The sequence below is a fragment of the Lissotriton vulgaris genome, chromosome 1_1 (genome assembly GCF_964263255.1).
Source record: "Lissotriton vulgaris chromosome 1_1, aLisVul1.2, whole genome shotgun sequence".
Lineage (NCBI taxonomy): Eukaryota > Metazoa > Chordata > Amphibia > Caudata > Salamandridae > Lissotriton > Lissotriton vulgaris.
Window position 1 is genome coordinate 465,850,792 of NC_141685.1, and position 72,089 is coordinate 465,922,880.

The window sequence follows — 72,089 nt, forward strand, 5'->3', positions numbered from 1 at the left end:
TCTGATTCGGAACTTTCAAAGAAACCATCGACTATTGCAAAATATACCACGTTATTTAAAAAACATTTTTTAATTCCACCTTGGACATATGTTTGGCTGATACTATTTTCATTTTATCTTTTTATGTCAATTGGTTTTGTGTTTTATTTTTTCCGCCTGATCGATGGCCATTATGTCAAAGAAAGAACAGGAATTCGGTACCTTAATGGAACATTGGCCCCTCTTTCCTCCTCACATTCAGCACACAGACTAAAACGAGACTTAAATACAGTAGAAATTACTGCTTGGCCTGTCCTTGATGGGATTGTGTGGGATGCGGTTAGGTTTCAGATACATGGCCCCACAGAAGTTATTAATGTTCCTAATGTGCTTAGAGTAAACATGGGAGATGTGATTAAACAAAATATTCGTTCTGATGATTGGGATCTTCAGGCCGTAGAAGCATTGTTCTCTGATTTAAAATATTATGCGGCCTTTGATGCTGAGGATTTGTACTTAGATTCTGTCAATTATGGTGATTTGTTTTGTTTTCAACATTATGGAAATCATTTCTTACATAAAACAAGTTCCAGGAGGGTTCCTGTGAATTACACACAGTGGGAACATTGCCCTGCTCCTTTACAAGGGAGCTCTAGTAAAATTTCTGGGTAAATACTCTTATTTTACAGACTTTAATCAATCACATCCTGAGTCGTTTTATTTTAAAGTGACACAGAAATTCATGTCCAAAGTTAGACTTACCGATACAAAATTATTGTATTCGAAGTCCTTTCTAGACAGGTTAGCTATGGATGGCTATGAGTTATGGAAGGAAGTTATTGACCTTAAATCGGTTTGGGGTACCAAAGATTGGCAGGTACAAGGCACCGAGGCTTTGCATCGTGCATGTCTCATCCCGAATCACATGTTGTTTTTAAATTCTACCATTTCCCAAACAACAGGCTTTGGATTGGCTACATCTAAAAAATTGAATGCACCAACTATCCCTGATTTGGAAGAATATTCAGGTTGGAATAATTTCACTACATTGTCCATCAGTGAGATACAAGCCCTCTTGCACAATTCCTCCTTTAATATTACCAGTTTTGATCCGGAGGGGTGGCTTTTGTGGCAAAGAAGCTCTGATTCTTCCCAACGTCGTTTTTTGGGTTTGTCTGAAGGTTTTACACACATCAGGCCAGATCCCCGTTTTGAAACAGGTCACACTGTTACTACTTATTCAGTGGGCAAATTGTGTCAGAACTGGTTACAACATTCCACTTTGGCTGCAGTTAAACTACATCTGTCCCAGTTGAATGAGAATATAGAGCTGAATGACTTTATAAAAGGCCCGGCTAAGGGTAGGTCTAAGCGCTGGCTTTATGCTGTTTACAATGAAATTTGGAAATTTTCACAGATTGAGGCAGCTAAACGCCTGAGAGCTATTGATCAAGCAAATTTGGAAAAAGTGCTTGCGGTGGTCGATAACAGTATTAACATGCTTTCTTCCAGGATTTACACGTTGGATAATATTGTTTCTTCTGTTGTTGATATTGTGCATGATGAAGTGTCCACGTTATACCATGGTCAGAATCAATTACGCTCTGTAATGCAGTTTGCATGGACCCTACAGACACTTAAGTCTGGTCGAGTTCCCTGGAACTCATTGAACATTTCGTCCCTTTTCGCCCCTTTTAATCTGACTGAAAAGCAACGCATGCTTTCAATGCGTGATGCATCATTTTCTATGTTACATATTGAAAGGCTAGAATCCTTACCTTTCTCTGTTGCTGAAACCACTACTGCTACATGGCTTATTCATGGATTAATTACATTACCATTTCCCTTATACAAATTTACTAATTGTATGCGGTATATTGCTATAGGACGATATGAACCACTAGGCAATGCATTCCTCCATGAGGCATGGTCGTTACCATACGCATACAGATGTCTGAAGGATGGAAAAGAAGTAAATCTTAATGGTGAGGAATGCACACAGTCACCTGACCATTCATTAATATGCAGACACATTCAGTTACACGGTTCTTGTAATCAGGACCGGCCAAATTTAGCATGTGTTTTAAAAGGCACGCCAGTTCCAGCAGTAGTTCCCACATTTACATTATTGACTAATGGTAGTTATTTGCTTTTAAACAACGAAGTATGTTGTGGGTTATTAATTGGTGTGGCTTATGTGGTAACTGTATCAGAGCGTGTGGTGTGTTGCAAAAACGTTCTATACCCACCCATGCATGGGTCTTTAGATGTCTCCATCTGGCCACGGATACCAACCTTGAAAGCGAAGTTCAATGGTTTAAGCAGAATAAGGGCCCTTTTGTCTCAAAAACAAGTGACCCTGAGTTCGGCCCGGGAAAATTATGTCCTTCACATAGCTAACACACGCACAGAGGTGCAGGCACTTTTAAATACTGACTTGCCGTTTCATTTCTGTGAGCTGGTGCACCAGATCTTTAATGCATCTTCCACGACTGGGCTCGCACATTTTTTTTAATTGGTTAGCAGTGGCCTCGTGACTACATTTGAGAAAATTTTTGGTATCATTCCCACGTTTTTCCATTCTATTTTTTCAAGTTTGTTTGGTGGACTACCTGTTTTACTGGCTGTGGCTGCAGGCATTTTGTTATTGTTTTTCTTTATAAAACATGGATGCCCATCCTGCGCAAGAAGCCGTTCAACGCCTCCTGACACTGTGCCGTAATCGGATGCTCAATTACTATGGAACATTGCCGCTTGCAGCATTAAGCACGGCTTATAGATTGTCATTTCGGTTCACTGACTTCACGTGTGTCCAACCTGTGTTTCACTGCCTGAGCTGCGAGTTCGATTGGGCCATTGATTTGTGTTTCTGCTTGAGGACTGCTCCTGACGTCGATTTTGATCAGCTAATGCGTCCCGTAGTGGCTCACGAGCTGATTTGTTCTGGCGAAAGAGTTATGGCCTTGGCAGCGATAAATGGAGTACTGGGTCAATGGGAGATCTCTGCAGCGGCGCATGCCTTTCTGACACACAGCGTTCTGGTGAACCCACCGAGTTGTCCTCTGACATTACAGGAGGATCCGATGCTGGAGGAGCACGTATGTTCTTTCCCATTGCTGAATTGGATTGCTGAACTATTTTCGGATGATGGCAGTGATTTCATACTGGAGGCTGTTGCAACTTACTTTGCATATACTGTCCAATCGTGAGATGCCTGGGAGGATTCCTTTGTTATGGAATATGACTTTCCCCTTGCTGAATTGGAGGGATGAACTGTGTTCAGATGATGGAGAGTTCAATCATGAGATATCGCTGAGAATGACGTTAATGTGGCACATGACTTTGGATATCGGATAAGTGCCTTGTTTTTTTCTTACAGACATTTGAATTAATGCGACCTGGTCCTACATTTCATATTTTGGAGACCTGGCGGATAACTTTTGATTCAAAAGTTTTTTTTTTTTTTTTATATTTGAGGCCACTGTAGGCATTCATACATATTCATTCATACATAATTTTTTTAGCTTATTTTAGCTCAAGATTATTGAACTTTGCTTTCATTTTATGTATTTGATTTAGTTTTGCCTTTCCCTTATGTTTGACGGTGCTCGGATCATTGGGGGGGGGTGTCATATGGATACTTCGTTACATATATTGCGTTAAGTTAGCATGAGTGTATTACATGTCTAAACAGCCATTTTTCCTTCGGCTTCAGTTTTGCACACGACACCTACTTGTTGTTGTCGCTTTCACCCTAGAAGCGGTGATGTGATTTATTTGAGAATAATATGTTATTACTATGCTATCAGTTTTGCTTGGTACACTTGGTACAACTGTCTGCACACTGAGAGCTGCACACTCTAAGAATAACCTAACACAAGGATGCTGGGAGGCCTGATCCTCGCACCACATTAGACATAACACAAATAATGTTGATGCCAACATTTGGGCTCTACGCGGGTTTAAGATAGAGTTACAGGGAATGAACGTAGACACTTGGTGCTGCGCATGAAGAGAGCTGATAGCTGTTGATGTGATCTACTCCTACTGACATTTAGAGGTATGGGTCCGCCCTGCTAAAACCCAAATGAGACCTTCTTAGATATAATATAATATGCTAAATAGGGTGCGCAAAATATAGGTGATATAGATTTCTATAGATTTTGCATTGTAACATGCTATCACCTTTTGCTTACTATGGATTAGTGACTATGCTGCTAACGCTGATTTTTATAATATGCATTTTGGTATTATACAAGATACTGCGTTTGAGAACCTTGCATTGAATAATAAATATTTCAAACTTGCACGTGTGTTCTTTGACTCTCAGTTTTGGTTTGAAATGATTATATAACGAAAGAGTGTTCATGTGTTCCACGATTCCTGAGGTATTCTAAAGATCATGTTCTGGTTTGTCTAAGACATGGATCATTTCATAATGATCCATGAGACACTGTAGCTAGCTAGGTAAGGGGATTTCTGATACTGAGATGAGTTTTGGATCATCCTAACTCACTGAGGTTCTAGATCTCTATGCACAGTTCTGTGGGAGAACGGAAACCCTGCTACAATGACAACCCAAAGGCATCACCATTCGCTTTATAAAGTGCATGTGCAAAGCAGCCATCAATAGACATAGTGGAAATACTCCTGTTTAGGCACATCTTCCAATTGAGTATCGCATCAATTGCTATGAAACCTTTATATACAAAATATATAATTTAAATTTTTAACTTGTTTTCACATTGGTTCCATAATGGATCCTTACATCTATGTCATTAAAACATCAGAGCTAATCATTGCATAAATGCTGATAGTGCCATTGTTTACCACCATGAATTAAAAGTAAACTTATCCAAGTGCCTAATAAATAATTATAATAGTGCAATACCATAAAGTGAATAAGCAATAAATAACACTCATATCATTTTTCAGTTTGCCAGCAAAGCGACATATGTTTTGGTCAAAGTATAGCATGATCTAAAGTGCAAAATGCAATCAGGACAGTTGATTTATCATACATATAAATAGATAAATATCAGGGGCAATCCTTTGATAAAACCATCATAAATATCAGAAGTACCAAATAATATATATACTTTCCCTTAATGGTTATAAAATAGTATCCCTAAATAAATATGTCTATAAAATTTTACTATCCTAAAATGCATATACACTCCAAAATTCATGCGTTTTCTTTTGGCAGATCAAACAGATGTCACATTATATCATTCCCAAAATCAATCCATGCCATGCCAGGTCCTATCTTAAATGTTATATCAGTTAACTTTTAAACCATAATGTACATTTAGAGGTCCTCACTAATATTAAGACCATTTGGATGTTTTGAGTCAAACCTAAGGATGTAAGATGTTTCCAACCTTCTAAGTTTGCCTTCCCTATCTCATCCTCTTTTCTGAGGTGATGGTATCTATTGCATAGTATTTAAGGTGCTTAGGGTCGCTGTTGTGACTTTGTTGGAAATGTCGTGCCACAGAATAACTATCATCCTTATTACATATGGCACAGATATGTTGTAGCACCCTCTTATGTACAGGAGGTTTGGTGCTTCCTACATAATGTAGGTTGCAACTGCAAGTGAGCACATACACTGCAAAATCAGATTTGCAGGTTATCTGTTGACTAATTTTACAGACAGCCGAGCCAAACGCAGGGGTGTAACTAGTAGTATTGACTCCATGCTGGCATGCCTTGCATACAGAACATTTGAAGAAACCTTTCCTTGCCATCCACCATGGCCCCTTCCCTCTGGTATCAAAATTGCTTCTGACCAAGGAAGTGCCCATATTATTGTTTCTTCTAAAGGTTATCAACGGCATTTTCGGCATTGACCCTCCTATTACCGGGTCACCTTTGACAATAGGCCAGTTTTTCTGGACTATCTCCCTGATTTGTTTTTGCTGCTTCGAGAAGCCAAGGATAAGTCTAATCTGGTCCTGGTCAGTTCCTACAATGTTCTGTTTCCTCCTGTATTGCAACAGATCTGTTCTGGCTATTGACTTAGTTTTCCCAATAGCCGTCTCAATCACCTCCGGACTGTAGCCCCTATCCAAAAACCTGGCCCTACACTCATTCTGATTTTCCTCACAGTCTGCCTCCCTGCTGCAAATCCATCTTATACTGAGCATTTCCCCGTACGGGATGCTCTTCAATAGATGAGGGGGATGCGCACTAGAGGAATGTAAGAGTGTATTGCCAGATGTAGGTTTACGGTATAAGGTGGAAGTAATGTTATTCTCAACCACATGTACTCTCACGTCCAGAAAAGTTACAATTTCTTTGCTCATTTCTGCCGTGAAATGTAGGTTAACTTCATTCAGATTCAATTGGTCAATAAAATTAGTGGCACTGGCTATAGTTCCGTGCCATACAATGAACAAATCGTCAATGTAAAGTAACTAGGTTATTACATTATTATTAAAAGCCATCTCATTTTGCCGCCTGAGGACCAGCTCCTCCCACCAGCCCATGAATAAACAGGCATAACCGGGGGAGAAGCTGGCCCCATAGTTACACCCTGCGTTTGTTGGTACATTCTACCATCAAATGAAAATAAATTATTCTCTAAACAGAATGCTATCATTTTTAGCAACATGTTTGAATGCTGAGAGTAGATAATTGGCCTATTCCTCAAGAAATATTCAATAGCCCGCATGCCATCCCTATTTCTAATGCATGTATATAAACTCGATACATCAAGAGCTATTAGCAGGTAAGTAGACCTCCATTGTATATCATGAATTTTTCTAAGGAAGTCACTCGTATCCTGTACGTATGATTTTAAACTCCTGACTGAGTCTTGCAAAAAATAATCGATGTACCTGGAAAGATTCTCTAAAAGGCCATCGCAAGCGGAAATGATGGGGCGTCCCGGTGGCCTATCCATACTCTTATGTATTTTCAGTATGAAATAGATCACTGGGATACTGGGATATTCCTTCTTCAGATATTTATATTCCTCCCAGTTCAACATCCCCACACTCTTCCAAGCCAATAGTTGTTTATACAAAGCGTCCAGGGTGTCTTTGTGCTTTGTGAAGGGAACTTTCCTATAGCAATCAGGGTTATTGAGTTGGCTATAGGCCCTTTAGATAGTCTTGCACAGGCCATAATATCAAGTTCCCCCCTTATCTGAGTTCCGTATGATGACTAGGTCATTGTCCTTCAATTTGTTGATGAGTTGCCAATATCTTCTCTCATGGTTCGTGTAATTCCTCCTGGTTTTGGAAATTTTGATATTCAATCTTTTGATTTGTGCCACCAATTGTTCGTTAAAAACTTCAATGGAATCCCATGCCATGACTGGTACACATTTAGATTTTGGTTTAAAAGAGGTTTTGGGCTTAACATTTGTTCCTGCTATTTGTGTCAGTCCAATTTCCTGTGCAGGTGTGACTACGTTAGATGGTGGCTGGGACGGGTCGCTATATATTTCACCCCCTCTTTCCAGATCATGTATGTCATGAAGGAGATCGTAGTCCGCTCCCACCAGGCCTTGCATCTCTGGATGTTGTTGCGAGGCCCTATCATCATCAGTTTTCCGGGAACCCCGTTGTTCATGGAATTTTTTTAGAGTTAATTTCCTAATGAACTTGTAAATGTCTGCATGGGTTTGAGTGTAATCGAAATTCGACTCCAGGCAATAGGAAAGCCCCAATGCCAGCAGCTGTTTTTCCGCTGTTGTGAGGGTGATGTTTGATAAGTTCACAATAGAATTATTATTGCTTGCTGCTGGGGCATTCTGTTGGATCATTAGTATTCCCCCTTAAGCCAACTGCTGCCCGCGAGCTTTCCGTCTCCCTCGCTTCCTAGTGCTTTCTCTTTGCTTGCCTTTGTCCCCTCCTTCTCCTTGTTGTCCTATTTTGTTTTGTGTTGTGGCACGGGACCTCAGCGTGTCCCTGCGGCTGCTTTTTAAAACCTCCAACTCTTCCCCCAACGTGAATTTTATGTTAGTTGAGGCCAAACTAGCTCCTGACAAGTTGTCAGATTCTGAGCCACTCTCCGCATTGGAGCTGAAGTCAGAGGCAGATGGCAATTCCTCTGGGACACGCTCCACAATGCTCATTACCTTGCGTTTATTTGCGTTTATTTTCTGTTGCCACTCGCATTAAATCGTATCTTTTGGCAAAGGTGAAGATTTGCCTGTTTTCATAATCATCCCTGTCCCGTCTGAACTTATAGCTTTTTCTATTTTTTATTTTTTCTTCTTCTTTTTTAACTTCTCAAGCACCCTGAAAGTATCCTGCAGTCCCCTACTTTGGCTGCTACTGGTTTCCACATTGGTCGCCTTACTGGCTCCCTGATCTTCTGGAGCATCTGTAAACAACCCCACTGCTGCCAACTTGCGTTCTTTGAGTGTGACTGCAGACATTTTTATGGCTATATCCTTTCACACCGCTCGCACTCAATCGGTCAATACCAAGAGGCTTACGGCATTGTGATGCACTCTCCCCACCTGTAGATGCCTAAAAGAATGCATGCATGCATCTATACCTATAGCTAGTGGCATCATATATAAAAGACACATACAAATAGATGTATACCTCAATTTTATATATCTAACATCTTCAGTTGCAGATGTGAGAATACATGGGCACTTAGAGACATACCTCAGTCACAAGAACATGAAGTTCTTTAAACTTGTCAGACTGCACTTCCCATTTCAAAGAGACAACTACATTAATGCTGCATACTTCAAGTGTACCTTTTCACAGACTCACACAAAGTAGCCTAATCACTATTCCATCTGCCAACATGTCTTAAACCTCACTTTTGTGCTGCAGCCTAAACATTCTACTACTACTCAGGGTGTTGGGCCTAGCCAAATATTAAGCAGCAACCCTTCGCATATCTCTGTTGTAAGGATCACCATATTCCAGAAAGTATGCATGCATGTGTGTGTACCTTTTGCTTGTGGCATCCTATATAAAAGAAACATAAAATAAATGTATACCTGTGTTTTAAATGTGTAGGATCTTCAGATGCATAACATGTATGAGAATACATGTGCAAGTAGAGACATACCTCAGTCATAAGGCCTTGCACACCCCTAAACAGACACTTAGATTTATGCAGCGTACTTAAAATATACCTTTCCACAGACTCATAAAAAGTAGCCTAATGACTAATCTCTCTGCCAACCTGTCTTAAACCTCACTTTTGTGCTGCAGCTTCACTATTCTGTGATTACTCAGAGTGTTGGACCTAGCTAAATATAAAATACCAACCCTTATCATGTGTCTGTTGTAAGTTTCACCATATTCCTAAAAGCATGCATGCATGTGTCTCTACCTTTTGCTAGTGGCATCATACATAAAAGAAACATACAAATAGATGTATACCTGTGTTCAATACATCTAGCATCTTCATAGGCATAACACTTGTGAGAATATTTGTGCAAGTAGAGACATACCTCAGTCACAAGACCATAAAGTCCTTTAAATTTGTCAGACTGCACTTCCCATTTCAAAGAGACACCTAAATGTTTGCAGCGTACTTCAAGTGTACCTTTTCACAGACTCATACGAAGTAACCTAATCACTATTCCATCTGCCAACATGTCTTAAACCTCACTTTTGTGCTGCAGCTTTACTGTTCTGTGACTACTGAAGGTGTTGGGCCTAGCCAAATATAAACCAGCAACCCTTTGCAGGTGTATGTTGTAACTTTCACTATATACCTGAAAATTAGCATGAACGTGTCTGTATTTTTTGCTACAGGCATCATATATAAAAGAAACATACAAATAGATGTCTCTCTGTGTTTTATACATCTAACATCTTCAGATGCATAACACATATGAGAATACATGTGCAGGTGCAGACATAGCTCAGTCACAAGACCATACATACCTTTAAACTTGACAAACGTCAGTTCCCATTCCAAGCAGACACCTAGGGCCCGATTCACAGAATGAACCTAAGACTCAATCCTAAACTTACTACTATTTTGGTATTCACAGAATGCACTTATTACTTTTGGCATTCACAGAATGAACTTACTACTTTTGGTATTCACAGAAGTTAGGATTTTGTCTTAAGTTTGTCTTAAGACAGACTTAAGACAAACTTAAGACAGACTTAAGACTACATCCTAACTTCTGTGAATACCAAAAGTAGTAAGTTCATTCTGTGAATGCCAAAAGTAGTAAGTGCATTCTGTGAATACCAAAATAGTAGTAAGATTAGGATTGAGTCTTAAATTAATTCTGTGTATCGGGCCCGTAGATTTATGCGGCGTACTGCAAGTGTACCTTTCCATAGACTCATAAAGAGTAGCCTAATCACTAATACCTCTGCCAGAATGCCTTAAATCTCAGTTTTGTGCTGCAGCTTCACCATTCTACTACTACTCAGAGTGTTGGGCCTAGTCAATTATTAAGCAGCAACCCTTTGCATATCTCTGTTGTGAGTCTCATCATATTCCTGAAAGTATGCATGCATGTGTCTGTACCTTTTGCTAGTGGTATCATATATAAAAGAAACATACAAATTGATGTATACCTATATTTTATACATCTAACATCTTCAGTTGCATAACACGTATGACAAATACATGAGTAAGTAGAGACATGCCTCATTCACAAGACCTTGCAGACCGTAAAACTTGCAGACTGCACTTCCCATTTCAAAGCGATACCTAAAATGATGCACCATACTCAACTGTACCTTTTCACAGACTCATACAAACTACCATAACCATTAATTCATCTACCAATGTACACATATTAGTATGCACAAACTTTTTCAATTGTTATTTCAGTACAATAAAACAAACTACAATACACATCTATACATTTCATAACATATTTCATACATCCCACTTCCCTAATAATTTCACTACAAAGAGTGAAGCACTTCTACATAATACATAGCAAACCTTACAAATTTGTAACTGACCTTTCAAATAGTATTGCAGAATATGAAATATCAGAAACTCATAAAAGACTTACTCTTGCACACGATAAATGCAATGCACCACTCTCAACAACGTAAAACCAGTAATGGCAAACTTTCCCTCTCTTTCTGCACAGATAAATGTAAGGAAAAAGTCAAATTGCTTCCTACATTATTTCAAATTGTTAAACACATTTCTATTGGTTATGACATATTAACCCTTTCTAACTTTCTTCTAAAAGTGCCCAAACTGGTTCTGTAAATTACCTGGAGTCGAGACTCCGCCGCGCTGCCGCAGTGTAGCGTTGTGATGGAGCCGCAAACCCTTACAGGAGTTCAAAAACCTATTTCTAATAAAACTAGTATTATTTCTTAACAACACACTACTTCTACACATACTACTGACTTAGGAAAACCTAATTTAATAACGTGACACTTATATATACATTACCATTTCACATTTTAAAACCACAGTTAAGTTTCAACCTTTCCACTATTCGGTTTAATACTCGTTTCCATAGTAACACTTTCTTCAACATTCAACTGTGCCAAAAGGTAACAAGTTCACCACATTTTGAAATTCAGCACACAAGCTTACAAATGCAAGCAGCAGGTGTGGTTTACTTTTGCAAAATATTACCTTATCCTATCTACTGTACCTTTCAAACATGTTTTAATAACCAATCAGAAACATGTTTCTTCACAAAGTAACATGCATCCTATTTTTGAGTACGCAATGTTGATGAACAGCCAATCAGTTATCAGCTTTTTCAAAAACAGCATCTTTTCCACCATTTTAGATACCACTCATTCTACCAGCTGACTACCTCAGCTATAGACATCTTTTCATCTCTTCCAGACATCCCTTCAAGATGCTTACAATATGGATTGTAGGGCACAGCTATGTTTTCTGGTGCAAAACACAGAGGTATTGATAAAGACCTAGGTTTACAAAATGTGGATATTACATGGATTGCACGGAGAGGATTAAAGTGGCACCAAATGATGCCATTGTTTAAAACTTTCTTGCATCTCCAACCCCCTGACATCATGATTGTGCACTGTGGTGGCAATGACCTAGGCACATTGACTGGGGGAGGGCTGGAAATGTTATGTTATGGGGAATTTATTAAGCGCACATGCACCAAAGGTCTCTTGGCGCTGAGTTAATAGCCCTTCCCCTGAAGTTGTACCTAGCAATAGTTCTGAGGGAAAAGCCAAGTTTTCAGTTTTTTCCTGAAGCACGTATAATCAGTCATATGCCTGATCTCAATCGGCAAATAGTTTCAGAATTGGGGCCCAGTATAGAGAATCATGAGCCACCCATTCTTTTGTGCTTAAATCTTGGAACCGTCAGCAAGTAAATTTGTGCCGATCTGAGGTTCTGTTTAGGGAGGTACGGATGGAACTTTGTAGAGATAAATTTGGGGCCCATGTCATAAATTGCTTTAAAGATAATGTAGCCTGTCTTAAACATGGACCGCTGTGCCACAGGAAGCCAATAAAGCTGCTTTATCAGTGGCTTAGCATGGCAGTGTCTTGGTTGTTGGTAAATTATTCTGGCAGCTTGATTCTGTTTCAGCTGAAGCTTGTAGAATTGGGTCACTGGGAGACCTATCTAGATAGCATTGGCATAGTCTATCCTGGACAGAACCATAGCCATCATGATTACCATACTTGCTTCCCTAGTGAAGAATCTCCTAATCTTTTAGAAGTTCCTCAGCTGGTAAAAGCAGGATGACATAATCATGTTTATCTGGGATTGCATAGAGAGATTGGCGTCAATTTGAAAATTGAGGCTTTTATTGAATTTTTAGGGATAGGTGGCACTCCTAATGTATTCGGTCAGTGTGTTGGAGTACAATTGTATAGTCTATTGTTGGAAATGACTATCTCTGTTTTCCTAATGAAGGATACCTTTGCACAATTAGGAGCCGCTTAGGAACGCGGACAGAAACAGGTTCCGTCCGCCAAGGAAGCGGCCAAGATACTCCGGACCGCTCCGCGGACAAACCTCCGTAGCGATTAGGTGAAAATGGAATGAAACTCCGACCGCGGTGGACGGACCACATCAAGCTCCCTCCGCGGCAAACGGAGTACACCTGAGACCGCCGCAAGCGGATGGAACCTAAGAAACACCGACCGCCGCGGAAGAACATGACCGCGGGAACAGCCACAGCCACCGCAATACCTGCGGAGGCTCAGTGCCCGCGATTAGGATAACGCCGCCAGTCCTCCGGAACTCACCTCAATCCACGTCCGCTGCGGAAACAATGCAATGAGAAACGGTGCATCCCAGCGGAAGGCCAACACGAACAACATCCCTACCGTCAAACCAATTACAAAATGTCTGACGGAATGAAATACAAAACACACGACACAGTACAACCACCCACCTGAAATACCTACACCAATCACAAGCCACAATGACACCCTCCAAGCACCTACAAATCCACACAAGTCAACACACCCACCTAGCACCTGACTGGCAACAACCATTGGGACACAGCCACGACACAGAGTATAAAATGACTCCCACCCCTACCACAATCCTTTGCATCACAGCATAGCTGCTAGCAAGAGACCTAATACGACGGACAGCAGACACAAATTGCACACATACAACCACCACACAAACACACACACCACACAAACACCCACCACACCATTCCTACACACCACACACCTGCACTTCCCAACCCACTCCACCCACTCATTGATCAGCACACACCATGGCACCTAAGAAAACCCCTAAATTCACTAAGACAGAGTTGAAGGTCATGGTGGATGAAATCATCTGTGTTGAACCCCACATTTAGGCACATTAGTCTAGCAGACCACCGTGGCAACCAAAAACCACATGTGGGACAGGATAGTAAGTCGGGTGAATGCGTCAGGGACCTTACCAAGGACAAAGCACCAGATCCAGAGGCGGTGGAATGACCTAAAAACCAGGGTCAAAGGCATCCGTACTAAAAACCACCTGCGAGCACACCACACTGGCGGCGGCACACCCCCGGAGCCCATACCGTATACTGATTGGGAGGAAAAGATGCTGGGCATACTGCACCCAGAGAGCCTGGAAGGAATTGACGAAGGAGAAGAGGCTGGTAAGTACAAACCAAGCAACAAAATCACACTGACATGGCCTGCCTCACACAACTGAGAAGACACATCTCCCAGGCCCCAACCCATGCATGTGGGTCACATACTCACCAAAATGTGAACAACTCCCAACAGGCCCCCATGTCCACAGGGAGGGTGGTGGTGGGTGGGGTGTGTGAGAGACCAGCACTACAGCTCCCAACAGGCCCCCATGTCCACAGGGAGGGTGGTGGTGGGTGGGGTGTGAGAGACCAGCACTACAACTCCCAACAGGCCCCCATGTCCACAGGGAGGGTGGTGGTGGGTGGGGTGGGTGAGAGGTCACTACTACAATTCCCAACAGGCCCCCATGACCACAGGGAGGGTGGTGGTGGTGTGTGCGAGAGGTCACTACTACAATTCCCAACAGGCCCCTATGTCCACAGGGAGGGTGGTGGTGGTTGGGGTATGTGAGAGACCAGCACTACAACACCCAACAGGCCCCCATGTCCCCAGGGAGGGTGGTAGTGGGTGGGGTGTGTGGGAGACCAGCACTACAACACTCAACAGGCCCCCATGTCCACAGGGAGGGTGGTGGTGGGTGGGGTGTGTGAGAGGTCACGACTACAACTCCCAACAGGCCCCCATGTCCACAAGGAGGGTGGTGGTGGGTGGGGTGTGTGAGAGGTCACTACTACAATTCCCAACAGGCCCCCATGTCCACATGGAGTCTGGTGGTGTGTGGGGTGTGTGAGAGACCAGCACTACAACTCCCAACAGGCCCTCATGTCCACAGGGAGGGTGGTGGTGGGTGGGGTGTGTGAGAGACCAGCACTACAACTCCCAACAGGCCCCCATGTCCACAGGGAGGGTGGTGGTGGGTGGGGTGTGTGAGAGGTCACTACTACAATTCCCAACAGGCCCCATGTCATCAGGGAGGGTGGTGGTGGGTGGGGTGTGTGAGAGGTCACTACTACAATTCCCAACAGGCCCCCATGTCAACAGGGAGGGTGGTGGTGGGTGGGGTGTGCGAGAGGACAGTGAAATGTAATGTATGAAAAATAAAACCTGTCATGTCCACAGTATTGATCCTGAAAATCTTGTTCCTCAGGTGATCGCAATTTGACTGGTGAAACCAGCAACCGCCTGCAACACTCGCCTCTCTCACATCCAGGACTCTCTAGGGACGATCCCACAGCCAGCTCCGGTGCGGAGGATGGAGCGGGCCCTAGCACACTCCCAGGGCCATCTGGCTCACTGGAAATCCCTGCCTCAACAACCTTGGCCTGTGTCACTCCTGCAACACCTGCCACAGTGAGCTGTACAGCCACTACCACCACCTCCACCACCACCAGTACCACCACTCCTGCCTGTGCCACCCTGCCTGACCCACCACACGACGCAGGGCCATCTACATCCCAGCCAAGCAGGGAGAGTGGACGGGAAAGGAGAGAGCTGAGGCCGCATCACCCAATCAGGAGTACTTCTCACCGGCGAGCTGGCGAAGGACACCCACCCCATCCTGGCGCTGATTCACTGTAAGCCCTAGCCAGAGTCCAGGCCTCCTATGAGCGTGGGCAGGAACAGGCTGATCGTGCCCACCAGTACTCGGTTGAGAACAGCAATCTGTTGCGGTCCATTGACAGCCGCATTGGCCAAATAGTGGACCTCATAGGCCAGCAAACATCACTGTGGAGGGAATGGTTATCCCGCACCACACCACCCCCCCCCTCAACCAAGTGCCCAGCCGCTACGGTCACCAACACCACCGCCACCGCCACCTGTGCCCATGGACACGGATGTGGCCCCTGACCAACCTGCCCCCCCAGCTGACTCGGTTCCGGCTCCAAGACGGAGGGGCCGTCCGAGGCTGGAAGTAGGTGAGAGCAGTGGGGATGCTCCATCTACACGCTCAAAGAGGGGCCACCAATGACTCTAACACTGCCTGAGGCTGCCATCCACCCGCAAACTATCCTGTCCCACTATGCCAAGTATTGGCACAGGTCTGCTGGACTAGCTGGACATCACCCAATGTGGTGTCACCACAGTCTTTTCATCTACCATGACCTTCAACTCACACTCCCCCACCCAACACTTACTTGTAAATATCCACCAGCACCAATGCACAACCTGTAAATAAATTTCACTTAAACACTCAATGATGTTTTGCCTCCGTGTTTTAATCACATGATTGTCTCAGAAACAGACGTTACCAGGTGCAGGGATCCATGTCGTTGAGAATCATGCCTCTGTGGGAGTGACCTAGGGAAAATGAGAGACAGCAAACACACGTCAGGAAACTGAATCACACCCATCACAACACACTGCAGTGCAACATCCCACAAACCACACTCATCACAAAATCAGTGGATGAGAGGACACACATCATGGAGACTTGCATGTCCAAAAAAAGAACCACACACACATGCAAACATGACATACCAGAACAGCCAGCTGATGAACACCACATCCACAAACCACCAGCAAACATACATAACGCATTGTCAACCGGCACAAGAGGTAAATAGTAATAGGGGCATTTATATAGCGCTGGGTTATTACGCGCACCGGCGTGTCCCCGCGCTTCGACCGCTGCGAAACCCTTCCTGGCTTCCCTGAGAGATGGTCCCTTAATGGGTATCTCCAGGGTGAGACCAGGCATCCCCGGCGGTCTGATGGGGCCGTTAGTGAAGATGAGGCAAGCTAGTGCCCAGAGTTGCCGAGTGTGATCGCTGATCAGAGTGGGCACCGAGGCGAGAGAATTATCGAGTCCGCTGACCCTGGTCCAGAAACCTGCCGCGTCGGGAATCGAACCCTGGTCCCGGGCCGTCCTCTGCTCTCGGGTCTGCCGCCTCTAACCAGTGAGCCACACTACTTCACACAGGTCCACAGGTAGTTACTCACATTCAAGGGAAATAGCGATCAATGAGCTGACGCCTCTGGTCCACACCTTCCTCCTCACCACTATCCTCATCAGTCGACATGGGTGGGATGGGAGGCCGAGGAACTTGTTGGTCTTCAGGGTCCAAGATCAGTTCAATGTTATTGTGCAAGGCCAGGTTGTGGAGCATGCAGCAGGCAATCACGATCCTGCATACTTTGCCTGGAGAGTAAGGCAGGGCCCCTCCCGTCTTATCCAGGCACCGAAACCTAGATTTTAGCAGTCCAAAAGTACGTTCCACCACTCTGCGTGCCCTTCCATGGGCATCATTGTATCGCATTTTACCCGCTGTTGTTGGATTACGTATGGGACTCAGTAGCCAAGGCTGGTTTGGGTACGCATAGTCGCCTATGTAGGGGGATGACAGACACAAATATCACAACCAGAATTGGTGGGTACCCCATTGACGTAAATAATTAATTTACTCTCTTAATTTCTATGCAGGTAAGTACTTAATCAATAACTCAGATCGGATGAAAAAAGACAGAGTCCGTGGTGTTAGAGTTTCTAAGGGTTTTATTCCTCATAAAGGAATGGTCAAGACCAGGATATCATGTTCTGACCACCACAGGGGTGTCAGAAGGGATAGAGCCAACTTTATTGACATTACATAGCTTATATACTTGTTTTATACCATAAGAAGTAATGTAAGAGGCGTAACAGCTGAGAGAAGACAAGATAACAGTATGCACGTGTTACTAGTACGTAATCAAGAGGCGTAAACTAGGCGTGAATCAGAGGTGTGTGCTAGAAACGTCACTGATAGGTGACGCAAGTGGGTGGCACCAAGGGGTGGTGCTAACAGAATTGTTGCAATGTCAGCAGAAATCGGAAGCTTGGATGCGCGCGCAGCTGCATGACGTGTGATTGACGGGGTGCAGGGGACTTGACATTTACACTGACGGAAAGAGACAGAAGTCTGGCATGTCAGATCAACTTGTACTTTTATCGTATCTGATATCTGATGTTTAGGAACCATACTATCTGGGCGGAAAGGTCTCTAGGACAGAAGCTATTCTATGCTAACTGTGGATGCGTGTATAAGCGCCTAAGTGTCTACATGAGAAGCGTGGGGCACGGGGCCTTCCATGGGAGCATGGTAACAGAGGCTATGAATTACTTGCACTGAGACAGGTCGGCCCTTTGGCTCTGCAGCTGGAGAGGATGTTTACTGGAGCTAGTAGGCAGGAATGCATTCTCGAGGAGCGGAACAGATAACTCGAAGGTTATAGTCAGTCTTGGCAGAAAGCAGGCTGAGCTGAGCGCGAGGGGCCGCACTGAAAGTAAGTCAGAGTTCACGGGTACAGAGGTAGCCTGGGCAGAGGCTGTCAGAGTCAGGAAGCCAAAAGAGGTTCGATGGCAGAAATTCAGGGCCTACTCTGTCAGAGCAGGAAAAACATGTAAAGTGTACTACAAAAAGACGGTGGCATAGCATACTTAGGAACGGACTATATAATCCATTCAGGGTGGATCTGAAAGAGGACAGGTTAACGTTGGACGCAAATGTATTTGCGTCTTCATAACTGGTACAGGAGGGAAGTTACATGCACTTCAAGCTGGTACATGGAGTCGGTGGGGTACGCGCTAGGGAACATAACATGACCAAAAAATTTATATTTCCTCATTCCCTCCTTGTTCCCTACGGACCCTTCATGAAATATCGATCCTCATGAATCGATCAGTTTGTTCTTGTAACATCATTTGTTCTTCTTTCTTTCGTTTACGTTTTGAGAGAAGACTAGAATGTTCAATACAAGAAGAGGCACACAGTCCACAAATCGCTGGCCCACACTGCAGGCACAGGCAGCAACTGAATACTAGGACTAGGCCAATGCCTAGGAAGGATAGGATCTTCCATCCCCAAGCTGTTAACGTTGTCCAGAACCAACCGGACCAAGTCCAGGTGCCTGGATTCTGATGTATCTGATTTGCAATTTTATGGAGACGGGTGATAGCTTGATATACAGATGGTGCGTTTTGTGGTATGAAAACACAGCAACTTGACCCGATGACCTTACAGGCTCCACCTCTATCTGCCAAGATGACGTCAATAACAAGACGATTCTGAAGGACAACAACCCGCATGGCGGACTGCTCTTCTGTTAAGTTACCTAAGGCGGAGGCAGTTTCATTTACTACTGCTTCAAGCGTTCTAGTTAATCTGCGTATTAATTTACTATTCTGAACAGGTCCTAAAAAGAAAAAGAATCCTTTATTAAAATCGGTGTACTGTTCCCATGCCGTTTCTGTGTAGTCGACAAGTGGGATATCTCTTCTGTGTCTATTCTTTACTAGATTAGTATTTCTGTGGTAATCAGGAGGAGCTAGAAAAACAGGTGGCAGAAGGAATGCAATGTAACAGGTACCATCCCAATCTGGAGGTAGACGTATGTATGCGGTATGACCACAAACAAAGTAAGAGTGACTAATAGCTTTGAAAGACGATTTTCCATGATCACTGAATTTGACCACAGTAGTGCATTTACTATGACCTAAGTGTACTGAACCTTTCTTCTTGATGCATAATTCACCAGTGACTGGCAATACTGACATAGTGGGTATAACAGGTGTGTCTTCGGATTCAACAGTAAGAATCATAAGGCTAATTGTATAATTACCTAATCCATACACTTCATTTTCTAGATCAGTTCCTATTCTAGTGGGGAGTCCCTCCTTATCTGGGTAACAGACGTCGAGCAGGACCAAGTTCAGGTTTCCCCAAACCCAGCCCCCATCAAAAACAGCAATATCAGGATCTAAGGAATTAATTATTTTAAACCATGCTCCGCAGGAGCCATTGTGAGTGAACGGATACGGAAAGAGGGGCAGAGCTCCCTTGTAGTTCTGGTAGGGAGGGAGTCGGCCACATATCCAGCAATTTGTAGCATTGTTAGTTTGATGAGAATGATGTAGCATACTAATGAATGTATTGTTGCGCAGCGCAAGTCTGTAGGAAAGCTCGTGTGGAGGTAACTCACTAAAAGTGTGTTCAGCAGATACATTATAGGCAGAATGTTCACGCTTGAAAATAGGGTAATATATAGGTAACAGGATGCTAGCAACAACGATTAGAATACTGAGAATAAACATGATTAATAGTGTCACTATACAGTGACTACGAAGTGATTTACAATATGTACGTTTCTTGGCCTCTCTCTCTCTCTCTCTATCTCGATCTAGGGGATACATGTCAGAGACTATTTAACCGATTCACCTAGGGGAGGACTTAAACAATTAAACTGTCTGACTTGCTAGATCGAAGTTTCATGCGATATTGTTCTTGAGGAGTCTTTTCTCGTTCAGATTCTGTAAAGTCTTTTTGTTCGACACAGTCTTTGGTGGGGGTGTACGAGTCTCGATCAGGTTTCAGTCCAGAGAATTTTTTTATATGACTCGTGTGGACCCACCCCTTTCTTCCTTCTATTTTCACGGCCGTCCTTGTTGTTAGAAGAACGGTCTTCGGGGACTTCCAGCGGGGCTCCAGCGGACTCTTTCTGTCGAAGTTGCGGACGAGCACAACGTCACCAGGACGGACGTCGTGTGGCTTTACATCAGTGTTGTCAGGGAAGGCTGCGGCAACCTGTGAACGACATGATTGGAGTGCAGACATCAAGGAGGCAAGGTAATCTGTCAACATATTACAATCAACATCAGTAATCTTTTTCGGAATGGGCGTCCCCCACATATTCGGTGGTCTGCCAAAGACCACCTCGTACGGGGATAGCCCTGATCTCGAATGGGCGACCATTCTCATGTAGAATAGTGCCACTGGCAGGGCGACTATCCAGTCGACCCCTTTCTCCTGACATATTTTGGCAAGGCGGATCTTTAGTGTCTGGTTATGCCTTTCTACAAGGCCTGCTGCTTCGGGATGTCGGACACAATGGAACTTCCACTGGTATCCCAGTAATAAGGAAACTTCTTTCATTAATGCAGATGAGAATGGCTGACCGTTATCTGAGTACACGACACGAGGCAAGCCGTATCGTGGGAAAAATTCACGAACCAGCTGCTTGGCAGTGGTCGGAGCAGTGTAATCTGGGACTGGGTATGCTTCGGTCCAGCGGGACAGAGCACAAACAATTACGAGAACATATTTAAATCCTCGACAACGGTCCATCTGGATATAATCCATCTGGAGGACTTCAAAAGGGTGATCGGGAGGATGAAATCCACCTTGCTCTACAGGGACGCTTTTACCTGGATTGAACTGACAACAGATCATGCAAGTACGCACTTTCTGTTTTGCTGCTGCTCGTAAGTGTTTATTGTTCCAGAGATTTTGTAAACTGTCTAACATCGCTTTCTCTCCTAGATGTGCAGGACTATGTGCTGTATTTATCATGACTTGAACCATAGAGTCAGGGAGAAACCATGTAGACTTTCCCTTCGTCATCCAACCTTGATCTGTCTGGATCCCTCCTAGTTCAATCCATTTCTTTATTTCTTCTGGAGTAGCATGTGTCTGAATATCGATAACATCTAGTGCGGGATCCCTGACTGACATGCAATTTGTCTGTCCTATTGTCTTTGTCATGTCAGTTGTCTGAATGTGAGTCAGTGCTGTATGTTTTGCTGTCTGGTCTGCCAGGTCGTTACCCTGGGAAACAGAATCTGTGACTTTAGTATGTGCTTTACACTTCATAACGGATATGGCTGAAGGCAGATGTATTGCTTCTAACGTTTCGTGTAAGGGACCTGGATCGGAATGGTTGTTTCTGAACTTGATGAGGAGGTGCTGAATCATGTATACACCTGCTAATTTCTGCTCGTCTGGGGAAAGGTTCAAGAATGTCTGTGCTAACGTATCGTCATTATATATGTCTGGGTTTTCGGCCCATAACACGGCTGACCGGGCTAGTTCCTGTTCATCCATAGAATTGAGTACATGGTACCCCATTCGGTCTCGGAGCCTTTTATCAGTTTCCTGGAACTGATGTTCAGAAGAATTCGGGTTCGTTAACGCAGAGAGAAAAACTCTCTTGTGTTCTAGACAGATGCCTTTCCTAGGGTAGTTTCCCTTGCCTACATACGCTATAGTATCTGTAGTCCTTACTGGTTCTGCAAGTTCTTCTTCCTCCTCAGAGGAAGCTTTGTCATTCCCTTTCTGGTGTGCTGTTATCACTGCCCTTCTAATTTTCTGGTACATACTGGCTATGCAAGCCCCCCTGTCATGTTTTCCTTCGGCTATATTTTGACCCCACTTTGTTAGTGCATCTAACTCACTTTGATCTGTCTCAGGCCTGTCTCGTTCTCTTATTAGACAATTTATGAAAAATCGTAATATCTGTGCTTGAATATCAACTTTCTGCTTATCCATGGCATCCTTGATACTGTCAGGGTCTTTCCCTGTCTGAACAAACTCATATACTCTATCTAGCCGTTCCTTCATTCCTACATAACATAGCAAGATATCAGTGGCAGATCTTAACCGTAGTGATGCTAATATCATTAGATCGTTATTTCCGGGTACTGGATCATATCTACAAACTGACATGTTTTCCTTTAATGCGTCAAGGCGTGAGTGGGGAGACTGGAACGCGAGAGGACTCTGCGTGTCCCTGAAATTAAATCTGCGTGTTAATGGCGGAGTCCGAAGACCCGCGGTCGCACCTCCTGAAGCGGATGCTTGGGCATTATCTCCTTGCGGAGTCTGGATCTGAACTTGACTTTGTCGTTTAGTAGGATCAGGTAGGACTTGTTTCAGTAGGTCAATCTTGGGTGTGGGAAGTGGCGGAGCTGGCGGAACAGGGGAGGTCTGTCGTGGTACTGGCGGAACATGATCTGGGGGCGTAGTGCCACCCCCGTCCCTGTCAGTGGGCAGGGCACGAACAGGCAGATTGGCGTAAGCTGGTGCTACATCCTCTAAATATGAATTTAAGAATATGTCTTTAGTAGTCTTATGCATTACTTTAGTTGGAACTAATGGTGGCGGTAAGTTTTTCGGTATTTCTGATAGGGCCTCAGGTGTACCTTCGGCCGCGAGATACATTCCGTTTACAAGATTGTTTCGGGCACGATCTATTTGTTCTGTTTTTACTCGGATCCCTTCAATAACTAATTCATTTTCTTGAGCCTTTTCTGATTCTTTAAGTCTGTCTTCTCTACGGAGTGCTTTCTCAGCACGCTTATGTGATTCCTTACGCCAGAATTCTATGGCGTCTTTCTGGGATTGTCTAGCTTTCTTTTTCCATAATGCTTCTTCTACCTTCATGATGCACTCGGCATCCCATGTTCCGGTAACAGGCCATCTGTGTCTTTCGTCTAGGTGCTTGGTGTAATCGGCCCATAAATCTAGATACAATATGGCATCTAAGCCATGCTTATGGTACATAAAGTTACCTGGAGTGTCCCTAGGGGGAATAGGAATTTCTTCCTCCAGTATCCCTTTCCTAGTTCCTATCTGTTTTAACTTGTTGAAAAACGGCATTATGCTTACTTATTACTGAATGCTCGATCCTTACTACTTAATACTGGTTACAACTTAATTGATACAAGAAACACAATAATGCACATTAAACGGTCACATTCATACCACGACATTAATCACATGAAAACATTTGAGACATAGATGACTACCCCCCTATACTGGATGTACTGCTCAACAGTACAGATACACTGGTGTAACAGTGCAGAAATTCGGAATACTAGATATACTGCTAAACAGTACAGATACACTGCCTAAAAACAGTGCAGACCGGACTTGCGTACCCAAACCCGTCTAGATACGACCCAGCAATGGTACTCACCGGGAAGCACGGAAACAGAAGGCCTCGGAAAACTCGACTGGACTCGACTCGGTACTTCGGAAAACTTCGGAAAACCTCGGTAACCTTCGGAAAACTTCGGAAACCTGGTGGGCCTCTTGACACCTCGGACCTTGCTTCTTTCGGCTAGGCTCTGGTCGGGATCCTCTGCACTCCTCACCGCCTCGTCTGGGCACTGATCGCAGTCTTCGTCACCTCCTTGGGTCAGAGGGAGATGCAGGAAATCCTGCCGGTACGCGTAGGTTCCGTCTAACTGACGGCAGGGGACAGAGCTTGCAATGCGCCAACCGGCGCGTGAGGTGGGGGAGGGGTCCCTATTCGGGCGCCAAAATGACGTAAATAATTAATTTACTCTCTTAATTTCTATGCAGGTAAGTACTTAATCAATAACTCAGATCGGATGAAAAAAGACAGAGTCCGTGGTGTTAGAGTTTCTAAGGGTTTTATTCCTCATAAAGGAATGGTCAAGACCAGGATATCATGTTCTGACCACCACAGGGGTGTCAGAAGGGATAGAGCCAACTTTATTGACATTACATAGCTTATATACTTGTTTTATACCATAAGAAGTAATGTAAGAGGCGTAACAGCTGAGAGAAGACAAGATAACAGTATGCACGTGTTACTAGTACGTAATCAAGAGGCGTAAACTAGGCGTGAATCAGAGGTGTGTGCTAGAAACGTCACTGATAGGTGACGCAAGTGGGTGGCACCAAGGGGTGGTGCTAACAGAATTGTTGCAACGTCAGCAGAAATCGGAAGCTTGGATGCGCGCGCAGCTGCAGGACGTGTGATTGACGGGGTGCAGGGGACTTGACATTTACACTGACGGAAAGAGACAGAAGTCTGGCATGTCAGATCAACTTGTACTTTTATCGTATCTGATATCTGATGTTTAGGAACCATACTATCTGGGCGGAAAGGTCTCTAGGACAGAAGCTATTCTATGCTAACTGTGGATGCGTGTATAAGCGCCTAAGTGTCTACATGAGAAGCGTGGGGCACGGGGCCTTCCATGGGAGCATGGTAACAGAGGCTATGAATTACTTGCACTGAGACAGGTCGGCCCTTTGGCTCTGCAGCTGGAGAGGATGTTTACTGGAGCTAGTAGGCAGGAATGCATTCTCGAGGAGCGGAACAGATAACTCGAAGGTTATAGTCAGTCTTGGCAGAAAGCAGGCTGAGCTGAGCGCGAGGGGCCGCGCTGAAAGTAAGTCAGAGTTCACGGGTACAGAGGTAGCCTGGGCAGAGGCTGTCAGAGTCAGGAAGCCAAAAGAGGTCCGATGGCAGAAATTCAGGGCCTACTCTGTCAGAGCAGGAAAAACATGTAAAGTGTACTACAAAAAGACGGTGGCATAGCATACTTAGGAACGGACTATATAATCCATTCAGGGTGGATCTGAAAGAGGACAGGTTAACGTTGGACGCAAATGTATTTGCGTCTTCATAACTGGTACAGGAGGGAAGTTACATGCACTTCAAGCTGGTACATGGAGTCGGTGGGGTACGCGCTAGGGAACATAACATGACCAAAAAATTTATATTTCCTCACCATGTCACACAGAGAACACAACTGTCCCCACAGCATACTCACCAACAAGCCACGCACGTTCTGGATGCAGATTTGCCATCAGTTGGGGGATGATGTGGGAGTCATGTGCAGAGCCTGGAAATCTTGCACACACATGGGATATGATGTTGTCGGCCAGGCACACCACCTGCAAGTTGAGTGATGAAAGTGCTTCAGATTTCTATATACCGGCTCACGTGCCCGTGGTGGAATGAGACCGATATGGGTGCCATCAATGGAACCCACTATGTGTGGTATCTGGCCCAGTGCATAGAAGTCTGCTTTGACTGCTGCCAACTCTGCCGACCGTGGAAAATGGATGTATTCATCCTTGTACAGCATTTTGGCTTTTAGAACATCCCGCAGTACCATGCTGAACATGGACTGTGATATCCCCCCAGCATGTCCAACTGTGTACTGAAAGGTGCCAGTTGCAAAAAAGTGTAGTGCCGCCATCACCTTTGCTGTGGGTGTAATGGAACCAGGATATGTTCTTCGTGGCTGCAGATGAGGAGACAATTGGTCTACAAGCTCCATCAATCTACGTCGATCTAGCCGGAATTTCCTGATCACCTCCTCGTCAACCATATCCTCCAGCACAGTGTATGGGCGATGCACATTTGGAGCCCTCCTGTGTGGGAGTAGATGTAGTAGAAGTCAATTTACCAACAACGCATAGCTGTGCAACTCCAACACATGTAAGCCAACACTAGCAAAATGATAAATGTTGTCGACAATTGTCATATGCGTGACATCTCTGAAATTACTTACAATACGGAGTGGCGTATAAACAATGTGCAGCCACTAGCAACATGATGTGTGTCAACATGTACAATGCTACTTACTCTCATGTCAAAAGTACTGCCAACAAGACATGTGTAAGGACCCAAATGTGGGCAAGCCTCATCACAGACACACATGCAGGTGCAAACACAACACGATAATGCTACACACACTCCATGTCATCATGCACCAATGACCACACCGACAATGGTGAGCATCCTCACATTACATGCATGGTCACACAAGAGGCAACACACATACTCATACACAGAATGCATGTGTACCATCACCATTGTTATTTGCACACATTAACCACACACAGAACAACAGATTCAGAATGTGGCGAGACAGCCGTGATATACTGTGTAGATGTGAAGAAGTTGAAACGTGTGTAGGTAAATACAAGACGTCAACACGTTGACATGCACATGTATAGCACATTGTGTGCACATCAATGGGCATAGTATGAACACACATGATATAGTGCATGACATATGCAGTTTCGCCATCACGGTCACAACCCTCATAACGCATGTGCGGACTATCCACCACGGTGCAGCGTTTGAAAATATACAATCATTGGCGCCGCCATGGCGGTGCACTGCTTCCGCTATTTTCAAATGGGCATACGCGGCCCGCTTTACCTCTTCCTATTGGCTGCATGTGCGTGGACCGTCACGGTCACACATCGGCAGCAGTGCACCGCCACACCAGGGCCAGTCATTGGCCCTTTTTGAAAGAGGCATCCAGGGGGAACCAATTGCTGCCGACGTATGCCACTGACATGGGCTCAGGGCCCTATATATGTGTGATTTCAAAAATCACACATTCAATCATTCACTGCTGTGATCCAGTGCTGCCTGCGACCATCACCTCGACCTGCTGCTGCTGAGCTGACCAACGACTGCTGCCTGCGACCATCACCTCGACCTGCTGCTGCTGAGCTGACCAACGACTGCTGCCTGTGACCATCACCTCGACCTGCTGCTGCTGAGCTGACCAACGACTGCTGCTGTAGTGCCACAGCCCAGGACCTTGCCATGCAGAGAGTGCGAGAGATCCGGTCTCGTCCCTTCACCGCTGTGGAACTAGATGTTATTGTGGGCGGTGTGCTCAGGGACCTTCACATGTGTTGTGTAGAGCATGGCTGCATGTAGATACGTGTTTCTACGTAGTTTGTGCATGTCATAGTGTCCACCTACATTATCCTCTTGTCTCCCATCATGGTAGGTAAAGTTGCACTTTCGCAAGGCCGTGTGGAGGGCCATAGCACGTGATGTACGGGCAGTGGGGGTGTGCAATAGACGACACACACACTGCCACAAGCGCTGGGACGACATATACAGGCTGAGCAAGAATGTAGCGGAGATGACACTGGGGATGATTCCAAGAACGACACGTCTGGTCGACGCACCATGACCCCTCTTATGCACCGTATCATTGCTGTGACGCATCCTGACCTGTCCGCCCGGCTGAGTGTGGATCAACAGCAAGCTAGCGGTAAGCAGACTGTATGTGTATGTTACTTGGGAGTGCAATGCATGTATTGTTGCTCAGACACAGTAGTGACTCCGTGGTGCATATGTTTTGCAGGAGTACCATGTTGGTGCCATTAGCAGAGTCTAATTTGACATCCATGTCCGCCATGTTGACACGCAACTTGCTTAGTAGTTGAGGGTTCAAGGACATGTCATAGAGGTCTGTGGCCCCATGGCAAGACATGTGTGCAGATCTACATGCACTTGCCCTGTCCGTATGATGTACATGTTTCACGGCCACCACCGGTAATTTCATGTGAGGATGACTGATAGGGGTGGGACGTGTGCAGGATGGGGGCTACATGTTCTTTGTCTGAAATGGAATTAGAGATTTGTTGTCCTTCTGTACGTGAGTGTGGCAATGACTTACACCTCTTTTCTCTCTATTTCAGCTTTGGCAGAGGGCACTGAGCCACAGACGACGGAGATGAGTGGTGGCAATGCATCCAGATCAGACATCACACACACGCAGACTGACACGGAAGAGGGCAGCCCCAGAGAGGGGGACAGGACCGTCCCTGAGGACTCGCATGTCGAGACACCATCGTCCTCATCTTCCAACAGTGTTGGTGAGTCAGCACTGTTGTCACAGACAGGGAGTGGGCAATCAACACCTTCGGTCGGGACACAGCACACAGGGCCCACACTGCCGCCAACTGCACCATGTACTGTTCGTGCACGCAGAAGTAGGGGGAGTAGAGTGGCGTTCGGTGCAGGCACCGCTGCCCCTTCCCCGGTGACCCAAAGTGCACTTTGTGCTGAGGCTGTTGATCTGCTGCGACAGCTGTGTGTGGGGCAGACCAACATGATCAATGCATTCCAAGACCATGATAGGAAGTTGGGGCAGGTGCTGGCATTCATGGAAGGGATGCATGGCGATGTTGCTGGTCTACACAGTACAGTTCAGTCATTGGCAAACACTGTGTCTTCTGCCATTGTACAGTCACATGGACAGGGTGCTACTTCTGTTCCCCCATCTACACCGCTTGATGTCTCAGGGGGGAGTGAATATTCTGACCAGAACTCTTATACAGGTTATTGCACTAGAAGCAGCCACAAGCAGCACGGCAGGGCACGGAGGGCACAGACACCATCCCCTAGGTCAGCAAAATCTGTTACCAAAGAGGACGTGAGATACACTGGAGTTCACACACAGGATCCCCAAGTGGTGTTGGGGGAAATGCCTTCACATGCTACACAGGCATCCCACACAAAAGGTACTCCCAAGGCAAGGGATACTCCCAAGTCCATGGACACTCCCTTGGACAAGGACACTACTAAGGCTAAGGCACCTCAAAAGAGCAGGGACACTCCGAAGGACAAGGACACTACTAAGGAAGGGGCGACTCCCAAGAGCAGGGACAAGGACACTACAAAGGCAAAGGCACCTCAAAAGAGCAGGGACACTCCCAAGGACAGGGACACTACTAAGGAAGGGGCGACTCCCAAGAGCAGGGATAAGGACACTACAAAGGCAAAGGCACCTCAAAAGAGCAGGGACACTCCCAAGGACAGGGACACTAATAAGGAAGGGGCGACTCCCAAGAGAAGGGACAAGGACACTACAAAGGCAAAGGCACCTCAAAAGAGCAGGGACACTCCCAAGGACAGGGACACTACTAAGGAAGGGGCGACTCCCAAGAGCAGGGACAAGGACACTACAAAGGCAAAGGCACCTCAAAAGAGCAGGGACACTCCCAGGGACAGGCACACTACAGAGGAAGGGCCATCTCCCAAGGGCAGGGACACACCCAGGGACAAGGTATCTTCTAGAGACAGGTACACTACAAAGGACAAGTCTGCTGCCAGGGACAGGGCACCGTCCAGGGAACAGGGAAAGTCCAGAGACAAGACTCCTCCTACGGCCAAGGCACATCCAAGGGACAAGGCTTCTCCCATAGACACTAGCTCCATCAAGGACAGGCATACATCACCCCTGGCTGCACTGAGGCTGATGTTGTTGAAGGAACGGGAAACAGATGTCTCCGCGGCGGAGTACCCCCATACCTCCACTCCCATCCAGGCCCATCAGAAGCAGAGGAAGGAGTCCCCTGTTGTTGCATCCCCCATTACACATGATGCAGAGTCCAGAAGGCAGGCACACAGCAGACGACAAGCAGGGTCCAGCACGTCCCAAGAGCAGAGCCCCAGGAGCAGATGCTCCACCTTTGGTGGGTGACATTTCATTGGAGTCCGCACCACTTGCCAGTCCTGTCATGTCCAGGGTGCCCTCACATATCCCTAAGAAATGTAGACACACACCATTGACACCTGACCACCCCGATGTCGCTCCAGTACAGCTATCCCCAGCTCCCAGAGCCACCCTGCCTCCAGGCCCATACAGCCCTGTGGCTCATCATTTCGGTGTTCTCAGTGGCGCATCAGAGGTTCACTCTCAGTTGTCAGATAGTGGCATTGTGTCTGTTGTTTGCTGTCATGCATCATGTAGTGGCACTGTCTCAGTTGTGCCCTCTCCTGTTACTGGTGCTGGCAGTGTGTCTGGGTCGATGGCTCATGTGTCAGTCACTAGAGCTGTGGCTGTGTCTCACACTCCTATGTCTGGTGCTGGCAGTGTGTCTGGGTCGATGGCTCACGTGTCAGTCACTAGAGCTGTGGCTGTGTGTCACACTCCTATGTCTGGTGCAGGCAGTGTGTCTGAGTCGATGGCTCATGTGTCAGTCACTAGAGCTGTGGCTGTGTCTCACACTCCTATGTCTGGTGCTGGCAGTGTGTCTGGGTCTATGGCTCATGTGTCAGTCACTACATCTGTGGCTGTGTGTCACACTCCTGGTTCTGGTGCTGACAGTGTGTCTGGGTCTATGGCTCATGTGTCAGTCACTACATCTGTGGCTGTGTTTCACACTCCTGGTTCTGGTGCTGGCAGTGTGTCTGGGTCTATGGCTCATGTGTCAGTCACTAGGGCTGTGGCTGTGTCTCACACTCCTATGTCTGGTGCTGGCAGTGTGTCTGGGTCTATGGCTCCTGTGTCAGTCACTAGAGCTGTGGCTGTGTCTCGCACTCCAGTTTCTGGTGCTACCAGTGTGTCAGAGGCAGGTACTTCAGGCAGTCCACCTGCTCCGTGATGTGAGGTGTGTTTACCTTCACTCACATGTATTTCGACTTGGTGTGTATATTGTCCATTGTAACCAGATTTGCTTTGTTCTTGTCCTTGGGACGGGTACCTTGCACCACGTACTTGTGCTGCCTCTGATGTACCTGTTCGATGCCATGGACTGTTGATGCACTTAGCCCCTCTCATGTGCTGCCTCTGATGTACCTGTTCAATGCCATGGACTGTTGATGCACTTAGCCCTCTCATGTGCTGCCTCTGATGTACCTGTTTGATGCCATGGACTGATGATGCACTTAGCCCCTCTCATGTGCTGCCTCTGATGTACCTGTTCGATGCCATGGACTGTTGATGCACTTAGCCCCTCTCATGTGCTGCCTCTGATGTACCTGTTCGATGCCATGGACTGTTGATGCAGTTAGTCCCTCTCATGTGCTGCCTCTGATGTACCCGTTCGATGCCATGGACTGTTGATGCACTTAGCCCCTCTCATGTGCTGCCTCTGATGTACCTGTTCGATGCCATGGACTGTTGATGCACTTAGCCCCTCTCATGTGCTGCCTCAGACAGCAAATGGTGTGTTGCGAACCTGCGTCGTCGTCGATAGTGGTCCATGACTTGCAGGTGGTGGATCGCGAAGAGTATCGGAAATGCGTGTAGCGCTGGGTCCATGATGGCGAGCAGCTTGTGGTGGGTATCTCTGCTATGTATGGTATCTTCGCTGTGGGGAATGCGCCGTGTTCAGGCAGGTTGTTTTTCCGCTGCGATTTTATGTGTGTTTTCTGCCATCTTGATTTGGGGGACAGTCGTTGACGTCAGTCCGTACGGCGGTGTCTCTGGATTGGTTACGTCCGCCGTGGGGTCGGGTGTAGTTAGGCGGCGGTGTGTGCTCTTCCGGCGCGCACAGACTTTTGACACTCTTTACTATCCTGATATGGCGGATGGAGTGACCGCGGCAGGCGGACACGGAAACGGCATTTTCCGCCTACTCCAGGGCTGCTGTCGCACTTCCGTCTGCCATCATAATGAGCCCCTTAATGTTGCTTTTGCCTGAAACTGTCTTTGTATACTCTAATATATGCCATAGACAGAAATGGAAGAGATCAAATCAATTCTGTCCACAGATTGAGAAAGCTAGGAAGAATGTCAATAAAGCTGTTTACCTTGGAGACTATAGAATGGGCTCCATCTATAACAGCAATCTACCGTTTGATATGGATGACATCTACAGAAGTGATGGAGTTCACTTCACAAATGAAGGGAACCGAGTGCTTCTCAACAACCTCAAGCTGTGCATCCGCACTTACATGTAGCTGCAACAAAGCCATAATGAAAACAAGGGCTCTTTTTAGAGTCACCCTATAACCCAACAGAAAATCTTATTTATTTTTTTAACATACATATTCTTTTGAAATATTTTGAGAATTAGCGAACCCATCACAAATCCACAAAACAAAAGCACAAATTGAATGTACCACAACACAATACACTTTTCAAATGTAACGTTACATTTAATTTTTTTATAATATTACCAACTGTATTAAATGTAATGTGATTATTAACTTCAATATCACTAACTCTATTAAAAAGGTTCACAAATGCAACGCTTCCTTCTGAATTATATACTATTAAATTATTTATTTGAGGTGGATTCCTGAATCCATAACGACGTTACCCTGGGGTGCTGCACTGATAGCAGCGATGAGCTCACAACTCCTATCACAAGAGATAAAAAAATGCCCCCTAGTTCCATTACAAGATGCCCGGCCATTTTTTGTTTTAAAAAAACAACAGAAATTCGTGTCACAGGGAGGTGGTGGTCCCTGGGGCAGTGTGGGGGGGCTCAAGACCCCCAAACTATATTTTTAAATTCAGCCCTGAGGACGTGGCGGTTCCCGGGTGTACCCTCCCTGAATTTGATAAAGCGAGCCCTGGGGAGGTGGTAGTGGGGGGCTGCATGCCCCCACCTTTAAAAATTATCACCCCAGGAAGGTGGCGGCCCCTGGGGCTGTGGGGACCCCAGCATCACATTTGCCCAGGGACCTGGCCCTCCCGGGGGCTCAATTATAGGAAGCGCGGAACCCATGCGAATCCCACCAAAAATATTTTAACAAATGCTTTTGTTGGCCCTCTGGATCCCTGTGAAACCCTCTGTGAAGGCCTAAGGGTTCAGGGTGTTTCTACCCTGCCCCCTTTTCAAATGTATTTACTTTTTTTCTTGTGACTAGGTTCAACTTGAGCCACAAGATGGCTGCCAACGCTTCCTGGTTTGAAGTGCTGGCAGTCACTCAGAGTCAAGCTCGTGAACGGGAGGGTTCACGGATCCACTGCAGTCACCAGATACTAAAAGTTCAAAAAATATGATTTTCTCAGGAACTACTGAATGGATTTACACCATTGAAAGCACAGAGTGCACTCTCAGCCAAGAGCAACCATTCTGCCAAATATGGTGTAAATCCGCTCAGGAGCTTTGCAGAGACAAACTAAACTTACTGGAATGTTATAGTTAGGCTCACAGTTTCATTTGTAATATGTGATATCCTAAGCAGTGCAATGCGGGGGTGCCAGTTATGGTTAGCTCAGCTAACTATAACTGCTGAATTTTACTGGTTTTGTACAAGTAAAATGTAAACCTAACAATAACGTCCCTGTGACCTATGTTATTTTTTTCAGTGAATTTCAAATGTTTTTAATTATTCTATTTCCTAACTATAACATCCCTGTGGCCTTAGACTTTTTCAGTGAACTGGTTTTTTCCTGTCTCTGTCATTGCAGCAGCAGAGAGCAGCAGTGAGCAGTACGCTAGAACGTCAGAACGCGATTTGACATCCCAGTGAATGGACCACGAGCGGTAAACGAGCAGGCCGTTCCTGACTTGCATCGAGAACTGCCCTTGCCTTTGCCTGGTCCCCAGCCCCCAGCCCCCAGGTCCTCTGGCCCCCTGGCCCTCTCACCTGACTTAGCACCCTGGTGCCCGCACTTTGCGCGGGACGAGGAAGAGTGGCGGCCGACAGGAGGAGACGGGCTGTGGGAGGGGCCAGCAGGTGAGTGGTGAGCGGTGCAGCGTCCTCACCGGCAACGTCCTCGCCGTCAACTGAGGGAGAACGAGCGAGGTGTAGAGAGGCTGCAGAGCTTGTGGAAGCTTGGGGAAGCTGCAGAATTTCAACAGTTCCATTCCCCAGCAGTCAGCATTGGCATCTGAAACCGGTAAGCGGTATCCGGTTACTTAATGGACCACATTGCCTTTATTTGCCCCCATTTGCCTCCACTTGCCTCAACTCCCCTGCCCGTATAATAACAGTTCCAGGCCTTCCACGGCCCCTGGCCCCAAAAGGGCACCGAAAGGAGGTGACCTTACTGGTACACCACAATTTAAGTGCGCAGAGTGCATGTGTGCTTGTTCGTTATCTGTTTGGAAAGAGGGCTAGGATTGAGGACGCCAGAGGTCGCTAGTGAACTACAGAGCTCCGGAGTGTGAGCTGTGAAAAGTGAGCATTCTAGAGTGCCACCGGCACAAAGCACCGACATATCTCTGAAGCAAAAAGTCCATTTGATGGCGCCAAGGAAGAACAAAAGTGCCTTGGGTCTGATAAAAACAAAGACTTCTAAAAATCCCCCAATGGATTTAGACTCGTCAGGAGGAAGCTGTCGGGACCTCGAGTCAAAACCAAAAGCTAAACGTACACAAAAGAAAAAAGAGAAAATATCCAAGGAGCAATCGAATGCGGGTCCTATGGGTGGCAAAGCCTCTAACCCCCTGAAAGACTTTGTGGGAAAACATTTCAAAAGGGTTTTTTCTCCGGGTAAGCTCCTCTCACCCAGTGAATTTGTAAGGTTTTTTAAAAAAGAATTCCAAATTGAAAAGTTTAAAATGTAAGAATGGGTGTGTGAGTGCCTATAATGATGACTCATTGGCTGTATGAGTACCTATATGTCTCTGTGAGTTGCTGTATGAGTGGGTTCTGTATAGTGCTATGGGTTTGTGAGTTGGTGTGTCACTGTGCGAACATGTGTTTGAGTGGGTGGTTGAGTACTGCTATGGGTCTGTGGGTGGGTGTATATATGCTGTCATGAGTCTGTGAGTAGATGTGTGTGAGTAGTCTAACAGTTTTTGCACATTGCATAGGTAAGATTCTTAAAATGGCAGAACTCCGCAGTATATTGTTGATGCACTTGCGTGATTTTCACCATCACGTTTGTATGTGGCGCCTGCTGTGATTTAAGCAGTATGGTGAAATCGGAGTGTTATGTTTAATTTTAACTGCCTGAACTGCCACTGAAGAGATGGGCCATCAACAAGCGTTGAGAATTATTCTGGGAATCCAGTAATCTGCCTGGCTCGTATGGTTTTCATTTTGGGGATGACATCCAGTGGTAGGCGAGGGGCATTTTTAACACGGTGCACAGACAAAATATCGACTCAAAAATTTCGAATGGACAAAATATAGAGTTAAAAATATCGATAATAATAAAATATCGATAACAAAAATATCGTTGGTCAAAATATCGATTAAAATAATGATAAAAAAATATCGAGTACAAAAATATCGACAAAATATATATAAATAGTCAAAGTAAAAAAATTCAATAATATGTAGAAAATAGGTTAAAATAATAAAAAAAAATTAATAATAGTAATATAAATAGTAGTTAATGTTTAGGAGCGGGATGTTGCGTTAATAGGGGATAAGGGTGGGGAGTAATTTAATAATAATTAATTAATTAATATATGTTTGTAAATATTTTTAATTAATAATTAATTGGTAATTAATTAATATTAATTAGTTAATTAATTAATATAATTTTGTACATATTATTAATTAGTAATTAATTGGTAATTAAATAATATTAATTAGTTAATTACATTACTTTGAGAAATGTTTTTATATATATATAATTTTTAGTTATTGTTAATTAATTAATTGGGAAAAAATTATATTAATTATTAAATTAAATTAATTACAGCTAATGTGCTAATATATTTACTTTATTGTTATTGTTAATTAATAATTAATTGGTAATTAAATAATAATTAATTTTGAGTAAAGGAGTATTTTTAGGGTACAGGGTCAGTTTTCAGTTTTTGGGTAAAGGGGTATTTTTAGGGTTCAGGGCCAGTTTTCAGTTTTTGGGTAAAGGGGTATTTTTAGGGTTCAGGGTCAGTTTTCAGTTTTTGGGTAAAGGGGTTTTTTTAGGGTTCAGGGTCAGTTTTCAGTTTTTGGGTAAAGGGGTATTTTTAGGGTTCAGGGTCAGTTTTCAGTTTTTGGGTAAAGGGGTATTTTTAGGGTTCAGGGTCAGTTTTCAGTTTTTGAGTAAAGGGGTATTTTTAGGGTTCAGGGTCAGTTTTCAGTTTTTGGGTAAAGGGCTATTTTTAGGGTTCAGGGTCAGTTTTCAGTTTTTGGGTAAAGGGGTATTTTTAGGGTTCAGGGTCAGTTTTCAGTTTTTGGGTAAAGGGGTATTTTTAGGGTTCAGGGTCAGTTTTGGGTTTTTGGGTAAAGGGGTATTTTTAGGGTTCAGGGTCAGTTTTCCCTACTGTTGCACCCACTGGAGTGGGAATAGTAATTTTAACCCCTACGCTATCCAACGCTTTCCCTACGCTTGCACTCTTTGGAGTGGGAATAGTATTTTATACACTTCTGGTATCGTACGGTAATATAATAGTATCTTATTTAATTATAGTATGTTACTATATATATATGTTTTAACAAATAAGATTGTAATTTTTTTATTATTTTCATTTATTATTTAATTATTATAAGTTAATGTAAGTATTTTTAAGTATATTTTAGTAATTAAATTTTAATATTAATTTAATTTAACACTGTTTTTAATAAAGTCGATATTTTTTACATCTATATTATTGTAAACGATATTTTGTACTCGATATTTTTGTACTTACCTCTTTGTAGATACAAACTCAATATTTTGACTGTCGATATTTTGTCCACGATATTTTTGCAAGTCGATATTTTGTCCCTCGATATTATTTCAGTGATCCATGTAACACACATAGTTATGGAAAGCTAAATGTGAATGACAATGTGGTGAGCTGTGTATTAAATATGATGACTTACTGGTGAGTTTAATTGACCTTTCAACTTTACCAACAATATAATATATACTTTTAAATGTTTTCTATCAATGCTGCAGCTACAACATCAATGAGTCAATTGCAGTCATTTCTTTAAGATCAGGCTTTTAAATCCAACAATGGTGAAAGGGTTCTTGATATTTAAATGAATCCGCAACAATGTATGTAAAAGCAACTTTTTCAATGGAACATTGAAAAAGGTGACCTATCGCCTTAACGTGTCTGTGAGATCAAATAAATATGATACCAAAAACCCTGTTAGTGCCTTGCAATGTTAAAGGAGCAGTGATTTACTTGCGCGGTTTTCACCATCATGCCTGTGTGTGCCACTTTCTGCCAGTTCGACAGTATGGTGAAATCGGAGCGTCATGTTTAATTTCAATTGCCTGAGCCGCCACTGAAGAGATGGCTTATCGACCATCGTCAGGAATTCTTCATATCCAGGGATGCTAGTAATCTGACTGGCTCCTACGGTTTTGATTTTGGAATGACATCCAGTGGTAGGTGAGGGAAGTTTTCAACACATTGTTATGGAAATCTAAATGTGAATGACAATGTGATGAGCCGCACCTTAAAAATGATGACTTACTGATGATGATGAGTTTAATGGACATTTCAAAGTTACCAGTATAATATATACTTTTAATGTTTTCGATCAATGCAGCAGCAAAAACCTCAATGAGGCCATTGCAGTCCTTTCTTTATGATCGTGCTTTTAAATCCAACAATGGCGAAATGGTTCTTGATATTTACATGAACCCGTAGTGAGGTGTGTAGAGCAACTTTTTCATTGGAACATTGAGAAAGGTGACCATCGGTCCCACAAAAAAAAGTTTTCAAAAAGGAAAATGGGGCAGGGTAGAAACACCCTTTGATGGGATCTGCGGAACCTGCTGAAAACAGAAAAAAACGTGCTTCGTTATTACTTGACCACTGGTGGGACAGGTCCCGGGCAGTGTACAAATAAAGGAGGAAGGCACATAAGCCCCCCGGGCTTATTATGCCCTGGGGACCGCCACCTTCCTGGGGGCTTCATTGAAATAATAGTGGCTCCCCAGAGCAAAATGTGAAATTAATGAGGGGGGCTGCATGCGCCCCTGCAGCCCTGGTTACCACCACCTCCCCGGGACAGAGGTAAAAATTAAAGCAAGGGGGCTGCATGTCCCTGCAGCCCAAGGGACCATCACCTCCCTGGGGCAACACTTTAACATTAAATTAGAGGGATGCACAGCCTCCACAGCCCCAGGGACCACCACCTCCTTCGGGCTGTCTAGTCTAATTGAGGGGGCCTACCTTGAGCCCTAGATGGCCCTAGGGATTGCCACCCCTGGGCTGGCTCCAGCAATCTCCTGGGGTGCTGAGCCCCGGGATATTGTAGTTTCCTGCCAAGCAATAGAAAACACTGCTCTGCTTCTAGTAAGCAAGAGAAAATGCTGTTGCTTACTAGAAGTGGAGCAGAATTTCTTTAACTCATGGGGAACTCTCCTGTTACCTCCAGTACATCCCACATTCCTGTACTACTCACCCATACAGTCGTTCAACAGACACTCACTGTCCAATACAGTCACTCAAATACAAAGTCATGTAATAAAACACCTATTCAGATACCCACTCACTCACCCATACAGTCACTACGCACCCACTTACCAACTGATAGAGCCACTTACACTGTCACTCACCCACATCTCACTCATTCATACAGCTGCTTACACAACAACTTATACACCAATACACCCAATCACACACCGATACACACAAGGATACATACAGTCACACAACCACTCACATGATATATATTAAAAGTAGTATCACTCGTTAGTAGTGTACCTAGTTTACTACTATACGTTTTGTAGTAGCTTAATATATATGTTTAGCAATCATAAACTCTTACAAAATACTTACACTCACTGGATGGTGTCATCAGTGATAGCATCAGTGATGTCATTTGAGATGTCATCAGTGTTGTCACTGACCATATCATGAGTAATGTAATATGTGAGGTTATAAGCAGTGCATTGCGGGGACATTCGTTATAGTTAGCTCAGCTAACTATTACTGCTGAATTTCTCTGCTTTTGTACGAGTGAAATCTGACCCTAACAATAACGTCCCTGTAGCCTTTGGTTTTTTCAGTCAATTTCTAAGGTTTTTTTAAATGCTTATTTCTAACTATAACGTTCCTGTACCCTTTGTTTTTTTCAATAAATATATATATGTGTGTATATATGCATATGTATATATATATATATATATATATATATATATATATATATATATATATGTTTATTTTAGGGCTGTGTCGAGCCATGACAGTCTAAGTTGTATATTTCTCAGGTAAGTTGTTCTGACAGTCATAGCAGTGAGGCATACCTGGGTAGGTGATAGGAATGTACCTGCAATGAAAGCAGACATGGAGAATATAGAAAGACAAGGTAAAGGGTATAACCATTAGTAAATTCATTCTTCATTCTGCATTTGAGTGAAGGACAACCTGTGCGTTAGTGTCATGTGTGGGCTGTATACCTATGGTGAAGGGGGATATGTGTGCTGGTTTTGACCAGGATGACATAAATGAGCCAGGAGCTTGTTGAAACACTGAGATGTGTTATTTTACTTGGAGTACATTGGCATTACCAAAAGAGGAAATTCATACAGCAGGTCAGTATGCATATGCTCATTGAGTGAGGTAAAATGAGGACAGGATCGGGACCTGCCACCAGGTACAGGCTTTGTTACCTCTGCTCACCCTGCCATTTCTTTTATGTCTTGCGCAATGGTTAGCTCCACCCACAAAGCTTTCACCCTGTCACTGACTCCTACCAAATGGCCACTCTCTCATCACCACTGAGGATATGGAGGCAGACATGAAATTCCCATTTGTGGTCCACTACATAGTTTAACACAATTTCCATCTAATAGTATGTGAAATTCATCTTCATCTTGAGCTGGATGGCCTGCACATGGTGGCTGAGGCTGATGTCTTCCTCCAAAACATCTTGCAGCACATGGAAAAGTCTGCACTATTTATATGCTACAAAAGTATTTTTTTAAAGGTGTGTGTAATTTTCTCCAAGAGATTCCAGTTTATCAGTATGTTTAAATTTATAGTTCTGCAACAACCCAGCTCTCAATCTCCTCATATGCAGAACTATGTTTTGCAGAATTACACCTAAGACACCATTGGAAAGTTGCTAGTAGTAACATCAAGGACATATTTTAAATTCTACATGTCCTCAACCACTAATGTGAATTCAATATTTTAGCAGGTTCTAAATGAATCATTTGCCCTAATATTTTTTTATTACATGTAAGCAAAAAAGTAATTAACGGTTTGAAGTGTAGCTAGAATATCTGCTTGAAAAGTCCAATAAAATACTGATTTTGGATCTCAAACAATTTACCATATGCTGTTCCCTTTAGTAAGGTGGTCTATTAGAATCTTTTAAGAACTGTTGACATCAATGAATAGAAAGTAGAAGTGTATAAACAAACAACTAATCTGAAGCACTTTATTACTTAAATCCTGTGAATGCAGAAACAACTACTAAAGCCCTCATGTAAAAACCTAGCAAGATTTCCAGAGTTGGAAATCAGAAGGATTGGGTAAAGCAAATATACAAAAAAGGTACCCTGATTTGCAAAAACAGGCATTTTAACTTGTTAAATCTCAGTTTGTGCATTAAAGTGGCATAGAGAATTTCTTTCTACCAAATGCCCCTACCTTCCTCACTGTATGCTCAAGTTCCTAACCACTGCCATCTCCCACAAGTTCATGCTCACCCTGTCACTGTGTCTCTTCTCCCCAACGTGCTCTCTAGCTGTGAGTGATAATTTGTGTGTTGTAGACACAAAGGAATCTGAGGGAATGCTGAACCAAGTGTGCCCCATGTGCTATGAGAATGTGGTCTGTCAGTTAAATGTGCCAAGCCTTAAAAGGATGAGGAAAGACATAGGGCCCGACTACGATGTTGGGCAGAAAGCCTCCGCCCAGCTGCCGGAGGCTTTTTCGTCTGACACCGTGGGGTTCATTCCATCAGAATGAATGAATATTAAACTGTAGAGCTGTAAACTTTGCCCAAGGACATCAAGGCGCTATTGGGGGACCAAATGTGCAGACAAGATGATATGCTCAGACTAGGATCTGTGTAAAAAGCCAGGTCTTCAAGGCTTTATGGAATAGAGAATGTCACACCTGTCCAGAAAGATCTCCTGGGAGGGAGTTCCACAACTTAGCAGCAGCAGTAGAAAAAGCTCTACCTCCCAATTTCACCTTTTTAAACCGCAGCACTATTATTAGATTTTTATTTGCAGACCTGAGCTGCCTAGTAGGGACATAGCAATGGAATATTGCATTAATACCATCAGGGCCAAAGCCATAGTAGGCATTATGAGTCAGACAAAGAGTTTTAAAAAGAGTCATACGGTCCAGAGGAGGCCAATGCAGCGTCATGAGAAAAGCTGAGACTGAGTGGTGTTTCGGGAGCCCCATCACCAACCTGGCCGTAGCATTCTGCACAAGCTGCAAGCGTCGCACCAAGCCTTTGTTAATGCCCAGATGAAGGCCTTTACAATAGTCCTATCTGGACATTATCAAGGCATTACCAGCCTATTTGCGTCTGGCAAAAGAAAGGAAGTGGGAGATTTTTCTAAGGATCCTGATTATTTCATAACAGATGGACCTGTCCTACTAACTAGCAGGCTCAAAGAAAGAGAGTTGCCCACAATGACCCTAGATTGTTCCGTTGGGATACTGGGCAGGGGCAGCTGCCAAGTATGTACGGCCACCAATCGTTGGACCAAATGTCCAGATTGCTGCCAAAGATCAAAACCTCAGTCTTCTCCTCGTTCAGTTTCGTGAAATTTTTCACCATCCAGGAGGAGACTGCCTGCCTAGAGTTTCTAAAGTTAGTAGCAGAGTCCCTGATACTGTAAGTGATGGACACCATTATTTAGGTGTCGTCAGCATAGGACAACACCTCCAACCCAAAGGATCTCCCCACCCTTGCCAACGGGGCAACATAAATATTAAAAAGTGTCAGCTCAGAGATTCCACACAACAGGGGGTTTGGGGCTGAGTAGAAATGGCCAAATTTCACAGTCTGTGCCCGATCCTTGAGAAAGGAAGCAAGAAGCCCCAGTGCCAAGCCCCCGATCTCTATCTCTCTGAGACTTTCAATCAGCCTCTGAGGAGATAGGGTATCCAAAGCTGCGGTGAGGTCAAGTAGAACCAACAATGTGGTGTGCCCTGCACTGATGTTATTGAAAACAGCGGTTAAAGCTGTTTCCGTACAGTGATGGCTTCTAAAGCCATGTTGCGACCCATCATGTAGCTGGTCATCCTTTAAGTAGGCCCTAAGGTGAAAATTTAAATAAGTTTCCAAAATCTTGGCTGGAACTGGTAGCAGAGAGATCGGACGATAATCTTTCAATTCTGTAGGGTCCAATGAAGGCTTTTTTTAAAAGCGGCTTGACCACTGCAATATTCCACAAAATGGGATACTGCCCCTCTGAGATAGCTACATTCAGTGTAGAAGTAAGGTGGGGGATAATAACCTCTCAACCAATTTTAGCACTTTTAGAGGGCACGGTTCCAGAGGGTAACCAGATTTTAATCTTTCCAGTAGCCGCTCTATAACATCTGGCGACATACAAGGAAACGTAAGTAGCCTGGGCGTCTCCTCCATATTCACACCTTCATTAAGGTGGGAAGTAGACTGAGCAGGCGACCCTGCTTTAGAGTGTTATCCTGGTATGAAAGAAATCTAATATTCTATGACAGAACTCCTGAGAGAACTCTGAAGTATCTGTGACTGGGGGAGAGGTGAGGAAATTAATAACATTAAAAAGATCTCTAGAGAATTTAATCGACTCTGTGATTTTTGAGTAATAAATTCCCTTTTCCTCCATGATAGCCGCTTTATATTCTTTTAAACACTTTTTTTGCAATTCTCTCCCAGCCGGAGCTAGATTTGCATCCTGGTGCCCGGAGAGCTGAAAGGTATTAAAGAAGTTAGTGAGTTTCTCCTTACTAATAAGTCTGAGATGTCTCCTTTCCTCCAAATTCCTATTTCCAGAAAATGATGACAACAGTCAGAGGGAAACATGCGGGGGGATTCAGCTGTGCTTCCGATAGGCTTAAGGAGCCTGCCGCAGCGTCGGAATCCAACATAATCCCATAATGACAGCAGAGCCAGCCTCGGCTCGGCATCGGTATTAAGAGTTTACTTTCTGACAGATCTTTCCATGTCGGCCTTTCCGACATGGGTGAGTAGTCGGTCTTAACAAGTACAGGTTGATTGATTGATGGTGCCTGCCAAACGGTGCAGGGATGTTCAAAAACATCACTTTTTCAGTGGAAGCTTGTGATGCAGGCCTTTTTGGTCCACCTCACAAGCTGCCATTGGGAAATGAATGTTTCTGACCGCTCATAGCGTGGTCACATCCAAATTGTGCGGTCTAGACCGCCAACCTATGGCTTGGCGTTTCCAATCCGCAACACAGTCGGGCAGATGCAGGTCCACCCGACATCGTAATCAGCCCCAGTCGGTTGTGATGATTGTCAGACACTGTTCAGGTCACTTTCAAGTCAAGGAGAAAGCAGGGTCTACTGGGCCTCAACCGTAGAGGTTTACTTTGTTTGCCTCTGATGTCCTGGGGTTCTTACTACTTTGTCTTTACAAACTGGGCTAGGTACAACCACCGCCACACTTGACTCTTGATGGCTATAATGACGAGCAGACACAGACTTCAAGCGAAAATATTTGGGAGTGCTCAAACTCTGAGCTTAACAAACAAACAACAATTCAATGTTAGAATGTCCAAGAAAGACATAAAAGTAGTTTATTACAACCAATAATGCAATTGTACACACTACTTATCAACAGGAAGCGATTTAGCGATATTCAAACAGTGCTGCACCTGCTCTACCAATTCCTGCCTATAGTCTGTCCCCTCAATCTGGGTGGATCTCCCCTTTGAAAGATTATGCAGTAGTGTAAATTAAGCTTAGGTGCAGTTTCTAATCATCCCCAAATATGAATGGGCTCAGTTTCAGTTCAACAGATCGCAGTGGAAACAGTCCCAGTGGATTAATCTCCCCGATAAAGTGGATGCCAACCAACATCTTTTTGTGCTCAAACCTTGGGTGCTGGGGTCTCACTCAGAAGTGTGTTTACCTGGTTCCTCTGGCAGCAGGAGCGGAGATCGCAATACTGGTTTGATGCGGTCCCAATCAGACGAATGGTGAGTCTCTGATTTAAGGGTCTCTGCACTAGGCCTTCATTGGTGTTGGCAGGTTCTTACCAGGTCCCGATCATGCTAGGCAACACTTTGGCTGTAGTAGCCCCTTCTGGCTGATCACAACTTTGGTAGTTGTAGTCCTGGAATAGTACATTTGGGATTTGTAGCCCCAGCATGGGCGGATGACACTAAGGAGAGGAGAAAAAGATGCTTTTAGAGCATGAAAGAGGGTTGAGGGAGTTGGATCCGAAGTTTAGAGATCTGTCCCTCTGGTGGCAGCGCATGGTCTGTGCCTGTAGAAACGAGAGTATTCATCCCCAAAGAGGTAATTAGGGAGTCACACAAGCATGAAGAAATTGGGCAATGGTTTAAGGCCTATGAAGTAGCTATGAGAAGGACCGGGGAGCCGAATTGTGGCGAGGTTTCTCAGTGAGGGGTGGGACACCTTGTTAGACTTGCCCTCTGAGGACCAGAATTCCTATGTCCACATGAAGGAAGCCTTAATGACCAGGTATGGGTTGACCCCAGAGCTTTATAGACAAAGGTTTAGAAATTGTAAGAAACTGGAGTCAAGCACTTGGGTGGAATATGTGACTTTTTTTTGCAGAACCTTGGATGGTTGGGTGAAGGGTATCAAAGTGAATGCTTATCCGCCGCTCTATGATTTGTTTGCATGGGAGCACTTGTCCAGTAATTGTTTTCCAGCACTACACCAGCATCTTATGAATAGTAAGTTGATTAACCCTAGGAAGCTTGCCGAGGAGGCGGACCGCTGGGTTGGTACCCGGGTTCACAAGGGTCATTTGGGAGACTTCGCCAAAGGTGGGCAGGGTCTCCAGCAGAAGAGTGGGGGGACAATGGTAAACAGAGGGAGTTCCAGAAAGGGACCCAAAGTAATCCCCAAGGGAACCAAAGGAAGGGTTCCCAGCCTCCCCCTGAGAAGAAGTCAGGAGCCCCGACAGATAAGCCTTTTCAGAGGGGTCCCAAGAGATGTTTTGTTTGTGGTCAGGTGGGTCGCTTCTTCTGGGAGCCTCAGTGTCCCAAAAAAGGTAACACAGCACCCACTGGTGCACCACCCCAGCAGATGGCTAGTGTCGCCCTGGGAGAGGAGATGGGTGCCCAAGGTGGGGGGGGGGGGGGGGGAGTCCTGCAGAGATTTCCCTAGTCTCTTTAGGATACAGTGAGATGGTCCCCAGGACCAAGCTGCCTGATAACACTAAGAAGTACAGGCAGTGGGTGACCATCAATGACCAAAGGGTGGAGTCTCTGAGAGACATGGGAGACAGTGTGACAGTTGTTGGCTGGTGTCTGAAGAGCAGGTGATCCACCATGAATTTTACCCTGTAGTTGCAGCTGACAACTCAGAGAGACACTGCAAGGTGGTTCAGGTTCCCTTTGAGTGGGGGGTCTCAGGTACTTTTCAAGTAGTTGTGAGGCCAGCCATGCCTGTTGACTGTCTGCTAGGCAATGATTTGGAAAACTCCCCTTGGGCTAAGGTGAAGCGAAGAGCTCATTCGGAGATGTTGGGTCTGCCAGAGTGGGTGTGTGTGACCACTCGGTCTATGGCAGCCAGTAAGGGTATTCAAGAGGACCTGGAGCCTGAGATAGTGGCCCAGGTGCCTTCCTTAAAGAGAAGAGGCAAGGGGCACGGGAAACTAGCCCTGCAGTTCCCACGTTCCAGGAGGAGGCAGACCTTGAGGGGGATGCCCTGGAACCTACAAGGGAATTGGTAGGTGAACTGGGGGACCTGGCTGAGCTGACCCATTAGCAGCAGGAAGGAGGACCCTCCAGGCAAGAGTTTTGCGAGGAGCAGAAGAAGTCCCCTTCTCTTGTGGGTTTGCAGCAACAGCTCACAAACCAGGAAGCAGGTGATCAGTCTGGATCACATTGGATCTTCTGGGATATCCTGTAGATAAGCCTGTCTGCTCGTGCCAAGCTACCAAATGTGAGCAGAGGTTATCTAGAAGTGTATCCCCCTTATCCTGACTAGAAGCAAGGCTCCCTATTTGGACAAAGGTCCAAACCATTGCCAACTAGAGACCCCCATTTCTAACAATATTTTGGAGCATTATTAATAATGTGTGATATGCAATTTTACTTATGACCCTGCAAAAACAGACAGGATTTAGATAGTTAGAATTGAAAGCAATTTCATATGGTAGTCGGTTGGGTTCATAACTCATACCATAGATTTCTTTTAATGAGATTCAGTTTCGCCATTATGCATCACTTGGTTGCAGTTCCTAAATGCACAAGTGGGCCCATAAAGACACTAAATGTCCTTAGGATAAGGTAACACCTCAATCTACTTTACACCATTTTCTGCAAGTTCTACCTTGAAGGCAGAATTTTATTGAAAGCAATTTCGTATGCTATATAGAAGTGAAGTAAGCAGTGTGTTTTAGTTATGCCACAGATCTGTATAAATCTCCATTTTGAACAAGGTGGATGCCATTCACTCCTGCTCCCCCACACACATCCTCTCCCTACAGGATTCACAGAACACAATAAGCTGATGATATAATGGTTTATTTCCACTGCAGTAGTTTCTTGGCTAATATTGAACTTGCTGTGGTGCAGATGTAAAATTGCATCGATTAGCTATCTCATTGATTTCTACATCAGGTCCATTCACTGGGAGAAAGTCTTAGGATCTAAATGTTTCATAATTGTTTAAACTTCTCTGCATTACATTTGCATTGAGGTTGAGTTTTTTTTTAAAAATGGGATGAGTTAATTTAATTGTGTGTATTATTCTTGTGTTCTTATTTGTTAAAGAAATTATACTTTTGCTTACACAACAATGATTCTGCAGGTTTTCTATTTTAGGATGAAAGAATTGTGTATAGGAACCCTTGGATTTTGGGAGTGAAAGAGCAGACTTTCCTATTCTACCTGGGATACTACCCAAATTCTTTCTGACTTTGCTGCACATTTAGACTTAAAATATTTTGAGATTTTTATATACTTAGTATTTTGTATCTGAGAGCTGTCATTGCATTGGCTCTGTAATGTTTATTGTGCATCTTGGTAATAAAGCCCTATCATTTTCATTAGTCTAGAACTCAACTATTGAGTGGAACGTATTTTTTAATGAAGTATCTGTTGGTAGAGTTTGATGATACCCTAAGTTGGGGCCCTTTGATCACTCATAAGAAAGGGGACCTGCTCAGAGCAACTGCAGCTGTTTTTCAGTTTTCTTCTAGAGAGGGGTAAAAAACAATAAGGGCCCTTTTCAAGATATACAGAGTAAAATGCATCCAAAAGACCAGTTATGGGTGCGATATAGGCCATTTTTGGTTGGAGGCCTTGCAAATTGTAGAAAACACTTTCCTGAGACGGGTTCTTTCAGTACCGCAAAGTACCCCATCCTATGTTGCACATGAAGAGCTGGGGATGGCCTTTCTCTCAGCTGTATTGACTTTTTGCCCACTTGCATTGTGGTTAAAGATTTGGGCCAAGCAAGACAATGCTCTTAGCAAGGATATCGTAAAGGAGTGTCTTACCTTTCCCTTGACCATGTCACCCGCATCCAATGGCTCCAGTATAATAGAGTAGGCCTCTGTGGGCTAGGAAGGGCAGAACTATTTGGTAACCCCAAGACCATATGTAAGAGGGACTTTACTTGTATTAAAAAGTGTTTTCTTAGACGGCACCGCTGTGACAGAGAGGAAACAGAGCTGTGCAAGCCCAGTGTGCGTAGGTATATCGCACTAAAAACTGTACCAACTACTGAACCATATCTTTTAGGGCTCAATAGCATTCATGATCGCTTTCTATTGGCTTGATCTTTTTCACTATCTTCTGGCACAACCTTGTGGTGTTCGCAGAGGGCAGTACCTCATGCCCTGTAGTTGCGACTGTCATTCTCCTCAGGCCATGATGCACTTTTGAATGTTGTGTAGTTTTTATGAGGATTCCAGAAAGTCTTTTATTATCTTCATTCTTAAAAAGGCTTGTTTTAGTAGGATGAGACCTGCTTTGAATTTTTTTACAACTTCTCTCTAATGACACCATCTTGTACACGCTTAACTTTTTAAGGGCCACTATTAGGCTTAGGTCAAGCTGCAACTGATCTTGGCATTGGGATTTATACATATTACTCTGTAATTAGTCCATATGGAATGTACTGTATCACGATTTTGTACTTGTGTGAAGTTTTTATTGATGCTCGTATGACTTTTATGGTTTTATTTGTAAAAACAAATAAAGTTTGATGATGATAATGAACTATTTTTACTTTACTAATTGATATTTGGGGAAGAGCCTTTACACAGGGACATATTGGTTTATGAAATTAACTATGAAGAACTGATTAGCGTAAATTTTGGGTGGCCACATTTTAGGGGCATGGTTTTGCTCCCACAATAGCATTACATCTTTTATGGAACAAAAGGAGAAACAAAAAAATGCCCTACCCATTTCAAGTCCAGAACTGCATGGAACATGGAACTCAGAATCCACTTTTCAAATTCTGGGCCCAAAATGTCTATATAAATATCCAGTAACACGAAACAATCCACAATTATATGCTGGCAAAGTGTAAACGTCCTCTCTCTCTTTCCATGGCCATGAGTGCACAGACACAAAGGAATACTTTGCTTGTGTACCAGAAACAAGCAGTAAGTGTGGAGCCATGACCGAGTTTAGGATGTTTGTCAGACAGGAAGAAATTGCTTGAGAATCTTTCTGTGTCTTGAGGCATTCCGCAGCAGCGTGCCCCATGCCCCGTACTTGTTTACTTTTCTGTTCTGTGTGTATATACAGGTGTGATGCTCCCATGATTGATTCCACCCTATTCATGTTACCAGTTTCATCATAGCAGAAATGTAATCGTCCCTGAGGGCCTGTATGGTTAATCGGTGAGTAGAAAAGGTGAGGGCTGATAACAAAGAAAATATTTGGAAAATGAAAATAGTTTATAGAAAGCAAAGGGGCTGCTCAGTCAACAGGGCTGCCGATGAAGAATCAAAATATACACATTAACTCTGGAAGTAACATCCGACACAAAGACCAGCAGACTGAATTGCCACCATTATTGGGGTGGAGCAGATGCGATTATGTGAATTCAGCTATGGTAAATCCTCTACATGGTAGAGACCAAAGCATGATTGGGGTTCCATTACACAAATATCTAGGAGTGGTAGAAACCCATTTCTTTCATCATGCACATCACCAAGTGGGTGATTTCTAGAGAGATCTACTTTCACTTAGGTTAACAAATAAAAATAAACATTTTCAGTATCTTTGGTTTTTTGTGCAGGCCACCAGAAGTCCATTGTTCAGTTTTTTTGGTACTCAGTGTTGTTGACAGTCAATACAGAAGCATTTCCCATATAACATTTCCTGATCTACTGGATTTGTTACTACTTGTTTGTGTTTGGGGCAGTCTCTATCTGACCTAAGATCAATTTCAGACAAAGAAGGGAAGGCAGCCCTGATCCTACTGGACCACTCGGTGGTTATGGTTCACCATCTTATACTAACTAACCAACTATTGAAAGTTGGAATTAAAGGTAATGCCCTCAAAGTTCTTAAGTCTTTCCTATCAGATAGGGAAACAACATGTGGCATTCGGCCAATTTACTTCTGTCAGTTTTAAAAAACCTGGTAGCCTTCCGCAGAGCTCATCATTGATCCCTACCTTGTCCAATTTGTACATCGCCTCATTAGCCCAGTTAATCCGATCTTACTTTTTTTGTTCGTATCCTACGCTTACGACACCCAGATTATCATCTCATTGCCTTGTAATTTTCAGGCGATGGCTGAATATTTTAATATCTGTATGGCTCCGATCAATAACTGAATGCAGCTTAACTGCCTAACGTTAAATTCTGGTAAGACAGAGATTCTACTTCTAGGAGACAACACCTCCTTCTGGTCACCCATCTGGTGGCCTAAGGATATGGACACACTTCCTTCACCTGTAGACAAGTTTCGCAATCTGGATATTATTATTGCTAATAACCTGACCTTCAAATATCAGCTCAATGCCTTGGTATCATCTGTTTTCTTTATCTTGAAGCTGATTAAAAGGATCTGCACATTCATTCCACCTGATCTCCAGAAGAAAATTGTCACTGCCCTGGCCCTATCTAAATTAGACTATGTAAATGCCCTATTATTAAATATTCAAAAGAAACTTTTACAGAAATTACAAATACTGCAAAAGGCCTCAGCACTCCGACTTCTGGGTATCCCTAAATACTAATCTGTTCCCATGGTCTGGTAAAATTACTCTGGCTTTCAGTTGACAAAAGAATCATGTTCAAATCATTGTTCATCAATTTTAAAGCATTACACAATGTTGGTCCAGATTACTTAAAGCGTCACTTCACCTGGTATACTCAAGCTAGGAATCTGCGATCAAACATTGACATGCTTACTTTTAGTGAACCCCAGAATGAAAAAAGCTTCCTGGGGTGGAAACAGTTTCATCGTAGGCCAAGCTTTGGAATTTGCAATCCCATCACATTGAAAGCAACCCCTAATCTATGATCCTTTAGGAAAGCATTAAAAACTTGGCGTTTTAGCATCTAACAGCGTTTTCTTTCTCTTCTTACTCTACTTCTTCAGAAGCAGTGCCAAGACGCCTATGGTATTCAACCGCTTTATCAAATTTAAGTCAAATAAAATAATAATATAGCCTTATAGCCCTCTATAAAGGGCTTTGCTGGCCACTAAAGGCCCGCTCCAGTGTTAAAGGCCCACGTCAAAGGCCAGGACCTTTAATAAGGAAGAGGACCTTCAATGGTTTGTATAGCCCAGCTCCGGTAGGCTATAAGGCTATTAGAACATTCTGTCCCATCAGGGCTGAACGTTCTAATAAGTAAATCAAAGGCCTTACAGGCTTCTAACGGCCGGTAGAAGCCCGGAGCTCCAACATTCCAATGTTTTCCTTTCACAGCTATTGCTGTAAACAAAGGCCTTATGGAGCAAGAGGGGATTTCAATTCCCCTGGGCTCCTTGAGACCTTTGTTTTATTTTTTAGAATATTCCGCCCTCTAGTGACAGAATATTCTAATAGCCTTTTAGCTCTCCGTAGGTGAGCTATACTGGCATTAAAGAACAGCTCCCACGTTAAGGGACCTCGTCTGTGGCTCAGGCCTTAAATGCTTGATCGGGCCTTTAATGGCCAGTGTAGAAAGTTACAATGTGCTATAAGGCTATATTATTTCTTTATCAGCCAATATAATTTTGTTGTAGGTCTATGAATTACAGAACATCTCTTTTTTAGGTTAATTTTTGGCGGCGACCTTAGCGTTATTTGATTGCTCACAAGCCTTTTAAAGATTGGCCCAAAATTGGGGATGACCTGAAAAGATGGTGCCGAATCTATACATATTGGATCAGCAGACAACCAGTCTTGACACTTGCTACGGCTTTTGGACAATCTGATTACGCATATTGGTACCTTCAAATCAACAAAATGTCACAAAAAAATTGGAAAATAAACTTTGGGGTTAATTCTTTATTTTTGTCTTGTGGAATAAGGATCACAATAAAATATCAGGATGAGCTTTATTCCCAACATTTGGAAAACTAGTTTTAGCATCCTGTGCAAGGCAGATCTGAAATTAAGCAGCAATTTCTTTGCAATAGGTAGAGTCTAACACATATATGGAGGCTTATCTCAGATTATTGAAATGGGCTTGGCTAGCAGATGGGGTGTAGCCTCCATTGGTGCAGCAGTACAGTGGCACTGGGTCACACTGAACCCTGATTATTGATGTATTTTGTAATGTAGCCAGGGGGGCAACATCCTTCTTTGCACTAGGGCCTATGATACACTGGCTACGTCTTGCAGAAATTACGTAGCTCTTTTCGAGTGCAGCCTATCTTGCAGCACTTGGTGATCAAGAACGGTTTGTCACGGACACGCCACTTTGGGATCTGCCGCTTCTGGACTGCAGTATGAGGCTCTATATTGCTGGGTTGTCCCTTCTGCAATGCCAACTCCTGCAGATCACTCTCCAGAGACTCTGTTGAATCATAGTTTCCAGTCCAGGTATAGAATTGAAGGAAAATATAAGAAAAAGACATGTCAATCCACTATTGTTGCTAAAAAATGCTACACAGCAGAATTTCTTGCTTTAAGCCAGGGTGTAGGACCAGAAGTGAAGGGTGCATGCCCTATAACAGGATGTGCATGCATAATAAATCAGGTGACTTTAAATGGACCTCACATACAAAGTGGTTTTCCTGAAAGTCTGACACAAAAATTTTCCTCCGGCACCTATGCTGGATATCTGATTTGTATTACCTCCCACCCATAGTTTGCTTTACACTCAAGTCCCTTTTTTATATTCTGTTACTGCCATTCATACTTCTGTTTGCCTGAAATGAGTAGCCGCAATATTTCCTCATCAATATTAACATTTTAGTTTTGTACATTTTGGCACTCTGATTCTTTTCTCCTTGGCATTTTTCAAATAGTGGCTTAATATACTGCCATTGACAAAGAGTTGGTGGCTTGCACATGGGCAACACAGCATTTTAAACAGTTCCTTTGTGGGTCTATGTTTGTTTTAAGGATGGACTATAGGCCCACATGCATCATTGCATCCGTTTGCGATTCCTAAATTGCGAAAATTAAGGAATCGCAATTTAGAAATCACAAACGGCAATGCATGAACAAATCGCATTTATTTTTGCGATTCAGTATTTTTCCTTAATTGCGATTCACAATTTGCGAATCGCAATTAAGGAAAACCCTTCCCATTGATTCCTATAGGCCAAAAAGCCCATAGGAATGAATGGGAAGGCATTCACATTTTGGGAATTTCAAATTGCGATTCGCAAAATGTGAATGCAATTTCAAGGGTGCAGGGGGGGGTCCAAAGAACCCCTCCCTTCACCCCTGAAATGTAACTTTAAATGCAATTTACACACACACATGCCCCAAGGGCATGTGTGTGTGTAAATTAAAACTTTCAAAAATGCAATTTTTGCATATTTGAAAGTTTTCATGAAGTTCAACTTCATGCTAATTTACCACTTCCAAATTGCGAATTTGCAAATAAAAAATGATCATGCATTGCATTTAAAAAATCTGAAATTGCGATTTTTTAAATGCAATCGCAATTTTAGAAATCGCAACATGGTTGCGATTCCTAAAATTGCGAAATACATGATGCATTCCAAATTAGTCAATTGCATTCGCAAACGGCCGAAAATTGCGATTCGCACCGTTTGCGAATGCAATTGACGTTGATGCATGTGGGCATTAATCCTTTGGTTGTCAGGTGGAGGGGTGAAAACGTTAACCAACATATCTGGTTCGGTTACAGCTATCTCAACGTGTTGTTGAAATTCTGCAATCATCGACATCAGATCCCTTCTCGACAATGGGGAAACAGCTGCCCTCATCCTCCTGGACCTCTCTGCAGCGTTCAACACTGTCTGCCACTGCACCCTAATACAGCGCCTCAGCAACATTGGAATCCAAGAGAAGGCACTGGATTGGATCATCTCGTTCCTCGCCGGAAGAACCCAGAGAGTCCGCCTCCCCCCGTTCAGATCCGAGGCCACTGAAGTCATCTGCGGAGTACTACAAGGATCCTCACTCAGCCCCACCCTCTTCAACGTCTACATGAGCCCCCTCGCAGCCATCGCACACCAACACAACCTGAACATCATCTCCTACGCCGACGACACCCAGCTGATCCTCTCCCTCACCAACGACCCCGCCACCGCCAGAGCCAGCCTACACGAAGAAATGAAAGACGTCGCCGAGTGGATGAAGACCAGCCGCTTGAAACTGAACTCAGACAAGATGGAAGTCCTCATCCTGGGACCCTCCCCCTCTGCCTGGGACGACTCCTGGTGGCCCCCTTTCCTGGGCACCATCCCCAAGCCAACGGACCACGCATGAAACCTGGGCTTCATCCTGGACTCCTCCCTCTCGATGACCAGACAAGTCAACGCCGTCTCGTCATCGGCTTCAACACCCTGCGCATGCTCCGTAAGTTGCGATGGATCCCCACCGAAACCAGGAAGACGGTCACCCAGGCACTCGTCACCTGCCGACTGGACTACGGGAACACCATCTATGCGGGAACCACTGCCAAACTACAGAAAAGACTCCAGCACATACAGAACACCTCTGCACGACTCATCCTAGACATCCCCCGCCACAACCACATCTCCGGCCACCTGAGAGACCTGCACTGGCTCCCCGTTAGCAAGAGGAACACGTTCAGACTCCTCACCCACGCACACAAGGCTCTGCACGACCTGGGCCCCAAGTACCTCAACAACCGCCTCACCTTCTACGCGCACACCCGCCAACTGCGATTGACCAGCCTCGCCCTCGCCACAGTACCACGCATTCGCAGAGCCACCGCCGGACGAAGATCCTTCTCCTACCTGGCGGCCAAAACATGGAACTCCATCCCCATTCACCCACGGCTGACCCACGACCATCTCTCCTTCAGGAAGCAACTCAAGACCTGGCTTTTTGAGCAGTAATGGACCCCTCCCTCCCAGCGCCTTGAGACCCTTCCGGGTGAGTAGCGCGCTATACAAATTGTTTGATTGATTGATTGATTGATTTGTTGAATATGAACCTTGATAGGATTAAGTGCATGGTGAATGCATGTCTCACCTTATGTTGGAAGGTAGTGCACAGATAGATTATGAATGTGATATATCATGTACCATGGATGACATGAATGCTAGTAAATGGCACAGTGAATCAGGGAAAGCCATAACGTAAGATATTTTTGTTGTCTGGTTTATGATAACAGTTAAATGGTGGCCAAAAGAACATAAGGTGAGCTGGGACTTAGTTTTTAAATAAAGAGACAAAGTTATGTTAGCTGAAGGTATTGTGGTGAGTTGCTACAAAATTGTTCCAACCCAGAATCTAAGAAAAAATATTTCCTTGTCAGCAAATAAGGAAATTTTGGAATATCCAAAGAAGAATACTAAAAGAAGAATTCAGAAAATTCATTAATGGCCTCGGATTGATAGTACAGTTCATAATTGAGTAAGACAATGCAAACCTTGTGGGAATTGACAAGTCAGCTAAGGCATGTGTAGTGGATGTTAGTCCAACTGAGTACGCTAAGGGACCTTGGAGGAAATAATGAAAATAGATATTTTTTGGCCTTTTGATGTTTTAGCTAGGAAGAAGGCTTCTGCTATTGTGGTAGTTGACTACTTTACATAATGTTTGGAACTAAGAATGATGGTGAAAGTTGATAAGAATAGTGTGATTTAATTTTTGATGATATTTCCTTCAGGGAAGAAATAACTGAGAAGCGGGTATTGGACAATGGTCCTAATTTTTTTATCAAAAACTGTCTGTTTGTTTAACCAGATGTTGTGTAGTACACACACAATCTAATGATTATATCAAATGATTTAATTGAGTGGTCCAAGAGTCTATTCAACTGACATTTAAAAGCGGGTCGCCTTGAAGAAAAACATTACAAGTCACGCTTTTGACTTCTAAAACCTTCCCCAAATCACTTATGGCAATGTTTCCTTTAGAGATGTTAAAAGGAAGGAAAACTGGCTTGAGCTTGGTTCTGTGGTGGATAAGAAAAAGGACTAAGAGGCATATTATCAAGACAGGTGATAAAATTATCGCCGCTTTAGCGGCAGAAAACTCCAGCTAAAACGGCGATAATGGGCCTGATAATGGGCTTGATAATATGCTCGATGGAATTCCAATTGAAGCCATGTTCTTCACATCTAACATGGGCTTCAATTGGACTTCCATAGAGCATTTCATCAAGCCCATTCTCGCTGTTTTAGTAGCAGTTTTCTGCCGCTAAAGCAGCGATAATTTTATCGCCTGTCTTGATAATATGCCCCTAAGGTTATTGTTGAGGTACATTTTTCGACAGTTAGTTATCATGTTGAAAAATATTAGGAAAAAATATGAGGGGGAAGTTGGAATACTAAGAAGATATTTTGTAGCATGAAATTGACTATTGAGGACTTTGTACGAATAAAGCTGCCTTCACTCTCAATCAAAGGGTCTGCTAGTGGTCTAGTCCTGTGAGCGTTATTGAGGTTCAGTAAAGTTGTGAGTGGAAGGTGGAAAGATATGGAATCTCAGGAGAATTTTTGTGTTTAAAAGAATTGCAGAGAGTGAGTATGGAATGAAAGGTGATGATATTTAGGGGTTCTCAGATGTTGTCGGATGCACAGTTACTGATAACAGCTCGGATGGTAACGCTAATTCATGGGACGTGCCCAACGAGGAATATATCATTGATTGTGATCCTTTCAGGGTTAATCAGTTCAAAGTTGATAGACAATTTTCTTTGGCAAATCAGGTTTGAAAGTCAATGGTAATATTGACAAGAATGTGGCTAACAGGTCACTGGTAACTTGTTTGCAATGTGGAAGTGGAAGATCTAGAAGACGTTCTGTGCTGTTTACAGGTTACATCAAATATCAACTTTTTTATGATCAATGTATTAGAGTTTATTTAATTAGTTTCAGTTGTGTGAGTATATAGTTTGTGCCCAAAAAGTGGGACAGGTGTGTCAGACACATTTTTTTGTTGCTTTAAGATTCAGAATGTAAACACAGAATTTTATTGTAGAATGTTATGTGATGTGAGGTGGGAGAATCAGTAGAGAGAGCTGAGGAGGTGCTGTGGTTGTCAAGCTGCTCTTGTCCACTTAAATAAATTTCAACCATGTATCGTATGCAGTTGTATTCACTACACTTTAGCTATGAAGGAAGGTTTTCAAATGCTTTTATTAGTTTGTTCACATAATAAAACCAGCAAGCTATATTTTGATTTCCTGTTGTCAACGATTTCCATTCTGACCAACATTTCTCAAAAATATAAATAATATGTACTACAGAAACTTTAAAACATAACATCTGTGGACACCGCTGCATTTGATAATGTTTACAACTGGGTCAATCTGAAGTGTTGCACCAAAACACTTGTACATAGCAATTTGTTCAATTACCTCCTCTTGGAACATATCCTGGGTCTCAACATGAGTAAATTGTAAACATCAAACAACCTATATCTCCCTTTGGATGGTATTTTCTCTACTGGTCAGAGGGCAATGTTTGTGGAAGTAATATAACCAGTTCTTAAGCCCCAGCTTATGTTTACTACAGTACATTTGCTTTCATTAATATTATAATCGCCTCAGTTCAGGGAGGTCTGTCATCACTACTATGCTGAAGCTTTCCTAAAATGATGCCTTGTATGGTCACATCCATTGGTTTATTTCATTGCAGGTAATGATAAGGTCTAGAAAGGACTGAGTCCGGATAATAACAGATAATCATTTCTCTTAAGCAAGCAAGGGAAACTCAAAGAAGTACTGGAACTTCAGCAAAATATTACTTTAGTACTAGGTCTGAAAGTAGGATCATAGTATCCCTTTATTATCTTTCTTTGATTGTATGTTCCTCATGTTTACAGTTCTCAACATATATATAGGTCTGACTGATGGAAGGTGCAGTTGAAAACTGTATATTGGTTCCTTCTGCATTCCGTTGGCATTGTATGAGAAGTTGATTTTAACCACTTATGATAAATGAAATTTCGTTTGTTGCATAACTATTGTGTCTTAAATATAATTTACAAAAATATTGTCCCATAAAATGTAGCTTCTGTATTATTTCATCTCATATGGTCATCTTTTTGTAGATGATATTCATAACAATATTTAACTCAGACAATATTCTGACAACACTATTTATGTATTAATACACACTAGGAATCAGAAGGAGAGGCCCTATATAAGGGAGACCGTACTACTCTCTATGTAAGTGTGAGTTCACTAGAAGCACGTTCTCAAAAATCATAAAATCAGAGAAAGGTGAATGGGGAACAGAAAAAGAGAATTCCCCGATAGTGATGTGATAACAGTGCTAGAGCCAGAAAATTTTACCCTATTCGCAAGATTAGACCTTTCTTAGAACGAGAACGCTCACTCACCCACGAGTGACATGCTTCATCCTAGGGTACCCTCCTCACACCAGGCCCGCAAGGTCCCTAGTGTGGGCTATGATTCTTCTGGACTAGAAGAGGAGCTGAGCTGTTTTGAGGATGGGACCAGGGATGAGGATAGTGTGGGACAGAGTGCAGAAAAGGAAATGAAAAGGATGTTAAAACTGTATCTGGGAGATCAAATGTCTTATCCTAGGACAGGATTAAAAGGAAAGAGTACTAGGCGTTATCAGCAAATATACACCTAAAATAGGCCAACATGTTTTTGCCTACTAGCGACCCCAACAGGGATTCAGGGGCAGTCTTCAAGACCAGAAGGTAAGTAACTCTACAGCCAAATGATAGACATACATTTTTTACTATATATACTGTGGGCATGGCCGAGTGGTCTGAAATGGCGGACGTGCTGTAGACTAGCTCCTGTAGCCCAATCTACATTAGTCATAATCTTGCTGGCATACAATCATCCACAGCGCTCTATGCCTCTGGACAGACCCCTATTAGCATGCAGTTGCTCTCTGAACCATTTTGATCAATACACAATCCCGGATGCCCCCTGTCCTCCATCGGTCGCATGAATAAGCAGTGGACTGCTGTGATGTCGGCCCTGCGATGAGCACTCTTCTCGGGGGCCTCAAAACCCAAGCGTAGTATGCTCAATAATTAGAGGCAGCAAAGAAAGGCTAGGGACAAGCAAGGAGTCAGCGCGGGGCGGGATAGCCCCATACAATACACAGTCATCAGGACGGATGCAAGCAGGGGCAGTGATCAGGGTGCCAAAAAGAGATAAAAGCCTGTACACCATACACTCCAGCCATAAATCAACGTGGGACAAGACGCACACCTGGCGCAGCAGGACCAATCGGTCCACTGCACGGATCGATGCCTCAGGATGACATAATCAGTGCGATGAGGCGTGGTTAACCACTGCATCTGCTTTAATCTGAGGGGGCACTTAGGCATCAAAGAAATACAGAAGGGCTAAAGTGACACCGCACAACTCAGCCTGCACCTGCTTGGGCAAGGGGACAGTGCCCGTTGGAGGGGGCATCCTCACCAAGGGAAGCAGCCATACCAGGCTCTGGTGCGGCCTGTGTTATGGGGAGGACCCCCATAAGTGCCTATCAGCACAACTCCAAATCTCTGACCCCCATAGGAAGACAATATACATAAGGCAGACAACCCCACATATACCAACCCACTGGGGGTGGCACACAGCAATCCTTCTACCTACGAAAGTTTCCCAGATACTGAAGGCACCAAATCAGGGTTCACAGCAGCCATGTCCAAACAAACCCTGCGGGCTCTGTATCCAAACTGTAGATTGAAAAGTTCACAGGAACGTGCAGAGAGACAGTACAGGTGGCCTAAACAGTGTCCTGGACAATGCCGCTCTATTAGCAGTTATCACCAATCAAGGGACAATGTTACATGCTAAAATCAACATGGTTGGATCCGATGTAATGCTACGGCATCAGGATCCTGCAACGACGTAGAACCCCTTACCCAATCCGAAAACAGGGTTTCCTGAGTGGAAGATGCGATCTCTGCACTCCAAGGGAAGGTGAACAACCTTGAGAAACTCACACATGGACTGGCTACTTGCGTAGGAGATGCTGAAGGTAGAGCCCGTAGAGACAATCTTCCCTTTGCGGGCTTCCCTGAGGGCTGCGAGGGCACAGACATGGGCACATTTCTTTCCCAATGGCTCTTATCATGGATACCTGCAGAAACCCTGTCTGCCTGCTTCATAGTAGACTGTTCCCACAGAGCTCTAACCACAAAACCTCCCCCAGGTGTCAGAGCATGGCTGTTCATCGCGCGGATACTCAACTATCACGACAGGGACATTATTCTTTGGCAAGCCAGGACTCGAGAATCCGTCGCATCTGAGTCTCACCGCATAATGATAGTTCTGGATTACACCAGGATGGTGCAAAAGCAGCGTCGCCTTCGAGAACTACAAATCCCTTATATACTGCTTTCCCAGCATGTCTGAGAGACAGCTACGTAAACCACACTGTGTTCTTCGAAAAAAAACAAGGATGGATTTCAGTTGACATATGATATCCGTCTGATGAAGCCACACACTCTCCGCCTCGAGACTTGTATTCTTCATCTGGTGACTGTGGTACTGAAAATTCTGGACCCGTGTTATAAACATCGTTGTATCATGACGATTTTGGTATCAGCAGACCGAGAATGATTAAGATACTATGTACAAGCATTTTCGTCATACTCGGGTGACGAAATCACCCTGAAATCAGAGTTTCCGCCCTGAACCCTCGGGTTCCATTTTGTGAACGGCAGCCATTTTGTGATTGCCCTCACCTAGGCCAAATGACTAAAGCCAAAATCGAGTCTGAAGGACACGTACACCTTTGCTGACTCCTCTGTGACCTGGGCAAGCTGACTCCACTGCCTGAAGCCAAACCTGTTCGGCCAGTTCCTGTCCCAGTGGCCGAATGAGATTAGCATCAAAGCACAACATATCATAAACCTTTCATCGCACACAAACCATGCCTAATCTTACACACACCTGTCCCTGTTTCTTTCTTTATGACTTGCTTTACGAGGAGGAGGTGCCCGTTTTTATTGGGGGTCCGTCGATATCTGATGAAAATACTGGGCCTTGCGGGATAATTGATTGTGGGCTGAACAAACTGAAATATGGGCTTGTCATTATGACTCTGCTTTTTCTTTGTAGTAAAAATATGTGAATGGTCAACAGTAAAATAAGGAATGTTTGCCTAAAGCATAATATTTTGTATAAAAAGAGAAGGCTGGCTTTGTAAGATCGAGCAGTCTCCTGAGAACATATACTGGGTTGTACTAGGATATCTGTTACTGGCTGCAGCCAATAAATACGATCTTTGACTTCACCTACAAGACTCTGTGTTTCTGTAGTCTGAAACAGGAAGGACTCGAAGTCTTTGGGTGTGTTCCCTGGCACCGCTGGGTTCTTAAAAACCCAGTACTTCATGACCCACGCCACAGTCAGAATGCCAAGAAAGACAAACAATGACACAGATCAAGATCATTCTGGCGCTCCAGATCATGAGGCGACAAACAAACTGAGACCCTTGGCAGTTGTTCACAGATTATATAAATGCAACGGACTCCCAGAAAGACAAGGCACACCAATATTTAGCTTATCAAAGATACTAACTATGCCGGCACGAAATGTGGGCTACTACATCCATGCAAACCAACTAGAACTTCTTAGGACACTTGTTTTGGATGGGATGTTTGGGAATAATTGGATGGGTCCTATGCTCACCCCTGCTGGGGGGGGGGGGGGCACAGTATTCCATCCGAGACAGATGCTTTAAAGTTTTCTGAGGTATTGGGGTGGGAGTGATTGGGGGGGGTGGTTGGGAGAGACGGTTCAGTTCTGGGTTCTGTTTTTATAAATGTTATCATGGCACATCTGACACATCGACGTAGAGTTTCCCTCACCAGATACACCCCTGACCAAATACACGACATGTCCCAATGACAACATTGAGTGGGCAGTGTCCACCAGGTAAGCTTAATGTGGTCACATGGAACATCCGAGGCCTAATAGATAAGGTAAAGCGGGGACCTGTTCTTAAGCAAGCAAATCGCTTGGAAGCCGACATTCTCATAGGAACCAAGGCATCATGCCTAGCCCACTTTTGTTTTATGCACATATTCCATTCAGGATTCACTTGAGCCTCCAGAGTACACGGTCAATACACAGGGCAAGAAAATCTTTGCACACAGTATGGAGGGTGGAGACTCTATATTCTTGGACAGAAATGTATTGAACCTATTATAGATATCTGGGGTCGATACCGAAATGCCTAACAATAATTGGGGGGGATTGGAATGATGTGATCCATCTGGAGCATGACAGGTGGAGACACACAGCCCTGCAAGGAACACCAAGAGAATCCCGGTTGGGCCCCATGATGGAGATGTTGGGATGGACTGTTTCATGGAGGGGCCCACACCTCAAAACATCAGGGTACACAGAATTTTCAGCCAACCACAGCTCATTCTACAGACTTGATTATATGTTCATCACCAGTAAACATGCCTACCGAGTACCAGAAGTATAGATCATATCTAGAGGCCTGTCAGACCACTCCACAGCGAGACTACAATTATTTTTCGCCCCATACGGACCCCCTTCCGTTAGCGACTCTCACCCTGGTACATGCATAATCCATGTTATAAAACTCCCATTCTCAATGCCCTACTAGATTATTTCTCATTTAACGAGAAAACAACTTTTTCCGGCACAGTCCTATGGGAAGCAATGAAACCATCTATGCGTAGTTTCTATATTAGTTACCGTGCAGCAGAGAGGCACCAGAAAAAACGGACACAAATGGAAGCACAAATTATAGAATTAGAACGCCGTGGTAAGGAGAGTGACAGGGCAGTGTTCGTAGGCATTTAGGCATACTGCAACAAAGATACCAAAGGGAACTGCTAGACAAAGCCAAATGTGCATGGCATGCCACACAAAGCAGGATATACCAAATGGGGGGACAAATCAGGGAAACTCCGCCACGGACTATGTTAATACACCCTGAAACCGGTTCAGATACCAGCAATTAAATCACAAGATGACACAATACTCATAGACCCAGTGAAGGTAGACTATTGTTTTACTGAATTCTATCAAACCTTATATACTAAACACGAAGTCCTAACAGTATCCCATATTGAGGATTTCTTGCAGGATATACATACCAGGGTGCAATTCACCGAGGCTCAAGAGTCCCTGGAAGCCCCTAATATATTTGAGAAACTAACCTCGGCCATTTCAGAAATGTCACCCGGGAAAGCATCAGTGCTCAATGGGTTTCCTTGTCAATTCTTTAAAGCGTTCATGTCTGTACCAGGACCATGATACCTGGCCACAGTCCAGATCACCCCGATGGACAGATGCATGCCACCTGATTGGAGACACGCAAATATTGTAGTTTTCCTGAAGCCTGGATACCAACCTGAACTTTGTTCATCATACCGGCCAATCTCACTTCTAAATCTAAAAGTCAAGCTATTGGAAAAAGTGCTGGCGAATGGATTGATACCTTACTTGGCTGACCTGATTCATCCAGACCAAGCTCTTTTTATGATGCATAGAGTGCCAAAACACACTATACGTCAAGCCCACAAAGCAATTGCCGGAGTGGATCGATTTGGCCAACCCATGGCCTTGCTGCTCACAGATATTGACAAAGCATTTGATTCTGCCAGCGGAACATATATGTTTTATGCTGCTGAAACACTGGAATATGGTCCGCAAGTTCACCGCTCATGTACAATTACTATACACAGCCCTTACGGCTTCAATTCCATTGTACTCTTTGCCACATGGGAGAGACGGGATGCTCTGTGCTGGGCTTTGAGTGGCAACCGGGGATTTCAGACCACCTAGCTCTGTATGCAGATGATGTCCTTTTCTTCTTCACCGACCCCCCCCTAGATCTGGCCGCATTGGGCAAATGATTAGAAGACTAAATATTGTCATACGGGCAAGATCAAGATAATACAAAACAGGTCAGGGCTCCTAATTAAATGGGATAATGGGAAGGAACAGGGTATGGAACACAAAGCATGGAGGTGCAAGGTTTTATACAGTTTTGTTACATTTAGTTATTGTTTCTCCATATATACTGCAGCCATAGCTGGTGAGAAAATTGGAATTACTCATGTATCTCAAAATAGATATGTATTTCTCACGCTCTCTGAATTATTCCAGTCTATATGGTATAAAAAATCCAATAAAATATGTTGTGAAAAAAAATATATCTATACTGGCTACAACGTGACAGTAGCCTATATCTGTGAACGATGGCCCAGCGATAGCAGATGAAAGGGTACACCGTCTAAACTTAAAAACAAAAGCACAAAGAACAGGAGCTGGTGAAAAGGCCATCATCTTTGCATTGAAGTATCCTAATAGGATTAGCAAAGAAACGTCTTGAAATAATAAGCGTTGATCAGGTAATCTTGCATGATGGATGATATTTAAATACCTCTGTTCAGCCTTGTGGGTACCCTACTATGTAGAAAGAAGACACAGAAACATAGCAACGTGGCAATAGGAGAGAGAAATTGAAAAAAACACTCAGAAAACCACCACAATAGTTATATTGTTTCATAATGTACCAGTATAACCTGATGAACAACACAGGCAATTACAATATGTAAAAAGGAATGTTAAAGAAAAGATATAGATTGGTGTGGTTCAATAACACATCAAATAAAGCATCTGTATAAACATACATTGCTAGTGTAACCATCTTGGGACACATAAGTCCCAGGATGGAGCAAAAAAAAGCAATGAAAAGGGAAAGAAAAACAAATTGCTACAGTTCCTTTACCCTGCAGACAGACAAAGTACAAGGGGTAACGCAAACGCACTCCCGATATAGTGAAACTCTGGAAAACGTACATGAAAGGGTCAATATATCGGTCCCAAACCAATATTGAGAATAATCAAAAATTTGCTAACATTCGTGCCAAGAATTTTCAATCAAGACACGGAGGCGAGGATTATGCTTCTCATTATTTTACTGTAACTCACAGCAGCCAATGAAAATACGTATTTTTCATTACAAAACAGTAAACAAACTACATATCCCATCATGACATGTACTTAGGCACGCCTCCTTAGTCCATAAAAGCTCCTTGCGTGCAGCCATCTTCCTCTTTCTTTGAGGCGAACAAGTCCAAAACAACTTGAAAACTTCACAAATCCTCCAACGTGGAAGAATAACAACGTCTCAGGATGCATTTCCTGGCAATCTTCTACGATCAGTCTCCTTTTTTGTCTGATCCTGAAATAAAGGAAATGAAACCATAACAACCGAAAACAACTGGGTGGGCAAGCAGGTATACACATAACCTTGCCGGGTGGGATAATCCTCGCCTCCGTGTCCTTAATAGAATTGAAAATTCTTGGCACGAATGTTAGCAAATTTTTGATTCTATTACAGGACCGGAGGCTTCAGATTATGCTAGTTTAACGCTTATTGAAAACAACAGAGGTAATATCTCCCACCGGCTTATAGTAATATGTCTTAAAAGTGGAATCTGAGGACCAATCTGCACTATGCATAATGTCCTGGATGCTGGAACCCAACATGTATGATTTTGAGGCCATGGCGCCTCTAACAGAATGAGCACCAAATATGGTAATATCAATGCCTGCTTCTTTCATGATATAACGAAGCCATCTGGCAATGGTGGCAGCCGCCACAGCTCGAAAAGGTTTTTGCAAAGCAATTAACAATTGTGAACAGCCCTGAGGCCTAATGGCCTTTGTGCATTCCTCATACGTCTTTAAATATTGAACTACACACAACTTCTCATTATCATGAAATGCATTGTAATCAATATGACGTGACATTGTCTTTGTGCGTCCTGTAATCGGAAAGTAAACTCCTTCCGGAGTAAATACTCTACCTGTTACATCGAGAGCTCGTACGTTCGACGAACGCCTACATGCTGAGAGGCAAAGTAACATGGCCAACTTGTCCGATAGTTGCTTCCTGGTTAACAGTGAATTGACTGGCCATCTGTTGAATAGGGCCAGAACTAACAACACGTCCCACAAATCTGTGTTCTTTGGTTTTGGGGGATTGGACACTCTAATGCCTTTGAGCAATTTGCAAACTACCGAATGCATGCCAACCGGTTTCCTGTCAACTTGTGCATGTCCCGCTGATATGGCGGACCGGAAGTTATTCACCGATCTATAGGCCAAACCGTCCGCTGCCTTATCCGATAGGAAGTTCAACACAAGGGAAAGTTCTGCCCCCACGGGATCCAGGTGTCGTTCCACGCACCAATCCACCCAGTTTTTCCAGGCTGAGGAGTACCGTTTCCTTGTGGATGGTGCCCAAGCCTGCCTGATAAATTCAGAAGTCCTGCTCGAAACACCTGGCAACTGCCACTGCTCCCTGAAAGCCTCCAGGCCATCAGCTGCACTCTGCCTTCCATTATCAATGGATGTTGCTCTTGATGAGGGCCCTGCAACAGGAGGTCCGACTCCGGCAGAAGTCTGGGAACATCGCAACTCCATTGTAATAACTTGGGAAACCACGACTGGGACGTCCACCACGGCGTCACCATGACTATCTCCACCCTCTGTCTGATCACCTGTGACATTACTCTGGGTATCAACATGAAGGGGGGAAAGGCATACTGAATTCCCTTCGACCAGTCCTGGAGAAATGCATCGGTCGCCTTTGCCAAAGGGTCCGGCCTCCAACTGAAGAACTGGGGTATTTGATAGGTCAGTCTGGAGGCGAAGAGATCCGTCTGGAATGGACCCCAAATCTTCTGTAGCCATTGAAAGACCTTCGGGAGCAACTTCCAGTCGCTGTAGTCCCTGAGGTATCTCGAATTCCAATCTGCCACTTGATTGGCCTGGCCCGGCAGATATTCCGCTATAATGGATATTTGATTCGCCAGGCAATAGTGCCAAAAATCTTTGGCTATCTGTACAAGTAGTGACGATCTTGTGCCGCCCAACTTGTTGATGTACCTCACCGCTTTACAAAAAGGGGGTGGTGATGAACAGAGTGTCTGAGTTAAACAGACCACTCTTACCCAGTCCAAAGATCAGGGCTTGATCCATCACCGTTATTTATCTCACTGCCCCATCCCAGCTCAGAACCTGGCTATATGCAAATCAGTCTGTCCCTGGCCCAGTGCATCATGGGAACAGGGCAGACTAAACTACCAAGCCAATTCTTCACCAGAAAGGAGACAAGCTACCGGGGACCGGTTTCTGGCATTTCAGCCTTCTTCGGCCCGGCTTGCTTGAATCCTGATGGAGCAGTGAGAAAGGGACTCATGTCTGAGTATACCCTGCCACACCTATAGTGGCCAAAAACGATTTACAAAAAGGGGGTGGTGATGAACAGAGTGTCTGAGTTAAACAGACCACTCTTACCCAGTCCAAAGATCAGGGCTTGATCCATCACCGTTATTTATCTCACTGCCCCATCCCAGCTCAGAACCTGGCTATATGCAAATCAGTCTGTCCCTGGCCCAGTGCATCATGGGAACAGGGCAGACTAAACTACCAAGCCAATTCTTCACCAGAAAGGAGACAAGCTACCGGGGACCGGTTTCTGGCATTTCAGCCTTCTTCGGCCCGGCTTGCTTGAATCCTGATGGAGCAGTGAGAAAGGGACTCATGTCTGAGTATACCCTGCCACACCTATAGTGGCCAAAAACGATTTACAAAAAGGGGGTGGTGATGAACAGAGTGTCTGAGTTAAACAGACCACTCTTACCCAGTCCAAAGATCAGGGCTTGATCCATCACCGTTATTTATCTCACTGCCCCATCCCAGCTCAGAACCTGGCTATATGCAAATCAGTCTGTCCCTGGCCCAGTGCATCATGGGAACAGGGCAGACTAAACTACCAAGCCAATTCTTCACCAGAAAGGAGACAAGCTACCGGGGACCGGTTTCTGGCATTTCAGCCTTCTTCGGCCCGGCTTGCTTGAATCCTGATGGAGCAGTGAGAAAGGGACTCATGTCTGAGTATACCCTGCCACACCTATAGTGGCCAAAAACGATTTACAAAAAGGGGGTGGTGATGAACAGAGTGTCTGAGTTAAACAGACCACTCTTACCCAGTCCAAAGATCAGGGCTTGATCCATCACCGTTATTTATCTCACTGCCCCATCCCAGCTCAGAACCTGGCTATATGCAAATCAGTCTGTCCCTGGCCCAGTGCATCATGGGAACAGGGCAGACTAAACTACCAAGCCAATTCTTCACCAGAAAGGAGACAAGCTACCGGGGACCGGTTTCTGGCATTTCAGCCTTCTTCGGCCCGGCTTGCTTGAATCCTGATGGAGCAGTGAGAAAGGGACTCATGTCTGAGTATACCCTGCCACACCTATAGTGGCCAAAAACGATTTACAAAAAGGGGGGGGGATCTAGCCCTGATCTCTTGACTGGGTGAGAGCTTTCTGCTTAATTCAGAGACTCTGTCCCTCACCACCCCTTGTTGTAAGTACCTCACCGCTGACACATTGTCCATGCGAAGGAGGATACAACAAGAGGCCTGCCTCGGGGACAAAGTCCGCACGGCGAACGACCCTGCTAGTAGCTCTAAGCAATTTATATGTAGCGCAAGCTCCTGTGGAGACCACCTGCTGCCTGTGGAAATATCTCCGCAGCGCGCCCCCCAGCCCCAGCGGCTGGCGTCAGATTCGATTATGATCTCCGGCTGCGAGCCGAATATTGCCCAGCCGTTCCAGGGGTCTACATGGCCTAGCCACCATTGTAGTTCGGTCCTTACCTCCTTCGAGAGAGGGACGACGTCCGAATACGACAGTCCTTTCTGCAGGTGCCTTATCTTTAACTGTTGCAGGGCCCTGTAGTGCAGAGGGCCCGGGAATATCGCTTGGACCGATGAGGCCAAAATTCCCACTACTCTGGCAATTGCCCTGAGAGTGACCGTCTGACTGCTCAGCAACTTCCGGATCTCCTTCTTTAGATCCTTCAGTTTCTCCTTTGGAAGGCACAGCTGTGCCGCCATTGAGTCTATTGTGAACCCCCGGAAGTCTATTACCTGGGTGGGGACCATCAAGGATTTCTTCGAATTGATGACAAGCCCCAAGTTTTGAAGCAGCGTCGTCTGTTCGAGGTGCTGCTGAAGGATCCTCTGATCCTGTGCCATGATCAGGATGTCGTCCAGGTATATTATGAGACGAATCCCCCTCTCTCTGAGATAAGCCACGACTGGCTTCATTATCTTGGTGAAACACCAAGGAGCTGAGGGGAGCCCGAAAGGCAGAGCCAAATATTCGTACCATCGGCCCTTCCACCTGAACTGGAGGTACCTGCGATGTGGAGGGAAGATTGGGAAGGAGAGATAGGAGTCTTTGAGGTCCATCCAATCCCCTTCCTGCAGTAAGTCTGTCAAGAGATGGATGTCCTCCATCTTGAAATGATTGTAAGTGATAAACTGGTTGAATTCCCTGAGATTCGGAACCAACCTGTGTCCGCCTCCTTTCTTCTGAACAATGAATATATTGCTGCAAAAGCCGTGAGGCCCCGGATCGGCCGGTGCTATTGCGTGCTTTTGCAGCAATCCCTCGATCTCCTCTTCTATGAAACTGAGATCTAGTTGGGAAAAATGGAGACTTGCAGGGAAACCTGACTGAACAGGACGAGAATAAAACTCCAAGTGACAGCCCTGTACTGTCTGTAACACCCAGGCGTCCTGTGTAAGCTCTTGCCACTGCCGGAGGCAGTATCGCGTCCGACCCCCCAAAGGAAGAAGAGAAAGATCTGCAACTCTCACCTGTGCTCTGCTGGCTTTTGAAGTTTCCTCTGTTGTTGTTGGACTGGAATCGATTCCTGTTGAACCTCCTGCGCGAGGGATAGAAGGTCCCTCCTCTGGTTGAATCATAGTCGCTCCTGCCACGACCGTAGTCGCCTCTCTGGGAGCCTTGGGGACCACCACGGCCCGACGAGCAACCCCCGCCTCGTCCGCCCTGTTAAAAACACCCTGGCTCAGGGCTCTTTTGATGCCTGACTGCGCCTTGTCCAGGGCCGTGACAGTTCAGACATATTTCGAAACGTCCTTTACAAACTTATTCCCGAAGAGCTGACCTGCTGCTAGGGGTCCCGCTTCTGCGTCTGCCAATTCGGTTAGGTTGCCGTCCATTTTCATCAGGAGAGATTTGCGCCGTTCCGCAGATATGGCGTAATTCGCATTGCCAATAAGGCATATGGCCCGCTGGGTCCATCCTGCCAGTACGTCTGGGTCCACGGGCGTAGAGGATTCCTTGGCCGCTAGAGCCATCTCTAGGATCTTGGCCAAAGGGCCTACAGCATCCAACATCTTGTCTTGGCAACCCCTCCATGCCCGATCAAGACCACGCTTGGGGTCCTTTGAATTTTTTTTGAGAAAAGTCAAGAGACTAGCGTCTATCTCCGGCGTTTCCGCCACCTTATCCGGGAGATCTGGCCGAGAGCACTCGGACCTAAGGCGATTACGCACCTCCGTCGGGAAACTTTACGAATGTTCTCATGGAGATAAGCTGTGACCGCGGCTGGGGGCACCCAGTCCGAGGACCTCTGGTGCATGATATCCGACGGGTCGAAAGTGAATGGGGTATTTACCGGTGTCACCCCCGCAGGCTGTGACATCTTTGCTTTCTTTACAGGAGGCTACTCCGAGGTGTCTGAGTCCATGTCCGTGTTAGTGGTGTTTGTGTCGGTATCCGTGTCCGGATAGGATTTGCGCTTGTATTTAGCCTTGCCTTCGGAGTAAGAATGATCCACTGCCCCTCCTGCGGGCAACGTGGATAAGGCTTGCGCATGTGGCTATTTAGCAGAGTCAGCTGCTGGCTGACTTGACGTAGATGCCTCTACCTTCTTCTTTTGCGGCTTGTCGTAGCCGTGCCTCTTGGCAAAGCCCTCCAATTGCTTCCTGATAGGGCGTAGAGCTGCGGCTAGGGCTTGTTGGACAGTTTGTGGGACCGTAGTCTCCATTGCCCTATTTACCGAGGACTGGACAGAAGCGTCCAAAGCATTCACTAAATTGTCCTCTAAGACAGCTTCCTGCTGTCCCTCATAAGTCTCCTCCTCAGCATACTCCTCATAGTACTGCTCTCCCTCGGACATAGTCAGGGGTGGCTTATTACTCCCACTCTAGGGAAACAGTATCACTGTGCTGTTGCAAATACCTTATAGGCCACAAGGAGGGTAAAGGGGGGGTCAGCCCACTTTGCACACTATGAAAATAACGATGAACCCCCTCAGCAAAGCTGTAATCACACGGGCCAGAGACCCAGGCCAATGTAAGAGTATAAAGAGTGTGTGCTCACTCTGTCCAGGCCTTTATTTTACAACCTTCACAGGCGATCTACGAGCAGCGCGACCACCGATGTGTAAAGCATGCCAAATACTCGTGGAATGTCCTTTGGAATTCGCGCCGTAGCGTGCTGAACAAAAACACGACTGAATTCCTACCGAAAACAAGCCCAAATTCAGCGCGTTGGGGAGCACGCTCCGGCCGAGAGCCACCCGGTCCTCACTGCATCATTGGGCGATTAGGGAGAGCCCTGCGCTTGCGCAAGAGACGCGCTGAACAATAACAAGGGGGAAAGGTGCCCCGGGGATTAATAGGCTCCGGAATGCAAAGCCGGTGTCGGTCTGCCCCCGGTCAATGACCGGAACTAGTCACGCGCTCAGCGGAGCGTCTACAAGCCACTAGGAACGCTGAAAAAGCGGGGATAAAGCGCAACAACGATGCGCACACCCCTGTGCACAAATATCCCTGTCAGCTGAAAATCTTTGACAAAGGGTGAGTCCAGAGTCTAACAAACTCGCTAATCATTCATATAAACCCACTGTATTAAACATCAAGTATATATCACCAATGCCAAACAGCGGAGGGAAGGAACAAAGTGCACTTATCTCTTGCTGTGAGCAGCAAGGAAAGAGGAAGATGGCTGCACACAAGGTGCTCTTATGGACTAAGGGGGCGTGCCTAAGTACATGTCATGTTGGGATATGTAGTTTGTTCACTGTTTTGTAATGAAAAATACGTATTTTCATTGGCTGCTGTGAGTTACAGTAAAAAAATTAGAAGCATAATCTCCGGTCCTGTAATAGAATCCTGTACATAATAAATGAAGCCGCGGGAGGGATCAAGTCTGATGAATGTCCTCTACACAGGGAGCACGTGCTTCACCGACTTATATGTAATGTGATAGCGTATATATTATATATATTAATATTTAGGGGGCTCGTATCCCTAAAGAGATAAATTAATGTTTGTAGCAGGAAAAGCGAAGGTAACAGACATTTAACCCTTGAAGTCTGGCGTATATAAAACTGCACGTGCCGGAAAGCATAAACATCGAGAGAAATGCCATCCTCGTAGGGAACGGCCCAAACGGTATTGTGTTTAGATGAGATTCACAGTAAAAACAGCACACGGCCACACAGCAGGAGCGCTGGGTGAAAGGCGCCATCACTACCCAGCTTACCTGCACAGTGGTCCGTGCCCGTGCCCTTTCGACTATCAGGGTCCCAGTGAGAGAAAGAACCAACGCCGGAACAAGAAAAATGAAGGATGGTGCTCCCTGAGTAACGCGCCTGTAAGGATCATGGGAAATGTAGTTCCCTGATCTGTGAATATGCGC